The sequence below is a fragment of the Thamnophis elegans genome, chromosome 7 (genome assembly GCF_009769535.1).
Source record: "Thamnophis elegans isolate rThaEle1 chromosome 7, rThaEle1.pri, whole genome shotgun sequence".
NCBI lineage: Eukaryota > Metazoa > Chordata > Lepidosauria > Squamata > Colubridae > Thamnophis > Thamnophis elegans.
The window spans coordinates 84721560-84793648 of NC_045547.1; the positions used below are offsets into that span (position 1 = coordinate 84721560).

The 72089-nt window shown below is 44.7% G+C and overlaps 1 protein-coding gene across 1 annotated transcript; it reads right to left on the reverse strand.

Annotated features, from left to right (window-relative positions):
• Window positions 1-3214: 3214 nt before the first annotated feature.
• Window positions 3215-29222, reverse strand: GRM3 (glutamate metabotropic receptor 3). Its single transcript, XM_032220580.1, is given in 6 exon segments — window positions 3215-3288; window positions 4835-5009; window positions 6213-6551; window positions 6553-7280; window positions 25398-26253; window positions 28740-29222. Coding segments are annotated over 6 exon segments (2625 nt in total). The 5' UTR covers window positions 29193-29222.
• Window positions 29223-72089: the final 42867 nt, after the last annotated feature.

Here is a 72089-nt window from a genome sequence, read left to right on the forward strand (position 1 = left end):
CAGTTGAACCTCAGGACTGCCCCAAGGGTGTGATGAGCCAATGAGCAGATTTTGTTAGTAAAATTCAGAATAGAGGTAGTCCTCAGTTTATGACCACAATCGAGCCCAAAATTTCAGTTGCTGAATGAGACATTGGCTAAGTGAATCTGGCTTCCCCATTGACTTTGCTTATTCCAGAAGGTCACAAGAGTGGATCATGTGACCCCGGGACACTACGACCGTCACACATGTGAGTCAGTTGCTAAGTGTCCGAATTTTGACCACGTGTACCACGGGGATGCTGCAACGGCCATAAGTGTGAAAACTGGTCGTCAGTCACTTTTTCCAGTGCCGTTGTAACTTTGAACGGTCACTAAATGGACTGTTGTAAGACGAGGACTACCTGCATAGATATAACTCTCACATAACTGGAAAAGGAGCTCGGCCTGAAGGATCGTATCATTTTGGGTGGGCTGGGAAATTATGAATGTCCAAGGGTGAATTATGGAAACTTGATTTTAATGCAATTCTTTACACTTCTCCGGGGATTAAGAAACTTTTCCCCCCCAAATATTTCTCCAGATGTTTTAATTTAAAGACTTCCGAATTGGCTTAAATGCCGATTCTGCGGTTGGAATTTCTGTTGTATCCCGTGTAGCCATATTGGTTATGAAATTGCTGCTACGAGTTCGAATGCTGCAGAAGGTGGTGGCTTAACCTTTGGAATTCAACTAATAAATGTAAACCTTTATTGACCCAACTGGCCTGAAATTGTGTCTTTCTTCTTAACGCCCGTCGGTCAAGCAGGGACCTAAAGGATTAATTTTCTGCATATCTCAATGCTGAAAATCACCGTCGCTTCCTTGATTTATGCTACTGTATTTGAACCAGTGGTGGGATCCTACTGGTTTAACCAGCCCAGTGATCGCATGCACAGTTTAACAAAACTTACCTTCCATCTTACTTCTAGGGAGTAACACAGCTGGGGGTGTGGCCATCCGCCCTGCGCAGTGGTTAGAGTGCAGCACTGCAGGCCACTTCAGCTGACTGCTATCTGCAGTTCGGCGGTTCAAATCTCACCGGCTCAAGGTTGACTCAGCCTTCCATCCTTCCGAGGTGGGTAAAAATGAGGACCCAGATTGTTGGGGGCGATATACTGACTCTGTAAACCGCTTAGAGAGGGCTGAAAGCCCTAGGAAGCGGTATATAAGTCTAACTGCTACTACTACTACTGCTACTACAGGCAAATCAGCTGAGAGGATGTCGGTCAGTAAAGCACAGGGGCAAGTAGGCAGGCCCGCTGGATTGTCCGAGGGAACCGGTTCGCTCCCCAGCTGATCATTGGGGCTACCGGTTCGCCCGAACCAGTCCGAACCGGCTGAACCTCACCCCTGATTTAAACCTCAGGAAGCTGCGTTTCTGAAGCAGATCAGAGCATGGGAAGGACAGGGAAGAAATAACCAACTTTTGGTTAACTTAAAGTAACTCGAAGCTTGAATTACGCTCCTGCGGAAGGCTACATATGGAAACACTGTGCAATGTCGCTAATTTATTAAAGCTTTATCTTTTGGGGACAGCTGTCAGCTGGGGTTCAAGGCCTGACCTCCCGTCCCTTGCTCCACCTCCTGCCAACCTAGCAGTTCGAAAGCAGGCAGATGCGAGCAGAAAAATAGGTACCATTTTGGTGGGAATATAACTCTTCCATGCGCCTTGACTTATAGTCATGCTGGTCACCTTGACCACAGAAAATGTCTTCAGACAACACTGGGCCAAGAAACAGAGATGGACACTACTGTTCTGAGCCAGCTCCCCATACACCACAAACCCTCTGACGTGAACTCAAAAGATTCCTTTATTAGGAATGCCGGCAAAAGTTTCTCCCGCAGGCTAACAAGCCCGTCTGGCAGGGAGATGAATAGTTGTCTGCCACATCTATTCATCTCACCCCCTGCCTTTTGTCCCCAAAGCTAGGGTGGGACTTTGCTAGCAGTGGTGGCTCTTCCATCCCAAGGACCGGCCCATAGATTTCCACTGCTCTCCTCTCCTCTGCCACAGCTATTCATCTCCGCCCCCTTCTGTTTATCTCCAGAGTTAGGACAGGGCTTTGCTAGCAGGGGTGACTCTTCCGTCCCAAGAACTATCCCATAGATTTCCACTGCTCTCCTCTCCTCTGCCTCCTACACATCTGTGTGTCAGGCACTGGGCTCAGCTGTTCCTCCTCTTCCTCATCAGCCACCTCCAGATCTGGGGACTGTTGACTCTCCATCTGAAGGTTGACGGACAGCCTAGGGTCTGCCTCTCTCTCTCTCTCTCTCTCTGACAGCTCCATCCCCTCTTCCCCCTCGGAGCTCTCAGGTTGCCCTGATGCTGACCCTGATTCCCACGCCTCCTCCTTTGATCCGGCTGCTGGAAGCGGTGGCGGCTGGCAGACCACAACAGCTACCTCCTGGAGTTGGACATGACTGGACAGGAGAAAGCTTTATCTTTTTCCTGGAGATTTATCTACCATATCTCAGAGAATGGAATATAGTTTGTTGACCAGATAATTTGATGCGACACCATCATTGTCATAACCCAGTTTCGAGGCTATCCTTCTCTCACAACAGATTTCCCCAAGGACAGAAGTGTAACAAACTAGAGAATATTTAGTCTCCGTAGCAGTTTTCTACTATATCGTAGCTGAGCTGGTAAGAACGTGAGTCGGTTGTCCTTCAAGGTGATTGAATAAACCTGAGGGCTTTTTTAAATGTATTTTTTGGAAAGAAAAGAAGACATGCTGGAAAAACTTTTCTGATTTTATTATGGACGTCTTTAATACTGCCATGAAAACCGTCTGCCGCACAGAATGGGACTATAATGTACAACATAGAAATGCAATCTAAATTACAACAAGGAATTACAAAAAAGGAAAAGTATCTTGTTAGAAAGAAAGTCACCCGGCGTGGCAGTTTTGTCATCCTTCCTCCCCCTCCCTCCGAGGTCAACAGACGGGCACTATGCGAGTTGTAGCTACTTCTACATCCCTTAGAACGGTTATTCCCAGAAGACTCCTAAAGTTGCTCCGAACAGAACAACACGATAAAGACTGTACAGTCCTCAAAAATAATTTATTAACACGGTTTCTAGAAAAGAAATGCTAGTCCTTTTAAAAGGTTTTCCCTTTTTATCCCAGGGGGGGCACAAGAAATGTGCTTTTCACTCTAACCATCTAAGAATACAAAATCCGGCTGAAGGGCTACAAGGAAGAGGTGGTGGAATCCACGACTTCTCTCCCGTTGCAGACCGTGGGGACGTAGACGTTCGCCGAGGCTGGAAGAGGAAGAAGAAAACGGACTTTTAGGTGCCAGAGATCACCACCAACAAGACTCACACTTTTCAGGACCACAGCGGGATGGTTTTGAAACCGAAGGGATCCCCGACGCATAAATATTTAAAAAGGAAAGGCAGCGGTTTGATCACAGGGTCACCGAAGCGATTTTGATTTTGGTTGGCTTCACGCCCCACCCCTTGGAAACCCAGGTGCCAGTGCTGAAAGGATACTAAGGAGGGAAACCAGGAGACTGGGAGTTCTAGTCCCGCCTTAGGCATGGGAACCGGCTGGGTGACCTTGGGCCACTCACCAGGAGACTGTGAGTTCTAGTCCTGCCTTAGGCATGGAAACCAGCTGGGTGACCTTGGGCCACTCACCAGGAGAACAGTGAGTTCTAGTCCTGCCTTAGGTATGGAAACCAGCCGGGTGATCTTGGGCCAATCACCAGGAGACAGTGAGTTCTAGTCCTGCCTTAGGCATGGAAGCAGGCTGGGTGGCTTTGGGCCAATCACCAGGAGACTGTGAGTTCTAGTCCTGCCTTAGGCATGGAAGCAGGCTGGGTGGCTTTGGGCCAATCACCAGAAGACAGTGAGTTCTAGTCCTGCCTTAGGCATGGAAACCAGCTGGGTGACCTTGGGCCAATCACCAGGAGACTGTGAGTTCTAGTCTTGCCTTAGGCTTGGAAACCAGCTGGGTGACCTTGGGCCACTCACCAGGAGAACAGTGAGTTCTAGTCCTGCCTTAGGCATGGAAACCAGCCGGGTGATCTTGGGCCAATCACCAGGAGACAGTGAGTTCTAGTCCTGCCTTAGGCATGGAAGCAGGCTGGGTGGCTTTGGGCCAATCACCAGGAGACAGTGAGTTCTAGTCCTGCCTTAGGCATGGAAACCAGCCGGGTGACCTTGGGCCAATCACCAGGAGACTGTGAGTTCTAGTCCTGCCTTAGGCATGGAAGCAGGCTGGGTGGCTTTGGGCCACTCACCAGGAGACAGTGAGTTCTAGTACTGCCTTAGGCATAGAAGTTGTCTGGGTGGCTTTGGGCCACTCACCAGGAGACTGTGAGTTCTAGTACTGCCTTAGGCATAGAAGTTGGCTGTGTGGCTTTGGACCACTCACCAGGAGACTGTGAGTTCTAGTCCTGCCTTAGGCATGGAAACCAGCCGGGTGACCTTGGGCCAATCACCAGAAGACTGTGAGTTCTAGTCCTGCCTTAGGCATGGAAACCAGCCGGGTGACCTTGGGCCAATCACCAGGAGACCGTGAGTTCTAGTCCTGCCTTAGGCATGGAAGTTGGCTGGGTGGCTTTGGGCCAGTCGCTCTCTCTTACCCCAAGTCACCTCACCGGATGTTAGCAAGGGAAAATAGAAGGGGGAAGGTGGAGATGTTCCCTATCTTGAGTTATTTGTAAAAATAGTAAAGTTGATCTACAACCAAACAAGCATTTGTGACATTTTGCTTTCTCTTACGGCAAGAGAGAAGTTATCAGTGCTCAAGTGAAGAGAACCACGTTTTCCTCGTCAAAGGAAGGAACCTTGTGGAATTTACCTTGGGAATAGCTGGTTCCTGTCCCGCTGACGCTGAACCTGTTGAGGTGCAGCCTGTGAGTGACCACGTTCTTCTGCGGTTGGAAGAGAACGATGTGCACTTTGGGGGCAAACAGGCAGCCCAGGACAACGAAGCCACTCAGGCTGACAGAGATGCACATGGTGGTGGTCTGCACCTGCTCGGAGGGGAAACAAAACAGCGCATGGAATAAAATTGTTGCTAAATTAGAGAGGTCAGCACGGGAGGGGAGTGAATGCTCAGTCCAGATGTTGCCGATAAAATAATGAAAGATGGGCACTCTGCATCCAAGGTAGCCTTCTAGGTGTGTTTAGATGACAATTCCTCTCAACGGCAACCTGTGAGCTGGGAGGGGTCACGACCCTAACACTGCTGAAAATCTCTGTCTGCCATAGACCCAGATTGTTGGGGGCAATATGCTGACTCTCTGTAAACCGCTTAGAGAGGCCTGAAAGGCCTATGAAGCGGTATATAAGTCTACTGCTATTGCTACTGCTATTGCTAGACAAGGTTCACTTCAGTTATTCATTTAGCCCCGGGCTGACTTTTGAAGCGTTTGCAAAAAGGAAGGAAGGAAAGAAAGAAAGAAAGAAAGAAAGAAAGAAAGAAAAGGAAAGAAAGGAAAGAGAGAAAGAGAAAGAAAAGGAAAGAAAGGAAAAAGAAAGAAAAAAAGAAAGAAAGAAAGAAAGAAAGAAAGAAAGAAAGAAAGAAAGAAAGAAAGAAAGAAAGAAGGAAAGGTGTTTCTAACAAAGGGTTAGGATTTGGCTGAAATGATCTCTATCTGCCATAGACGATATTCACTTCAGTTATTCATTTAGCCCCAGGCTGACTTTTGAAGCGTTTGCAGAAAGGAAGGAAGGAAGGAAGGAAGGAAGGAAGAAAGAAAGAAAGAAAGAAAGAAAGAAAGAAAGAAAGAAGGAAGGAAGGAAGGAAAGGTGTTTCTACCAGGGTTAGGATTTGGCTGAAATGATCTCTATCTGCCATAGACGATATTCACTTCAGTTATTCATTTAGCCCCAGGCTGACTTTTGAAGCATTAGCAAAAAGAAAGGAAGGAAGGAAGGAAGGAAGGAAGGAAGGAAGAAAGAAAGAAAGAAAGAAAGAAAGAAAGAAAGAAAGAAAGAAAGATGGAAAGGTGTTTCTAACAGGGTTAGGATTTGGCTGAAATGATCTCTATCTGCCATAGACAATATTCACTTCAGTTATTCATTTAGCCCCAGGCTGACTTTTGAAGCATTTGCAGAAAGAAAGGAAGGAAGGAAGGAAGGAAGGAAGGAAGGAAGGAAGGAAGGCAGAAAGAAAGAAAAGGTGTTTCTAACAAAGGGTTAGGATTTGGTTGAAGTGTCGGCAGAGGCCTTACCCTGTAGTCACTGGATGTCACGTAAAAGATGGGCAGGAATGCCAGCCAGATAATGCAGGTGGTGTACATGGTGAATCCAATAAATTTGGCTTCGTTAAAATTCTCCGGGCACTTCCTTGTCTTGAAGGCGTAGACAGTGCATAGGAGGACCAGGATCACGTCGTAGGTTAAAGAGATGAGCATGCTGGCGTCTTTGACGTTGCATTTCAAGATGACCGTCTGCCTCTTTTCCGGAAGGGTGTATCGGCGAGTGCCCGGAGCTTCCAAAATCAGCCACACGGACACCAGCACGATCTGCACCATGACGAGGCTCAGGCAGATGAGGACTTGGGAGCGCGGGACTGATGAACTTCGGCCTCTGCGCCCCATTCTTCACCCCGTTAAATATCCTGGCGATGCAGTTCGTTTTGGTCAGGAGGGCCGAGTAGCAAACGGCGAAGGACGTCCCCAGGCCCAAACGCCGCAAGGTGCAGATGGCCGGAGAAGGCTTGGCGATGAAGAAGAAGGTCATGCTGTAGGAGAGGAAGACCCCGAAAAGAAGAATGTAGCACAACTCGCGGCTGGAGGCCTTGACCAACGGCGTGTTGTTGTGCTTGATGAAAACTCCCACCACTAGGAAAGTACAAATGAAGCCCAAGCAGGCGATGGAGACCGGCCCGATGGACCAGGCATCTTCCCACTTGATGTAATCTTCCGGGAGGTCGTAGCAGCTGGCCAGATCCAGGCTGGGCCACCGTCCTGGGCCACAGTCCCTGCAGGTGAATTCGTCCACCAGGTACTCAAAGGTCTCGCAGGGAATGCAGATCCAGCAGCAGACATCTCCCGGTTGCATGTTCTTCATCTCGTTGGGCGCGCATGGGTCGCTACACTGGGCCACGGGGACCAGGCCCCTGGACCAGTGAATGGCGTTGACCTCCAGGGTCAAAGTTTCGGCCCACTGTCCCACTTTCAGGTAGGAATAGCGGCCTCCGGCTTGCTGGAAGTTGAAGACGTTGTATCGGCCGATCCCGTCACCGTAGATGTCGAATTTAACAAGGTTGTCGGCAGATTTTGAAGAATGGAAGGGAGCTGTGGAAACAGGAAGGAAAGAGGTTTTTCCTATTACGGGCCTGTATTGTTGTAGAGTGATAAACAAAATATATGTGAGTTAGAAGAAGAAAGGACTTAGCAGTTAGCAATAGCAGTTAGACTTATATACTGCTTCATAGGGCTTTCAGCCCTCTCTAAGCGGTTTACAGAGTCAGCATATCGCCCCCAACAACAATCTGGGTCCTCATTTTACCCACCTCGGAAGGATGGAAGGCTGAGTCAACCTTGAGCCGGTGAGATTTGAACTGCCGAACTGCAGCTAACAGTCAGCTGAAGTAGCCTGCAGTGCTGTAGTACTTGTAGTACTTGATCTAGCAAACAACTTTCTGGGACAAATTAAGATGAATCCTTGCTAATTGCATATAAAACCACACACAGCTTTTGTTCCCGATGAAACAAAGCTCAACAAACTAATCTTGCTGATTACAGGTTACACATTAACAGAGTTGGAAGGGACCTTGTAGGTCATCTAGTCCAACCCCCCCCCCCCCCGCCCAAGCAGACCTAACATCATTTCTGATAGATGGCAGTCCAGTCTCTTCTTGAAAGCCTCCAGGGATGAAGCTCCCACAACTTCTGTTCCATGGGTTGATTGTTCTCACTGTCAGGAAATTTCTCCTTCCCTTCCCCTTCCCTCTGCCTTATAGAATGCAGAATAACAGAGCAGGAAGGGAGCTTGTAGGTCATCTAGTCCAACCCCCTGCCCAAGCAGGAAACCCTACACCATTTTTAACAGATCTCAATCCAGCCTCTTCTTGAAAGCCTCCAGTGATGAAGCTACCACAGCTTCTGAAGGCGACTTCTGTTCCATGGGTTGATTGTTCTCACTGTCAGAAAATTTCTCCTTCTTTCAGGTGGAATCTCTCCTTGGTCAGTTTCCATCCATTATTCCTTGTCTGGCCTTCTCTCTTTCCACCCTCTACCCTCTCTCTCTCACTCTCTCTCCTCCTCTCTCTTCTCCCCTCCTCTCCCTCTCTCTCCCTCTCCCTCTCCCTCCCTCTCTCTCTCCCTCTCTCTCTGTACAAGACAAATAACCTCATTTCTCCAGAACTGAACACAAAACAAATTCCCAAGAAACTGCATAGCAGCTGACACGCTTTCTGAAATCCCTCTGTACCCTTTCCAGAAACGTAATCCAGCTCTCCAATCCTCTCAAAAGGCCCCCTGGATAATCCTGACAGGGAATTCTTAAAAACCCTTTTTCTGCATTCCTGGTAGCTTCAGTTGCCATAGTTACTGGGGGAGTCTGGGATCTTGCACCGACCCAAATTGGCAAGCCCACCCCCGCACCCCCCAAAGGCAAAAACGAACACCCCAACGTCCTGTCAATCTCGGCAACACCTACAAATTTTAAGGAGAGGTGTTGCTGTTTGACTTTCACCTTGAGAAAAAGGATCTCGGATGGACGACCCTTTGGCCCTTTCCCATCGGAAGGTGATCCCGGCAACAACACAAGACCCCTGGGTGAAAAAATGGAACGAGTCGGCATCTGCCCGGTTGATGGCGGATGCAATTTGGAGTTTCAGGGGAGGCTGTGACTTTGCAAGGTTGTTCCTGTCACAATCGATCATCCCTCAGCCTCCTCGTTAACTCCCTGCCTCTGGTTCGGTGTGCCGGAGCAATTTGTAGTGGCTCATCATTAAAGGATGATACCTCATTACCCCGGCCACCTGCTTTTACTTCACAGGGCAGCCATTATGTAAATGGAGACATCACCACTAAGCCTGAGGAAAGATCAGGGCCTCAAAAGATGATCAGAGCCCAAGAAGGCTGCTTGAAGGCGAGCGTCTCTACGGGATTCGGTCCAAAGAATCAGGAAGATGATGGTGAACTGAATGTAAGGTTGACCCCTTTCCTCCTCCCACTAGAAAGGAAGCCTACTGGTCTTCTCCACCTTCTCAACCTGGGACTTTAGAAGAAACTAAACCTGGAGCTTCTCCTCCCTGAGGTGGCGCAGTGGTTAGAGTGCAGTATTGCAGGCTACTTCTGCTGACTGCCGGCTGCCTGCAATTTGTCAGATCGAATCTCACAAGGTTGACTCGTCCTTCCATCCTTCCAAGGTGGGTAAAATGAGGACCCAGATTGTTTTGGGGCAAGAGGCTGACTCTATAAACCGCTTAGGGAGGGCTATAAGGTAAAAGGTTCCCCTCGCACATATTTACTTGTTGTTCCCGACTCTAGGGGGCGTTGCTTATCTCCGTTTCAAAGCCGAAGAGCCAGCACTGTCCAAAGACGTCTCCATGGTCATGTGGCTGTCATGACAAACGGCAAAGGCGCATGGAGCGCTGTTCCCTTCCCTCCAAAGGTGGTTCCTATTTTTCTACTTGCATTTTTTACCTGCGTTCGAACTGCTAGGTTGGCAGAAGCTGGGACAAGTCATGGGAGCTCACTCCGTTACGTGATGCTAGGGATTTAAACTGCCCAACTGCCGACCTTTCTGATTGACAAGCTTAGCATCTTAGCCCCTGAGCCACCATGTTTAGACTTGTATGCCATGTACTGGGCTATAAAGCCCTGTAAAGCGATATATAAGTCTAAAGGCTGGTGCTATGTTTCCCTGAGAATTTCTCCAGGTAGAAATCTGCGTTTGGGATCCTTTTGGGATGGAAAGAAGAAGGGATCAGCAACCCCGCTCAGATTCTTCCTAGTCGATTTGAAGTCTCCTCCTCCCCATCTATTAAAATGAGAGCCTTGCGTGTGAATTTTCACGCCCCCCCCCCCTTTGAATAAAATGAGATGGGGCTCCTATGGACATTCCAGGGGGGGCTCGAACGAAGCCAAGAGGTCAGTCACAAATACGCAGTGGAAGTCCTTGTAAAAGGGGGCAGAGCTTCAACTGGACAATCACGGCTGTCCTCGTGAGTGTTTGGACCCCCACACTCTGCAAAGCCCCCCCCATCAGCGCAGATCTGTCCGTTGGCCCGGAATTTATGGGTGTTGTCCGTAAATTAGGTCACACACAACTTTGGAAGGGTTTATGGGACTGAGATGATCTGGGCCTCTTGAATTCCCAACATTTCCTGACCCACATTTTAATCCGTTGATTGTGTTGGGCGTGTTCTTAAATTGCAACACCATGTCATGTATTTCACATAAATACATTTTGGAGAATTTATTCTGTACCAAACACTGCATCCGTTGATTTCCACAAAATTTGGAGGTTTTTTGGTTCATTTGCTAATATTTGGTGGGGGGGAGGTTATGGTTAAAGAAGAGAAAGAATAATCACGATTGCAACTGTTGTTTTGAGAAAGAAACGCGTCCGGTTTGATTCCTAATTCCCAAGTTCCCCCTCTGAAATTTTAAGCACCGATGCCTGGGGGTTGATAAGAGTCATTTAATTTGAAGTTATTTGCGCTGGGAAATAGGTTGCACACAAAGCAGCCAGCGTTGCGGGCTAATTTATACCGGCAATCAAATTCTAATTACAAAGGAAATGAAAAGCCAGCCGCTTCACTCCACCCCTGGGCCTGTTAAAGGTGAATCTTAACACAAGGGGCTTCTCGTGCGGTCCGTGAAGGGGATGGAACCACAAACGTCCAGCGCGCTTAACAGGCCATCAGAAAGGAGGAAAGGGACGGTTTCCACTGAAACCGGTAGCCTTGTTAAAGTTGCCATTGTGCCCGCTTTAAGGAGGGTGAGTGGCATTTCATTGGAGTTTTCCTCTGAAACTCAAAGGGAAACCACGATTCATGGCTTAAGGGTTATGTCTGGCAGGGGGCTGGCTCAATGCTCTCTCTCTCTCTCTCTGTGTGCATGTGTGTGTGTGTATGCATTTTTTTGCTGATAAATAAATAAAGGGAGACTAGTATAGATCTATTTCAAGCTATTCAGCTCTCATCAGCTAGCCATACCCTTACTGGGATTTGAACTTGGGCTGTTTTTACGTATGAGGCAGTTGTGTTAACCTCTAAGCCAATGGTTTTCCTGCTGGAAGGCTCCAGGAATGGGGGTTTGAAAGGCAAAAGGGAAACAGTGCCAGATGCTTTCACAAAGCACTATATATACCAACTACCTCGACTTATGACCACCATTGAGTCCAAAGTTTCTGTTGCTAAGTGAGGCATTTGTTAAGTTTTGTCCTGTTTTAGGACCTTTCTTGCCACAGTAGTTAAGTGAATGACTCCAGTTGTTAAGTGAATCACCAGGTTGTTAAGTGAATCCGGCTTCCCCATTGATTTTGCTTGTCAGAAGGTCGCAAAAGGGGATCACGTGACCCTGGGACACTGCAACCGTCATAAATACAAGCCAATTGCTAGGCGTCTCAATTTTGATCACACTGTTCTGACCGAGGCTTCCTGAGAGCCTGAAGCAAACTCCTTGTTCTGACAAAACCCCTTTTTACTAATTTGCTGTGATTTCTTCTCCTTCACATCCAGCAAAGTCTTTCGAGGGAGGATTTACAGTCACAGACCTTATCTGGCTTGGAGAGCTGCCAGGCCGATCTCTGCAGAACTTGGCAAGGAGTCTCGGAGAGTCACAAACCAATGAAGTGAACTATTTGCCTCCTGCAAACTCCACTCCCCTTTTGCTCCCCTTTTATTCCCTCTGGGAGGGGCCATTCACCGTCCACCTGTGGCCTCACTCCCAAGTCGACCCTTGTTCTTTAGCTGCTCCCTTCATCTGGCAGCTCTGTGCATGTGCACACTGGGAACAGGCTCCAGCTGTTCCTCTGCCCCACTGATGTCTGACTCCGAAGGCAGCTGATAACTGTCAGACGGCCCTGGCCCCCTCTCTGCCTCTGACACAGAGCCCTCATCCGAGCCTTCCCCAGACTCCAGGACTGGCCCATCTTCCTCCCCAACATCCTCACTGTCCGAATCTGCTGCCAGCTACAATACCTGTGACCACAGGGATGCTGCAATGATCATAAGACTGAAAAAGAGTCGTAAGTCACTTTATCCAGTGCTCTTATAACGTTGAATGAACCATTGTAAGTCGAGGGCTCCCTGTATTCACAATTTGCCAGAAAGAGAAGCAGAGTCCCCATTCCCAAGGGTTTCATGCCTGTACGCAGACATGCCTAGAGGAGGAGAGGTCCCGACTTTAGCTCCGTGTTGGGCCTCTGAACTGCAGTCTTTATTTAATTTTGTATATATGTATAGCAAACGTTGAGCTGGTAACCTAAATCCACCTCACTGGGAACAAGCAATAACCTTCGTGCTCAAACTTTCCCAAAGGCTCCTGAGAAGCAGACAGAACTTTTTGTCCAACAGGGCTCTTATTAGTAAATAATAATAATAATAATAAGGATAATAATGGAGTTATTCAATTAAATTAGGATAGTAGGTCCTGGGAGAATTGAGGGATGAAGTCTCCTCTGAGCGAATGAATGAATGAATGAAAGAATTCTAGAAGTGCTAATCCTACTTATTCCTTGCAGCAAGAGGGCAGCAAAGAACACAGAGAGACTCAATGCTCTCAAAAGCAAACGAAACAATATTAATGATTAAAAAAAAACATAATACTTGACTATTTAACTACCAGGAATAGGTAGGATCTGCAAGTCGCCTTGATGAATGGAGCTAATTTTGTTGCAAAATCCTGAGTTGCAAGGAAGGCTTTGGAACTGAATGTATCGGAACTTTCTTAAAAACCTCCAAACCCATTTTATACCCTTCCCCCTGTTCCATTTAAGGACTGGGACATAAAGAGGGCAGCCCTCGAAATATTTGGCATTTTCTCTCTCTCTCGCTTGGACTTTCCGAAGCGATATTCTATTCTGTGAAGCTGTTTCTAAGCTGCACATTCGGATAAATCTGGATCGGTCACCAAGTGTGATTTCCTGACTAATTTGTCTTTATTTTTTTTTGGAAAAGTTTTTTTTTATTTTTTGATAACCACTCTTACACTCTAAGTTTAATGATGTAAGAGTGGTTATCAAAAAATAAAAAAAACTCCCCAAAAAAGACAAATTAGTCAGGAAATCACACTTGGTGACCGATCCAGATTTATCCGAATGTGCGGCTTAGAAACAGGTTCACGGAATAGAATATCACTTCGGAAAGTCCAAGCAAGAGACAGAAAATGCCAAATATTTTGAGGGCTGCCCTCATGTGGGTACAGTCTTTGTGGCATCCTGTTTAACAGTCACATCATTTTTAATCTATTTTTTATCTTGCCTTTACGTTTACATTTCAATTGCCTTCTGATTCCACTCCTCCCCGACACTTCTACGTTCTTTTCCAAATTGTTCAATGTTCTGTTTCCTTTTGTCTATATTCATTTTCTGACTAATTTGTCTTAGGGGGTCTAAGTTCGTTCATACATGATACTTCAGCAGCTTAGGTACACATGTAAAACATGCCCAACTAGGAATCGGTTGATTAAAGAGTTGCGATTGTAACGTGCGTCTTCTTGAGATGATTCTGTAAAGAATTCAAAAGGTGGAATCCAGTACAGGATGAAGGAAGATATCTCACTCTCTCTTATATTTCACATTACATAAAAACACTGGTCTTTTATCTTGAGGTGGGCAGACTTTCAGTCTTGTGGAAGCGACTCTTTTTTAAAAAAAAATACTTACTTTCCCCGTTGTCCCAAAGGTGCTTTTTCAAGAGACAACTGGACTCTATTTGTTTCGCTTCTCATCCAAGAAGCTTCTTCAGACGTGAAGAAGTGAAGTGTCTTCAAAGAAAAAACAAGAAGGTCCAGTTGCCTCTTGAAAAAGCACCTGACAGTGATGGGATTCAAATTTTATTCTTACTACCGGTTCTGTGACTGTGGCTTGGTGGGCTTGGCAGAAGGATACTGCAAAATCCCCAGTCTTTCCCCACTCCTGGCGGAAGGATACTATGAAATTCCCCATTCTCTCCCCACCCCACTAACCTGCTTTCCAACTCCATTCTCCTGTGCAGAAGAAGACCAGCGATCAGCTGGGACTCGGGAGGCAGAGGATAGATGGGGGCGGGGCCAGCCAGAGGTGGTATTTGCCGGTTCTTCAAACTACTCAAAATTTCCACTACCGGCTGAATCCCACCTCTGCTTTGGGACATCCATGATCCGGATGATGGAGAATCTCCATCGACATTTAGTTTCCCCATCGTATCAAAAGAGGAATTGTATTGTATTTTTATTTATTTGTCTTGTATGCCACCCACTCCCGAAGGACTCCGGGCGGCTCACAATAGACAAGGGAAAGGGGGAAAACTAGACAAAGACAACACTTTAAAAACAAAACCACAACATTCACAATTTCTGTGGAGGTAGATGCTTCTCAGCTCCCCCCAGCCTGCTGGAGCAGCCAGGACTTGGTGGCTTTGCGGAAGGCCGGGAGGGTAGTAAGGGTCCAGATCTCGACAGGGAGGGCTGGAGCTGCAACAGAGAAGGCCCTCCCCCCGGGGGGTCGCCAGCCGACATTGGCTGGCAGATGGAATCTGGAGGAGACCTAACCTGGAATCCCTATCAAATCAAGGGCAATTCCTGCTCTCTGCTTCCATGGACCTTTATATGGTTCCCCATAACGCCTGAGACGCCCCCCCCCACCCCTTCCACTTTCCAATATAAGCAGTCAACATTCCAGGATTTTTATCGGTTAACCCACATCCTAAATCCCGTTGACCTTGTGTAGCATGAGGAATCTGTCAAGGTCAACTAGGCCTTGATGCTTAAGCTACGATTCTGAACCTGGCCACCGTCGGTGCAAGCCAGCATTCCAGCCAAGTCCCCGCAACACACAGGACATAACTGCCAGGTAAGTTCTTCAGGTCTGCTTTGTATTCTGTGTCAGTACAGATTCTCTCACACGGACACACCCCTCGTCCCAGCAGAGACCAAAGACCATCGCATGCCATCGCTTCGCTTCTCAATATTTTGCTCCACTGAATCATTTCGAGAGCAATCATGAAACCTCGGGGGGGGGGGAAATGATAGAGGAAGCCTGCCGTCTTTCACTGCTAAAATAACGGGAGGGTCGAGCCAAGGAGAAACGGAAGGTGGCGGAAGGCTGAAGCGAACAATCTTTCCGAAAAGGGTGTTAATGATGCCTTTAACATTCACATGAATGCCAGATTTCCTGTCTGAGACACGGACCTGTCAAAAAATTAGGCGAGAGCACCAATCTTGGGGAAGCACCTTGAAGTTCAGAGCCTAAGAGACTCTTTTAATTTTTAGCAACAAATACGCTCAACATTTGTTGGAGAGTTATAGAAGGGGGGAGGGGGAATAGTTTAAATTTAAATACAGTAGAATGATGAGGTTATGGATGGCTGGTCCTTAAGACGATATTGCTTCATAAAGTTCCTGGTTTGCAACTTGGTGAAATCAAAGCTGAAAGAAACATTTGACCCCTGAAATTATTTCTATTAAGTCCAGGAAATAGATTGGTTAAATAAAAGGCCCGGGCGTGGATCTCATTTGACTATTTCTATTGTAAGACCTCGGTGGCATGGCGGGAGAAGAAAGGGTCAACCATCTAACTCCATTACTGGTTTTCCAAATTACATGAAGTAAGACATTTCCTTGAGAAATGAGGGTTTTTTTTTTTTTAAAAAAGAATTGTACAGTTCTCCTCAAACTTGTAGGAAATCTAAATATGTAAAGTGAAACAACAGAGTTGTAAAGGACCTTGGACGTCCTCTAGTCCAGCCCCCTATTGAAGCAGGAGATCCTAACTCAAGCAGGAGATCCTATACCATTTCAAATTGCTGTCCAACCTCTTCTTGAGAACTTCCAGTGTTGGAGCATCCACAACTTCTGGTTGCAAGCTTTTCCACTGGTTAATTGTCCTCCCTGTTAGGAACTTTCTTCTTAATTCTAGATTGCTCCTCTTCTTGATTAGTTTCCATCTGTTGCTTCTTGTCCTGTTGCTTCAGGACAGCAAGTGATAATGACATCGCACTCATAATGATGATGTCATTGCTCCAATCCATGTGCCAGAGTTTTCTCATCTTGGTTCGGTTTATGGTCACCTGTGAGATATAGTAGTATAGTTTCTCTCTCTGTCTCTCTGTCTCTCTCTCTCTCTCTCTCTCTCTCTCTCTCTCTCTCTCTCTCTCTCTCCCTCTCTCTCTCTCTCTCCCTCCCTCCGTCCCTCCATCCCTTTTGAGTCAAGATAAAGATATGTGTGTGGCCAATAAAACATTGCTAACAAGATCAATGCACTTCTCTGAAACTGATTCCTATTCAGGATTAGATTGAGATAATTTAAATATATTTAACACCTGAGTGCTGCTTTGGAAATCTGCCTGATAAACATTCACGGAAGCATCTGATCTTCTAACTATCGATTCTACAAATCCTACAGCAAATAAAAGGCAAAGGATGAGGCCCAGCAAAAAATGAAAGACCTCTTGGAAGTACAATAAGAGTTCAACTGCCTCCTAGGATGGGACGCTGCAGTGGGGTGTGGCTGGGCTATTTCCAGCATAAGTAGGATGGGAAACTTTTTGAACGCTTGCTGAGTTTCTCGTCCAGCTCAGGCAATGGGGATAGAGGTGGCCCGGAGAAAGGGAAGAGGAAGATGATGGTCCTGCACTGCGGTGGCTCCTTCCCCAACATAGAGCAGACTTTGACCAAGCAAGAGGATGAGAAGATAAGAAGCCGCCCAGAAGCTCCTAAGACCCACAAAGGGTTCTACTTCCATTGCCCCCCCCCCCTATGGCACATATTCTCCCTCCCCCACTTCCTAGCAATCTGAATGCAAAGGGAGCTGTCCATGGTGCTGTTGATGTTTCTGGCAAGAGGGTGGAGGAGAAAGTGCTGATGCCACAACAGATGCCACAACCCAGGATGTGTCAAAATCATCAAGAAGGCTGCCCTGACACTGGGATGGAATTCAATTTCCAATGCTCCTGGGTGGACAGCCCTGTGCATCAGCAATGGTGAGCCCCACCCTGATCTCTCATTGCTTCAGCTTCTAGACTGGAAGTCAAATGCCCAATGATAATAGAGTAGAGAGGAGTGGAATAGAATAGAATTAATATAGAATAGAATTAATATAGAATAGAATAGAACATAATTCTTTATTGGAATAGAACAGAAAACATCAAAACTAATGCTGAACATTTCACCAAGGGTGCTATCAGCAGTAGCATCTTTTACAGATCTAATATATATATATATATATATATATATATATATATATATATATATATATATATATATATATATATATATATATATATTGTCACTATATATATATAGTGTCACAACCCCTGGTAAGCCCCAATTATGGGAGGAAGCTAACTGCTTCCATCATCTGTCAATCGGCTCGTCACAAGAGTCAGCACAAATAAAAAAAAAACCATATATATACATACATACATACATACATACATGTGTGTGTGTGTGTGTGATAGGTATAGAGAGATAGAGATAGAGATATATAGAGATGATAGATAGAGAGAGAGATAGAGAGACAGACAGACAGACACAGAGATGATAGAGATAGATGGATGGATGGATAGATGATAGACGATAGAAGATAGATAGACAGATAGAGATACATGTAGATATAGACAGAGAGATAGATTTTGATTATTTTCCTTTTCCATTTAGTCGCTCACCAAAGGACATAATCTAGGAGCAAATGCTGTACATATAATGGCCCTTCCCTGAAGCCTATTCAGTTGATATGATGAGAGAGTTAAAAATAACAACATTAGCTGGGTTCAGGATTCCCTCCCTTCATATTTTTTCCACTGCAGAATCAAATTATGTGCCTGCTTATTTTATGGCTAAAAAAAATAAACCTCACCTCAGATTCCCTGTTCTCCTTCCCTGGGCTTGTTTAAGAGTTCACTGGGTTTTTAAAAAAACAAACATAAATGTGGGTGTTGTGTTGAAACATGCATCCATGGTCTGGAAATGAAGTGGGGGACGATGTAAATGAATTCTGCACATTGTTATGATTGAGAGAAAAATAATGGCTGTCAGTTATATAAGGATATGAAGAAAACCCTACACACACACAGACACACAAATGCACACACAGCTGCCCTGTATTTTATTTCCAGAATTTCTGTTTGGAGGAAACCATTCAAAGATCTTGATCTTAGCTTTTAAATTTCCAACCTTTTCTTGTGTTGAATGCATTCTAGTTGTAAGGTTTAATGTAGATACAAACCTACACAATATATTAGGACTCACATGTGTTGGTTTGTCTGAGATCAGTCTGCCTAATATCTGATGTCTACAGTGATATGTGTCTGTGTAGAGAAAAAGAAAGAAGAAAAATGTTTCCTTTCCTTTCCCCTCCCTCTATAATAATAAAAAGTTAAACATTTGTTTCTTTTCAAAACCATTTGTGTTTTAGCTTTACTTCAAAGTCAATTATCATATTTTTCAAAGAAAGTCAACCCCAAATTCCACTGAGGCTCCTAAATGCATTGATTTTTTTTTCCAGTTCAGGTAGATTAGATCACTTTAAATCTTTTTAATGCTCTTTAACACTCCGTGGTTTGAATGATGTCTTTACATTTCCGGAGAGGGTTGAAAACTGGGAAAAACTGTGTGCATGAAAGGCAGATATTTCTTCCGCCATTTCTTTTCCCACTAAATCAAATTACATCCCAATTATATGAGACAGAGAAACGTGAACTGCCTTGTCATCTGGTAGATTGGCCAAAGTGGATGGAGCTAATCATGAAACTTCATGAATACGTCCGGATAAATTCCCTTGTAAAGGATACAGAACTGCTGGCTGCAGTCTTATTCCAGAAATCTCTCTCTCCCCACCAGTTTCCCAGGCTAATCCAGAAGAGCCATCGAATCAAGATCATGTGAATCATTAGCACCTCTTAGAATCCTGCATCCAGTTTTGGACACCATATTCTAAAAAAGATGTGGAGACGCTGGAAAGAGTGCAGAAAAGAGCAACAAAGAGGATTAGGGGACTGGAGGCTAAAACATAGGAAGAAGGGTTGCAGGAATTGGATATGTCTCGTCTAGTGAAAGGGGATTCAGTGGCTCAGATGCTGAGCTTGTCAATCAGAAAGGTCGGCAGTTCGGAGGTTCGAATCCCTAGCACCAGGTAACGGAGTGAGCTCCCGTTAGTTCTCCCAGGTTCTGCCAACCTAGCAGTTCAAAAGCAAGTAAAGAAATGCAAGTAGAAAAATAGGAACCACCTTTGGTGGGAAGGGAACAGCGTTCCATGCACCTTCAGTGTTCAGTCATGCCGGCCACATGACCACAGAGACGTCTTCGGACAGCGCTGGCTCTTCGGCTTTGAAACGGAGATGAGCACCGCCCCCTAGAGTCAGGAATGACTAGCACAGATGTGCGAGGTAAAGGAGAGCCTTTACCTTTACTTTTGGTCTAGTGAAAAGAAGGACCAGGGATGATCAGCCTTCCAATGCCAGAGGGGCTGCAACAAAGAAGTGTGTGTGTGTGTCTGTGTGTGTGTGTGTGTGTGTGTGAGAAATTATTTTCCAAAGCACCAGACAAGACAAGACAAGAAACAATGGAGGGAAACTAATCAAGGAGAGAAGCGACCTGGAATTAAGGAGAAACTTTCTAATAGTGAGGACTATTAGGACCAGTGGAACAGCTTCCCTCCACTAATTGTGGGTATTCATCACTGGAGGCTTTTAAGAAGAGACTGGACAGTCTGAAATGGCATAGAGTCTCCTGCTCAAGCAGGGGGTTGGACTAGAGGACCTCCAAGGTCTCTTCCAACTCTGTTATTCTGTTATCCTGGGATCTCTTTATGGTTTCCAGTCTATGTTTGAAGAAGATTTATCTCTGTTGTGCTTTTTGAAACGATCCAAGATCCAACGCACTCTGCTTCCTAATGCACTAAGCATGTTTTTCAGCAGCCCCATCACTATTCATAAGGAATCCTTGGCACTACTAACCATTCCACCCATTCGCCATCTTCCTTACACGGCCTTGTATTTATCCCTCATTCCTAAGAGCTCCTTGCTGGCAAGCTACTTTTGGAGAAACCTGGCCTGATTTCATAAGGTTTCCACCGTATTTAAATATATCGATTCAACTGAGAATCTTTAAAGTTTTCAGTTTTCAACAACATCAAGTTGATGCGCCTTGAACAAAAGACAGCTATTTTGCCGGAGAAATAAGCACAGAATATGCAAGGTGCTTTCTTAGTTTGTTAACCTCTAATTTCCAGAGCGATCTGCAGGAAAACTGCAAGGACATTAAAAAAATGAAAACAAAATAGAGTTGCGTAGCCTTGAATTAATTCACAGAGTCACATTTGGGCAAGTTCCTAATTTGAAGAATTAACTGGAGGCAAAGCTTTTTGCAAGCCGGGTATTGCGCCAAGAAATAAATCAGATGGAAAATAATTCTACCATATGCTAACGAAAGCATGAACAGTTTCAGCTAAGCACTTTTTAAAAAAAAGTTATGTAAACTACTCTCTGGATTAAGAATACGTTTCATGCCTTTTTAACTTAAATTTGTAGGTAGCGCAGAATTTGTACTTACAAACAGATTACTACTAAAAATGGTGGATGGAGTTATCCTTCTTTGAGCTGACAAACTCTGAAAGCATGCAACGCATTTTCATAAACTTCTGGAAAAAAGGCTGTTGGTTAAAACAGGCACAGCTTTAGGGGTGCATAAAAATATTGTGTAACTTCAGTAGTTCATTGTCTTGAGGAAGGACAATGGAAGGATGATGCTTTCTGCCATTTTGGACAATTTATGGTTCCGAGTATGGCAGGAAACCAGCCACTGTTTAAGCTCGTCTTGTGAAGACAAGGCAATCATAGAACCATAGAGAGCAAAGACCAGAAACGTCCAGCTTTTGAGATGATGTCACGTTCTAAGAATGCTGAAATTGTCTTTTGTTTAACCCAGGTTTAGGGTTTATCCCGTTGTGTGGAAACACTCTGACATACCAAGTAGTTTTCACTTCCATCTAAGGCTGAAGGAGGCTCAAAAGGACAAAATACTTTTCTGGAGACTTGATTTTCTATATTGGACAGAAGATGTATCATTATAATAGGAGTGGTGCGGGGGCCTAGAGGTGGCACTCTCGCCTCACAATGAGGGGGCTGTGAGTTCGATCCTAGGTAGAGGCAGATCCTTCTCTCTCTGGGCACAATGAGAATCTATCTGCCGAACAAAGCTCCACTCTGGCGACAGGGACGGCATCTGGCCAGTAAAAACCCAACTCCCCCCACACACTTTTTTTTTCTTTTTTAAAAAAGAGCTATTGCAGTAAAATGGCTAATTTCAGGAAAACGAAAATAGTTCCCAGAACAAACCCCGATTCACGCGATAGTGGAACTGGGCCATTTTATACTGTGGTGTAAATTAATTTCTTCCCTGCTTCGCCTGCTTTACGGGACAATTCTTGTGGAAGGGTAAACAATATATGCCTGCTGTCAGGTTATCAGATGGGGATGAGGAGACCCCCCCCTGCATAGCAATAGCAATAGCACTTAGACTTATATACCGCTTCATAGGGCTTTCAGCCCTCTCTAAGTGGTTTACAGAGTCAGCATATCGCCCCCACAGTCTGGGTCCTCATTTCACCCACCTCAGAAGGATGGAAGGCTGAGTCAACCTTGAGCTGGTGAGATTAGAACCGCTGAACTGCAGATAACAGTCAGCTGAAGTGGCCTGCAGTGCTGCATTTAACCACTGCGCCACCTCGGCTCTCCTTTAAACTCTCAAATCTTGTGACTCAAGAAACAAACCCGTCTAACAAAGTCCTCAAATGTGGGTTACGCATTTCTGTGACACGCAGAAGGTGAATTTTTGTTGGTTTACCTCTATTTTGCTTTCCCGCAAGGAATTAAGGTGGGATATGTGTTTTTAAAAATAATTTATGAAATCTTGTGAGGTTGGTCAGGTTGAGAATGGGCCCAAACGTATCTAGTGACTTCGATGGTTGATGGATAACCTTGTACTCCAAGCGTAGGCCAGGTTTTTCAATGACGGGGACTACATCTTCCATAAGTCCCAGCTAGTATGACCAATCATCAGAATTATGGAACCCCATAGGCTAAACTCACACAGCCCTGCTCCAAATATCAAACTAAGACCTTGTTGAAGGACTTTCTTTCAAGAAACATTTTGACCTGGATAAAAATGATCATTTTCACAGTCAGCTTCCCCTTTAAAATATTGTCACCACAGGACCTTTCTTATAAAGGGCCTTTATTTCAGAAAGCTGCCCTTTAAATTTATTTAATGTAATACTTTTATTTTTGGCTCCGCTCTTGTATATTCCTTTGTCAAGCAAAGTTCTAAATAAAATAAAAAGTTCTAAATAAAACAAAAAGTTCTAAATAAAATAAAAAGTTCTAAATAAAACAAAAAGTTCTAAATAAAATAAAAAATTCTACATAAAATAAAAAGTTCTACCTAAAACAAAAAGTTCTAAATAAAATAAAAAGTTCTAAATAAAACAAAAAGTTCTACATAAAATAGAAACATAAATATTTTTAGCCCTCATGAAGACATTTTTCAGGTTGGCCGTTCACTTTTTGTCCAAGGAAATACGGCCACCGTATCTTGCGATGCAGCCCTCCGAACGCCTTCCTTGAGAAAGGTCTTGGGAAGGACAACTCAACACTCTTGACTAGCCTCTTGATGCCAAACTGGGGGCATTTTAAAGGAAGCCACTCTGTGCCCAGTTTTTCCTGCCTCTCTTAGCAAAGGCTGCTTGCTTTTGACACAAAATGTCCCCTCTTTCTGGAATGGCCCATTGGAAACAATAAACTGGTGGCCTTCATTTCATTTCTAGGATGAGGAGGAGAGCAGCTGTTAAAATAAAAGATGGGTTTGTTTTTTTTTGCTCCAACTATACGGGAAAGCAGGTTCCCTGTTTTGTGGTCACTAAAGTGTTCGCTAAAACCTTTGGAAGGGTAGCTAAAAATACGAACTGCATTGGCTCTCATGCGGCTTTTTCTACATGCAAATTTAGCATTTATTAACTCATAACTTTTATTTTTAGTAGTGTTTTTACTGAGTAGTGGTGGTTCGTGGTGACATTTGTTATTTTAGCTGTTTAGCGCTATTTGTTGTATTTTAAACGTTCGTACGGCTAGGAAATAATGCTTCTTGAAAAATCCACCTCTACCCCAAATGGCTTAAAAGGTAAAGATTCCCTTCACACAACTGTGCCAGTCGTTCCTGACTCTAGGGGGCGGTACTCATCTCCGTTTCGAAGCCGAAGAGCCAGTGCTCTCCGAAGACGTCTCCGTGGCCATGTGGCTGCCATGACTCAATGCTGAAGGCGCACGGAACGCTGTTTTCTTCCCACCAAAGGTGGTTCCTATTTTTCTACTTGCATTTTTTACATTCTTTCGAACTGCTAGGTTGGCAAAAGTTGGGACAAGTCACGGGAGCTCACTCCATTATGCGGCACTAGGGATTCGAACCACCGAACTGCCAACCTTTCTGATCAACAAGCTCAGCATCTTAGCAACTGAGCCACCACGTCCCCAAATGGCTTAGGGTAGAGAAAATCAGTGCTAATATAAGTCATATTTGAGCTAGAATGAAGCTACTTAAGAATGTCTTTGGAAAGTGGGCAGTGAGCCATTCCAGAGACATTCTGGAATTAATCCAGGAGACAAGCAACCTAGAACTGAGGAGAAATTTCCTGACGGCGAGGATAATTAATCCGTGGAACGGATTTCCTCCAGAAGTTGTGGGTGCCTCATGACTGGAGGTTTTCAAGAAGAGACTGGACAGCCATTTGTCTGAATTGCTACATGGTTTCCTGCCTGAGCAGGGGGTTGGACTAGAAGACCTCTAAGGTCCCTCCCAAGTGTGTTATTCTGTTAAATCTGGATCTGACTTTTTTTTGACTGCTTAACTTTCTCTCCCTTCTCCAGAAAACAAGCTCTTCCTACACAGGGAGACAAAAAAGAGGCCATCTGGCACCGTCGCTTGAATGGCTCACCCATCTACCTGTCTCTTCTAATCCTGCCTCTCTCCCTCCGAAGCGACATCTGTGTTTGTTTTCCTGACATTTCCTTGGATTTCGGTGGAACTGCTGGCTGCTTCTTGATATATACTGCCAGGCCTCAAAATAGAACAAAAAGGCTTTTGCAGTTGTTTGTCTTGGTAATTTAGCTAACAGAAGCTGTTGGCTTTATCTGGTTCTGTTAAGTCCTTCCTTGCCTCAAGATAATATCTATATCTATATCTGTCTATCTGTCTGTCTATCTGTCTGCCTGCCTGCCTGTCTTATCCGTCCGTTCATCCATCTCTCCTATCTATCTATCTATCTATCTATCTATCTATCTATCTATCTATCTATCATCAATCCATCAATCCATCCATCCATCCATCCATCCATCCATCCATCCATCCATCCATCCATCCATCCATCCATCCACCTATCTGCCTGCCTGCCTGCCTGCCTACCTACCTACCTACCTACCTACCTACCTACCTACCTACCTACCTACCTACCTATCTATCATCAATCCATCAATCCATCCATCCATCCATCCATCCATCCATCCACCCACCCACCCACCCACCCACCCACCCACCTCTCTGTCTGTCTGTCTGTCTGTCTGTCTGTCTGTCTGTCTGTCTGTCTATCTATCTATCTATCTATCTATCTATCTATCTATCTATCTATCTATCTATCATCTATCTATCATCTATCCATCCATCCATCCATCCATCCACCTACCTACTTACCTACCTACCTACCTACCTACCCACCCACCCACCCACCCACCCACCCACCTCTCTGTCTGTCTGTCTGTCTGTCTGTCTATCTATCTATCTATCTATCTATCTATCTATCTATCTATCTATCTATCTATCTATCTATCTATCTATCTATCTATCTATCATCTATCTATCTATCTATCATCTATCTATCATCTATCCATCCATCCATCCATCCATCCATCCACCTACCTACTTACCTACCTACCTACCTACCTACCCACCCACCCACCCACCCACCCACCCACCCACCCACCTCTCTGTCTGTCTGTCTGTCTGTCTGTCTGTCTGTCTGTCTGTCTGTCTGTCTATCTATCTATCTATCTATCTATCTATCTATCTATCATTTTACTCAAAGCAGTTGATTTTTACCTTGCCTCAAACCCTGCTTGAACCAGGGAGCCGAAGGCAAAGAAGAGGCTAAATGAGTTAGAATCAACCATAGCTCTTTTCCAGGGAAAGCATTAGAAGAGGCCGATGGTTTACCTGTAAAGTTGACTTTGAGTAAGTAGTCTTTGTACAGCTTCCTGCCGTCCAGGTGCTTCATGCCATCACAGAGCTTGGTTGTGTTTGGACACATTGTCCTCTGCATTTTGTGCAAGGCGTGGGCCATGGCATAGACCGCGTTGACCACAAACATGATCTTGGACTCTTGTTCGTAATTGGAACTGTTGATGGACAAATACTTGTCACAGACCTTTTTGTGGGTTTTCCGGTTCTGGAGGCTGCACTGGAACTTCTGCTCCCAGAAATCCTTAAACCAGGGATTGCGATGGTTGGTGTAAGGGGTGAGGCTCTGGAAGTACCGGTCAAACTCTTTGACCGGGTGGGAAGTAAGTTCTAGAGTGATGGCCCCGTTGGCAACGTGTTCGTTGCCCTTGACCACGCTCTCCTGGGCCCCCCAGCCGTCGCTGGCCACCCAGGTGAAGGAGACGTTGAAGCGGTTGGCCGCGGCGATGAGTTCCCGAGAGTCGTCGCTGCGCATGAACAAGACCACAACTCTGGCGTTGGGTTTCTGCAGAAGTTCTCTAATGACGCTGTCGTAGGACTTTCGGATGTTGGACCGGCCGACTTTCTCGGAGGTGGCGATGCAGATGTTCCTCAGCCGGGCTTCTTGTTCGAAGGCTTCGATCCCCGTTTCCCCATAGTCTCCTTCCGAGGCCACCGTGGAGACGTAGGTCCAGTTGAAGAAGCGCAGGATCTCAGCCATGGCTTTGGCTTGGTAGAAGTCCGGAGGCACCGTCCGGGCAAAGTAGTCGTAGCGGGACTTGTCACTGAGCTTGGCGCTGGTGGAAGCGTAGCTGATCTGAGGAATCTGGAAGAGCCGGAGCAAATTGGCAACCTGGAAAGAGAAAAAGAGCGTTAAGGATGCGGAGAAGGTCCACTCGCTTTCCAGGAGTGGATCCAGAATTTTGTGAATGATCTGAAGTCTTCTCGATGACTCTGGGGGCATCTGATGTGATGATCCCTGGATTCCTTCCTTCCTTCCTTCCTCCTTTCTTTCTTTCTTTCCTCCTTCCTTTCTTCTTTATTTATTCATGCATCCCTCTCTCCTTCCTTCTTCCTTCCCTCCCTCCCATTCTCTTTTTTTCTTCCTCCTCCTCCCTCCCTCCTTTTTTCTTTCTTTCTTTTCTCCTTCCCTCCCTCCCATCCTCTTTTTTTCTTCCTCCTCTCTCCCTCCCTCCCTCTATCCATCCCCCTCCTTCCTCCCTCCCTTCTTTCTTTCCTCCTTTCTTCCTTCTTTATTTATTCATGCATCTCTCTCTCCTTTCTTCCTTCTACCTTCCCTCCCTCCTTTTTTCTTTATTTTCTCATTCCCTCCCTCCCATCCTCCTTTTTTCTTCCTCCTCTCTCCCTCCTTCCCTCTATCCATCCTCCCCTACTTCCTCCCTCCCTCCTTTCTTTCTTTCCTTCTTTCTTTCCCCTCCTTCTCTTCCTTCTTCCTCCCTCCCTCCCTACAAAATTTCAGATTTAGAATTGAAGAGGGATAAGTGACCTACCCATTTGAGAAGAATGAATGAATGGGTAGGAATCAGAACTCAAGAACAGGTTTTAGACTCTGGCTTGTTAACAAAGCAACAAAGCAGAAGACTTGGTTTTATTATCAAACATAATTCATAGCCATGTCCTTTCTTCTTATAAGATTTCTATTTATTGTATTTTTTTCCCCTCAGCAGCAGCAAAGGGGAGAGCGGGTAGAATTAAATGGTATTCAGAAGCCATAAATTAGTTTACCATTTTGTACAAATCTAACTGTTGAGCTTTGAGAATTAGATATTCCTTTGCTACAATGCAAATATTGACTACATTCAATCAATGATTGCCCAATGAACTATTAGAGCAGTGTTTCTCAACCTTGGCAACTTGAAGATGTCCGGATTTCAACTCCCAGAATTCCCCAGCCAGCATTCGCTGGCTGGGGAATTCTGGGAGTTGAAGTCCGGACATCTTCAAGTTGCCAAGGTTGAGAAACACTGCATTAGAGTGTAGACTCAGATGTCGAATATTTAAATGAGTATATCTGCATTTCTACAAATGTGAGAGTTAAATCTTTTAATTGCATCACTAGGATATAATAAGATTTTATCCCTGTATAACTGATCTTCTCACATTTGTGCCTGCAGGGAAATAATTGAGACAAAAATATCCTGGGGGGGAAAAAAAACCAGAAGAAGCTGCTTAAAGTTACCTCCTGCCATATTCCATCTTGGAAATCACACTGCAAAAACGATCTGAATATTCATGATGGGTTATTAAAACCCTCCAGAAAAGATAAAAGCTTGCAGAACCTCCTGATGCCATCAGCAAAGAGAGCAGTGAGGCCTCTAATCCTTATCCTGATTGTGTCGGGACTTCCAGCTGAGGAGCTGTTATCATCCAGCCATTTCTTCTGGCACTTGGGCCGAAGGAGGGCTGGTCAAATGGTCAACGGGCCCAAAAGAATACTTACTTAAGCCGGAGAATTCCTTTTGGTAAGTCTCCATCTGAGCTTTCTTTCCTTCAAACATGCTTAGTATGAAGAAGGCTAAGTAGCAGAAATCAAAGTTTGGGAGGTCGTCTCCTTTAGCATTTAAATTTTGGAAGGCCCCCAAGTTTGACCTGCAGGGTCTTTCGTTAAATAATGTCAATCGTGCATGGAAAGATCCTGAGATCTTGGAGAAAGCATTCGGATTTTGAAACGGCTGGCCTGAAGGAAGCATCGTTCTGACCCAACATTTAGAAATGTCATACTTTCTCATAGATGAAGCTGAGATTATAGTTCATATCACCGTTGTATTTACATTGTGCTCAATACTTTCAGTTTGATAGTAATTAGTAATTTTGGTTAATTTTTATTCAATCCTAGTTGAGACAAAACAAAGACTTCTATTTCTTGTTTTGGCTCCCGTTCTCTAGACACTTATAAATTCTGTTCCATATTTTATAGAAATCCGATTCTTTACTTTCTTTTAACTCCATGGTCATTTTGTCCATTTCTGCACATTCGCTAGGAACAATTTATATTATTATAATTGTTAGTACAGCTGTTACTACACGATTACAGAGGTTAAATCTGATAGGAAGGCAATGGAGAATGGAGAACTTCAAAGGCTAAACATGCCGATACGGAAGGCTGTATAACTATTTTTTATATTGTTATGCTTCTCTTGTTTTTTCTTTTATTGTTGCATTTTCTTTCTGTTTTTAAATATATATATTTTTGCCTTAAACTGTGACTGCTCAACCCAACCAGTCCTGATCTCCTGATGGGGAGATGCTTAGATTCCCTGAAACGGGTGAATGATCACGGACATGCGATACATTCTTTTTATGAATGGACCTGCTCACCTGTATGGAGACGCTGCTGTAAGATCCTCCGATGACTCCTGCAATGAGTAACGGGGTGTTTTCCTGAACCGCGTACGAGCCGTCAGGGCACATGTACTCTGCTTCATCCACCTTAGTCAAAGAAGCCCTGACAAACTCCAGGGACTGTTCCAAAGCATAGGTGTCTCGTGAGCAAGTATCCAAAATGTGAACCCCAAGCTTAATCCCTGGGAGCAGGTGGCTGTCTCTGTTGATCTCATCGATGGCAAAGAGCATGGCCTCCAACCTCTGGATGCCTCGGTCTTCGTTGATCCTTCCGCATTCTTCGGCGCCAGTGCCCTTCTCCTTGATTGGGAAGAGGCCTCCCAGCACCAGGTCTCCTTCTATCTTAATTTCTTTCCTTAAAAAGTTGTGGTCGCCTAAAGAAAGGAAGACACTCCTGGAGAACAAAGCCAGCGCAAACATAGCCAACATCTTCTCTTCTGGTCCTCTTCTGGCAGCTCTAAGAAACCTTGGGAGAAACGTCAGAGGTCCTCATTCTCTCCAGCGCTCAACTGCGCAGGGCGAAGAGCCATCCCACCGAGAAGGAAGGAACAAACCAACTGGAGCTTCTGTCAGGTGCCTACAGGGATGGAAAAGGATTAGGAAGAAAGTGAAATGCAGGACAGATCACAGACTTTTTAAAATTGTTCACCGCAAATATCTTCGGGGTAAATCTCCACAGGAAGCTTGGATCAACTCCTCTGACGGTGACACGAGAATGACAGGATGACTATTCTTATCAGTCCGAAGTCCTCCTGGAAATGCGATGCAATGGTTTTGCACAGATGGCCAAACGCAACTGATTTGCTACTCTGAAAAGAGGCCAGGTTATTGCCAACCCTGAAGTGAGCCTGGCCCGAGCCATCTTGGAGGCTTCAGGGCTGGCACACAGCAGCGGGAGGGGGGAAATAGTTAGATGGGGTTTTGTAGCCAAAACAATGAAGTTTTCCTGTGGGAACCAAGGACATTCTCACAGGTGGCTGGCCAGAGGAGGAGTCGGTAACCCAGCAACCAGCCAGCACCTGGATTGGACAGCGTGACCGGTGACTTGGGGGGAAGGGGAAAACTTTTGCTTTTACTTACGGGAAAGCTGCAGGAAACCTAAGAGTCGGCTTTCACCAGTTTGTGCCAAAATGATGCGTCCCATAAACTGTTCTTTGAGGAACTCGGAGTTTGTTTTCTATGGGTGCATCACTTGGAACGCTGACGTCTATTGTTCATACAAACACAGGGTATTTCTGAACTTTATGAAAGGCCCCAAAGTTGGTTCCCCCCCCCAAAAGGCATCCAAGCTTCTTCACTTCTTCTTCAGAACTGAAGAAGCTTCTTGGATGAGAAGTGAAAAGCCTTTAAGGGATAATGAAGAAAGTCCAGTTGCCTTTTGGAAAAGCACTTTTGGCACAAACAGGACCTGGATAAGTGAGAATCTTCACTGTCAACGAGGAAAGGACCTTCCTTTTATACCACGAGGCTGTCTATGTTTATCTATCTATCTATCTATCTATCTATCTATCTATCTATCTATCTATCTATCTATCTATCATCTATCTATCATCTCTCTCTCCATCTATCTATAATCTAATATGCCTACTTACCTATCTATCATCTTTCTATCATCTCTCTCTCTCCCCTCTATCATCTATCATCATTTCTCCTCCCTCCCTCTCTCTATATATTTATATCTATCTATCTATCTATCTATCTATCTATCTATCTATCTATCTATCTATCTATCTATCTATCATCTATCTATCATCTCTCTCTCCATCTATCTATAATCTAATATGCCTACTTACCTATCTATCATCTTTCTATCATCTCTCTCTCTCCCCTCTATCATCTATCATCATTTCTCCTCCCTCCCTCTCTCTATATATTTATATCTATCTATCTATCTATCTATCTATCTATCTATCTATCTATCTATCTATCTATCTATCTATCTATCTATCTATCTATCATCTATCTATCTATCATCTATCTATCTATCTATCTATCTATCAATCAATCATCTATCTATCTATCATGTCTCTCCATCTATTTATAATCTAATATGCCTACTTACCTATCTTCTATCATCTTTCTATCACCTCCCTCTCTCTCTCATCTCTCATCATCTCTCCTCCCTCCCCCTTTCCCCTTCCCCCTCTCCCTTTTGCTATCTAGCTACCTAGGTATCTATCATCTAGTAAAAAAAGAATAAAAATGTAAGAGTCTTTACACTTGAAATATTTCTATCTCCACCTTTCAGTATTTGGGCTGGCTCATTTCCCAGTGAAGGAATGCCCTTCTGACATTGAGATAAGTAGAACAGGAGTGAAAGGTGACTCCTTGAAGTCCTGGGGGTTTCAATTTGGCTTTTGCTGGGTAGAAGCAGAAGCATATACCTTATCTCACTTTCCTTCAAAGTCACATAAAAACTGTGGCTGCAATAGGTCAAGATCCACACTTAAACTATTTTGCCGACAAAGGCTGTGATTTATCCACGTGGTGTCCTTTGAACATGTTGGTCTGCATATTAAAAGAATGCAAAATGATTTCCAAATTCATAGGACTTAGTCGGAGAACAATAAATCCTACGAAAAGCAATAAAAATACAAATAAGTTATACAAAGGAGATGCACAGAAACGTCATAACTCTTATGCCAAGAATCGGAAAGTCTGCTCCAGCAGTGGATGGTGATGAATTTAGAATATATATAACTTTATGGAAATAAGGCATCTGAAAGATGACTGTAGGATTGTGAATCCAATCTCAATTCAATCGGATTTTTTTCAGACCGGCACCCTCAAATTGGGATGATAACTCCACGAATTTTCTACCAGCTGCTGTAACTGCACACGGACAGGCTCTACCTCCCACTCATGGTCCCAATGCTAGCTTAGATGATGGCCTGTGTCCTTCAGAAAGATGTTCTCTTGCTATCGCCTACTTCAGAATCGCTTTGAGAGTAAATGAGAAGGACAGCAGTGTTCAGTCAACTACGGGCATCCCATACAAGCTATGATTACACCACTGATGACATGATGTCATTGAACAGGGGAGACTCATAAGATTCCATCACTAGGGAAGGAAGGAGGGAAGGAAGGAGAGAAGGAGAGAAGTAAGGAGGGAAGGAAGGAGGGAATGTAGGAGAGAAGGAAGGGGGGAAGGAAGGAGGAAAGGAAAGGGGAAAGGAAGGAGAGAAGGAGAAAAGAAAGGAGGGAAGGAGGGAAGGAAGGAGGGAAGGAGAGAAGGAGGGAAGGGGAAGGAGGGAGGGAAGGAAGGGGAGTAGGAGAGAAGAAACGAGGGAAGGAAAGAGGGAGGGAGGGAAGAAGAAGTAGGACCGTTGTAAGATAAGATGGATCTATGGGATGTTAAAAAAGCAATCTTCAAGTATATTGTCAACAGTAGGGAAAAATTGTTATAAATACATATTATTAATAACAGTTATGAGATCATGTAATTGTGAATGTATATATGAAATTGATAAAATTAAAATAATTTTTAAAAAAAGATTCCGTCACTGACACGAGGATATCATGATAAACATCACTTCCGTGCATCATTGACGCCGATGAATTATGACGAACTTATGCATTCCTGCATAAATCTGCTTAAATGTACGGCGTGTTGAATCCAGTGGAGTTTAGTGGGTACTTAAATTTGATAAAAATCAGAGCTGCTATGTCATCTGATTAGAGAGAATCCACTCAGTGTTAAGAGAAATAACTTCATCGAATTAGCCTGAATTCAACACCCTCGTACACCGAGGTGCCACACGCACAAACGCCGAAGGATAGTAATTATGGCATTGCACAAATGTTGTCCCCTCCGTCTTCGTTCTCGCTGGTGCATGATGTCGCGGTTAATAGAACAAATGTTTGGCCAGCAAGTGAAAGCCACACCAAATTACATCGCGCGATCAGCTTGATTAGTTTAGCAACTCTGTGCCTGTCGATCTCTGGAGCTGTGGCCGGCGTTAAAAGAAAGAAAATAAGCAACGCAGCATGATGGATGGCGGATTCCACTTGCTCGCTTGTATGTTTTAATTGTTAATGTCACACGAGCACATCGGCCACAAGCGCTGGGCCGGGTTATAAATCACTCGGAAGTTTCTTTTTCCCCAAGCGCTGTATTGATTTTTCCCACGCCTGCATGCTCACATGCACGATTCTCCCGGGCGAAAAGCCAACCATAAAAGTGACGTAGATAAAATACGGGGCTGTGTTGTTCAAGTTAGCAATCAAGGGAAGGTCTATTAAACATCTGGAAGGAAACCAAGCCTAGCACCAACTTCACAAGGGGCTTCCTTAGTTTTATTCCTCTGGGGGATATTGGACTGTGCGTAGATTATGGGATCTACGTAAGAGATTGGGTTCAGCAACAGCTTCGTGTTCCGGATGATAGCAATAGCAATAGCAGTTAGACTTATATACCGCTTCATAGGGCTTCCAGCCCTCTCTAAGCGGTTTACAGAGTCAGCATATCACCCCCACAGTCTGGGTCCTCATTTCACCCACCTCGGAAGGATGGAAGGCTGAGTCAACCTTGAGCCGGTGAGATTAGAACCGCCGAACTGCAGATAGCAGCCAGCTGAAGTGGCCTGCAGTACTGCACCCTAACCACTGCGCCACCTTGGATCTTGTATGATCTTCTCAAAGGCGGTTTGTGAAGTAATTGTCAACTCAGGCATGACTCCTGAAGGTGCTTATGGCCTACAGCTCTCCCAAGGAGGCTTCCGTGATCTTCTCCATCCTGTCTGTCTGTGGGCTTCTCCTTCGTCTCCTCGCTTCTTCTAGCATGGACTAGGTCTGTGAAGGCGAACCCTTGGCACGCGTGCCACAGGTGGCATGTGGAGCCCTATCTGCCAGCACATGAACCTTCAGCTCCAGCGCTCATGTATGTGCCAGCCAGCTGATTTTTGGCCTTCTGGAGGGCTGGGGGAGGCAGATTTCACTCTCCCCAGGCTTCAGGAGACCCTGGGGATGGCAAACAACAGGCCTACTGGAAGTTTGGAAATGGACCATTTCCAGCTTCCGGAGGGCCTCCAGGGGGCCAGGGTGTTTTCGCCTTCAAGCTCAGCTTGGAGGTGAGCAGTGCAACGCGGTAGGGAGGGAGCATGGGTGTGTGTGTGCTCGCATGCACATGTGAGGATGTGCTTTGGTTTATGGGTGCCAGCACGCAAGCGTGTGATAGCTCTCGTTTTTGACAACCGATAACAAAAAGGTTCGCCATCACTGTCCTCGGCCATAGAATAACAGAATTATAGACCTCCTGAATCCAAACTTAAACATCTTTTCACTTCTATGGTTGGACAGCTCAACCAAAGAGAAACTGGCCGCCTTCCTCCGTTATAATAGTGAGTTGCCCTTCCTGCACTTTGCGTTTTTCTCCTCTAACATCAAGGTTGTGGGCCTTCTAATGTGAGATCTCATGGACCGCACCTGTTGTGATTTAAGAAAAACACCCTTATGTTTTATTTTGGAACACACATCGATGCCTCCTGGAGTCCCGTATTGCTAAGCTCCAATTTTGGAAAAGGACGCCAGAGAAGGCCCTGCTTATAAGCAAAGGCACAGAGCAAACAATCAAGGATTTAGCTGGATCAGTGCTCCCTTAATGAAAGTACCTGGAAGGGCTGCCAGCTGGTACGTATTACTTCCTGCCACAGAACAGCTGTGCCTCTGCTTCAACTGGAGATAACAGAATAACAGAGTTGGAAGGGACCTTGGAGGTCTTCTAGTCCAACCCCTTGCTCAGGCAGGAAACCTTATACCATTTCAGACAATGGCTGTCCAATCTCTTCTTGAAAGCCTCCAGTGATGGACCCCCCACAACTTCTAGAAGAAAGCTGTTCTGCTGGTTGTTCTCACTGTCAGGAAATTTCTTCTCAGTTCTAAGTTGCTTCTCCCCTTGGTTAGTTTCCACCCATTGCTTCTTGTCCTGCCCTCCGGTGCCTTGGAGAATAGCTTGACTCCCTCTTCTTTGTGGAAGCCCCTGAGATATTGGAAGACTGCTATCACATCTCCCTTAGTTCTTCTTTGCATTAAATTAGACACCCCCAGTTCCTGCAACCGTTCCTCATATGTTTTAGCTTCTGGGTCCCCTAATCCTCTTTGTTGCTCTTCTCTGCACTCTTTCCAGAGTCAAGCAAATATGGAAATCCTGGACTGAAAAAATTATTATCATTAAAGTTTTACATAAAGTGAAATTTAAAGAAAACTTTGAAAGCTTTCAAAGCCAGAAGACAAATATCTGTTTTTTTTTTTAAAAAAAACGACAACATTTCAACATAGGCACTATGTTGTAGATATTAATAGAAGTGTAATATGGCTGAATTAAATATAGCCGCCACATGTTAAAATTTTTAATCTAATTCTTGCAATTAGTGCCAGAATGGTTTCAAGGAGGCTGATGATTTCCTTCATTCACAGATCAGCTTCTGAATATTAGCTGATACCATTCAAGTTTAATAAATGCTATAGTGGATTAATCCAAAATTAGACAGGAGGGGCCCAAAGTACAGGCATTTCTGATGAGATTTTGTACTTGGTCACAGGAAGCTCTTTTTCTAAAGGGGTGCAGAACACTTTTCATTGAAAGAGAATTCTCCTCTCAATTTGTGCTCCTAATGTAATTTTTGTGTGTGAAATCAAAGTCAGACCGACCATGGAGATACTGCTGATTTTATGGGACCTCAAATCCCCCTTAATTACCCAGAAGGCCATCAGGGTAGAATTCATGCACTGGAGGTTGCAGTTGGGGGAGGAGGAGGAGGAGAAGGGGGAGGAAATAAATCAATAAAGAAGGAAGGAAGGAAGGAAGGAAGGAAGGAAGAAAGAAAGAAGAATGATGCTTGATTTCTGCAAATTACAGAATACAGATAGGAGGAGGAGGAGGAGGAGGGGGAGAGGAAAGAAAGAAAGAAAGAAAGAAAGAAAGAAAGAAAGAAAAGAATGATGCTTGATTTCTGCAAATTAAGAATACAGATAGGAGGAGGAGGAGGAGGAGGAGGAGGAGGAGGAGAAGTATTTTTGTAAAATTAAAATTGTTTTTATCTACCATCCAATATCCATACTACTAAAGGATTGCAATGATCCTGAGGAAAAATGACATTATTAAAAAGAGAAGATTGGGGTTTCTAAACCATTCAATGTACCCCAACAACAGACTCCTGTAACCTCTGAGGGCATTTGTGGAAGGTGGGATAAAATGGAAGGTGGGTGATGAGACTACAATTCAAGTGTGACTTGTTCTTACTTAAGACATCGTCAGGTGTGACGACAGCACCGCTGCTCCATCTTCACACGGGGCTTTTTTTTACAGCTGTTGCTGCTAATGAAATGTGAGGTGATCTGAGACAGAGGGTCCCCTCTCATCTAAGCCCCCACTCAGCCACCCCCAGCTTCTCTCATCCATGTGCAACTGTCTCTGTTTCCTTCCTTCACTCTCACACATGCACACACAGAGAGCGAAAGAACAGGTTGCGTTTTCAATACAAGCCATCAACTATCATAGAGGCTAATTTTTGAAATTTGAACGATCGTGAAAAAGGACTCTGGTTTGCATGAATGTAGCTGCCATCTGGACTCTTCTGACCACCCCCATAGATGCCCCACAACCAGGGGTGAAATTCAGTAGGTTTTGACCGGTTCTGGAAAAACCGGTAGGAGAAATGTTGAGTACTTCGGATAATCGGTAAATGCCACCTCTGGTTGGCCCCGTAGTGTGGAGAGAATGGAGATTTTGCAGTATCCTTCCCCTGGAGTGGGGAGGGAATGGGGATTTTGCAGTATCCTTCCCCTGGAGTGTGAAGGGAATGGGGATTTTGCAGTATCCTCCCCCTGGAGTGGGGAGGGAATGGGGATTTTGCAGTATCCTTCTCCTGGAGTTAGGAAGGAATGGGGATTTTGCAGTATCCTCCCCCTGGAGTGGGGAGGGAATGGGGATTTTGCAGTATCCTTCTCCTGGAGTTAGGAGGGAATGTAGATTTTGCAGTATCCTTTCCCCTGGAGTGTGAAGGGAATGGGGATTTTGCAGTATCCTCCCCCTGGAGTGGGGAGGGAATGGGGATTTTGCAGTATCCTCCCCCTGGAGTGGGGAGGGAATGGGGATTTTGCAGTATCTTTCCCCTGGAGTTAGGAGGGAATGTAGATTTTGCAGTATCCTTTCCCCTGGAGTGTGAAGGGAATGGGGATTTTGCAGTATCCTCCCCCTGGAGTGCGGAGGGAATGGGGATTTTGCAGTATCTTTCCCCCGAAGTGGGGAGGGAATGGGGATTTTGCAGTATCCTCCCCCTGGAGTGCGGAGGGAATGGGGATTTTGCAGTATCTTTCCCCTGGAGTTAGGAGGGAATGTAGATTTTGCAGTATCCTTTCCCCTGGAGTGTGAAGGGAATGGGGATTTTGCAGTATCTTTCCCCTGGAGTTAGGAGGGAATGTAGATTTTGCAGTATCCTTTCCCCTGGAGTGTGAAGGGAATGGGGATTTTGCAGTATCCTCCCCCTGGAGTGCGGAGGGAATGGGGATTTTGCAGTATCTTTCCCCCGAAGTGGGGAGGGAATGGGGATTTTGCAGTATCCTCCCCCTGGAGTGCGGAGGGAATGGGGATTTTGCAGTATCTTTCCCCTGGAGTTAGGAGGGAATGTAGATTTTGCAGTATCCTTTCCCCTGGAGTGTGAAGGGAATGGGGATTTTGCAGTATCCTCCCCCTGGAGTGGGGAGGGAATGGGGATTTTGCAGTATCCTCCCCCTGGAGTGGGGAGGGAATGGGGATTTTGCAGTATCTTTCCCCTGGAGTTAGGAGGGAATGTAGATTTTGCAGTATCCTTTCCCCTGGAGTGTGAAGGGAATGGGGATTTTGCAGTATCCTCCCCCTGGAGTGCGGAGGGAATGGGGATTTTGCAGTATCTTTCCCCCGAAGTGGGGAGGGAATGGGGATTTTGCAGTATCCTCCCCCTGGAGTGCGGAGGGAATGGGGATTTTGCAGTATCTTTCCCCTGGAGTTAGGAGGGAATGTAGATTTTGCAGTATCCTTTCCCCTGGAGTGTGAAGGGAATGGGGATTTTGCAGTATCTTTCCCCTGGAGTTAGGAGGGAATGTAGATTTTGCAGTATCCTTTCCCCTGGAGTGTGAAGGGAATGGGGATTTTGCAGTATCCTCCCCCTGGAGTGCGGAGGGAATGGGGATTTTGCAGTATCTTTCCCCCGAAGTGGGGAGGGAATGGGGATTTTGCAGTATCCTCCCCCTGGAGTGCGGAGGGAATGGGGATTTTGCAGTATCTTTCCCCTGGAGTTAGGAGGGAATGTAGATTTTGCAGTATCCTTTCCCCTGGAGTGTGAAGGGAATGGGGATTTTGCAGTATCCTCCCCCTGGAGTGCGGAGGGAATGGGGATTTTGCAGTATCCTTCCCCCGAAGTGGGGAGGGAATGGGGATTTTGCAGTATCCTTCCCCCGGAGTGGGGAGGGAATGGGGATTTTGCAGTATCCTTCCCCTGGAGTGTGAAGGGAATGGGGATTTTGCAGTATCCTTCCCCTGGAGTGGGGAGGGAATGGGGATTTTGCAGTATCCTTCCCCCGGAGTGGGGAGGGAATGGGGATTTTGCAGTATCCTTCCCCTGCCATGCTCACCAAGCCACACACCCCAAGCCGCACCATGCCCACCAAGCCATGCCCACAGAACCGATAGTAAAAAAAAAATGAATTTCACTTCTGCCCCCTACTCTATTTAGATCTAGTGAAATCATCCCCTTTATTTTAGGATAAATGATATGACATTTTGCTGTTACTTACATAGCTTTATTTAAGGGCCTTGGGTGATATTAGCATGCAGCTGTATAAATGATGATTTCATGTGCTCCCATTGGAGATACATCTATGATTTGTGTGTTGCATGAATAATTTGTCAAGTTTTGGTGAAGACAGAGACACACCAAATATATTAAAAAAATAATTGAAGTACATACAATCTTTCATACAATGAATCAGTGCAAAATTAACGATATTATTGAATCCGTATTTGGTGCATCAAATGACCAAAGTCTACCACAGATTTTCCCAAAAGGCATTCCTCTTCTGAAGATTAGGATTTATTATTTAAGGGATAGAATCAAGATCACGTGAAGGGTTAATACCACTTTATAAGGCCTTGGGAAGGCCACACTTGGAATACTTGCATCCAGTTTTGGTCGCCACGATGTGGAAAAGATGTGGAGACTCTGGAAAGAGTGCAGAGAAGAGCAACAAAGAGGATTAGGGGACTGGAGACTAAAACATATGAAGAACGGTTGCAGGAACTGGGTAAGTCCAGTTTAATGAAAAGGACTAAGGGGTGACAGAATACCAGTCTCCCAATATCTCAGGGGTTGCCACAGAGAAGAGGGAGTCAAACTATTCTCCAAAGCACCTGAGGATGGAACAAGAAGCAATGGGTGGAAATTAATCAAGGAGAGAAGCAACTTAGAACTGAGGAGAAACTTCCTTACAGTTATAACAATTAACCAGTGGAACAACTTGCCTCCAGAAGTTGTGAATGCTCCAACACTGGACGTTTTTAAGATGTTGGATAGCCATTTGTCTGAAGCAGTGTAGGGTTTCCTGCCTAGGTGGTGGGTTGGACTAGATTCCCTCCAAGGTCCCTTCCAACTTTGTTATTCTATTCTAAATAGGATTCAATACATATTTTTTTAATTTCAGAACAATGAATCCTGAATCTGTTATCTTTCTTTTAATCTATCGTGTTTGCTTTGTTTTGCCACATTTGAATAATTTAGCGTCTCTTAACCTTGCAGCTGTAATCATGAATAAAATAATTTACTACATAAATAGGTTTTGGATGTAGCTGAGCAAAACCAGCAAGGACTCTAGGGTTAATCTTTTTGGAGTAATGTTTTGTAACTTAACTCGTTTCTGGAACAGCTTAGTGAATTTACAATTGATCCGCGAGGCATATGAAGCAATTATGTACCTAAAGCAAAGATTAAAAGATAAAACTGGAGACAAGAAACAAGTGTTTTGGAAGTGCTGAAAATTATGCGGTTCTAAATATAACGTACGAAGTTATTAGCACTGGATGGTGAAGACGTTAATATCAATTTAATGTCTTTGTGGAATACAGACGGTATGAATTCCTTAAAATTATAGCTTCTGCATTTAGAAAAGAAAAAAGTAATGTTAATACTAATAGCTAACTTGATAAAACCAGCCCCCCATTAACTAAGCAAAAAGTGACACATAAACTTTTCAGAGAACATTATTCTTTATTTATCTAAAAACTCTGAAACAAGTGAGACCACTAATTACTTAGCAAACTGCAATTGCATCAAATTAATGTAAAGATGCTTCAACAGGGATAGAAGACCAAATATATAATGCCGTAATCATTTTTTTTCTTCTGTTCAATTGTGTCCAATTGTTATAGACTGCTCAGGCAAGTCAGATTAACAGGAAAACAGACTAACAAAGCTTAAAGGGACACTGGAGGTCTTCTAGTCTGACCCTGTGCTCAAGCAGGACACCCTATATCCAATCTCTTCTTAAAAACCTCCAGTGATGGAGCACCCACAGCTTCTGAAGGGAAATCATTCCACTGATTAATTGTTCTCACTGTCAGGAAATTTCTCCTTAATTTCAGGTTGCTTCACTTGATTAGTTTCCACCCATTGCTTCTTGTCCTGCCCTCAAGTGCCTTGGAGAATAGCTTGACTCCCTCTTCTTTGGGGCAGCCCCTGAGATATTGGAAGATGCTATCATGTCTCCCCTGGTCCTTCTTTTCATTCAACTAGACATACCCCATTCCTGCAACCGTTCTTTGCATGTTTTGGCCTGAAAACCCTTAATCATCTTTGCTGTTCTTCTCTGCACTTTTTCTAGAGTCCCAACATAGATTCTATCATAAACAAAGGGAGAGAATCAAGATCATGTGAAGTGTTAAAACCACTTTATAAGGCCTTGGTAAGGCCACACTTGGAATCCTGCATCCAGTTTTGGTTGCCACAATGTAAAAAAGATGTGGAGACTCTGGAAAGAGGGCAGAGAAGAGCAACAAAGAGGATGAGGGGACTGGAGGCTAAAACATACAATGAACGGTTGCAGGAACTGGGTATGTCTAGTCTGATGAAAAGAAGGACCAGGGGAGACATGATAGCAGTCTTCCAATATCTCAGGAGTTGCCACAAAGAAGAGGGAGTCAAGCTATTCTCCAAGGCACCTGAGAGTAGAACAAGAAGCAAAATGGGTGGAAACTAATCAAGGAGAGAAGCAACTTAGAACAGAGGAGAAATTTCCTGACAGTGAGAACAATTCATCAGTGGAACAACTTGACTCCAGAAGTTGTGAACACCCCAACACTGGAAGTCTTTAAGAAGATGTTGGATAACCATTTGTCTGAAATGGTATAAGGTTTCCTGCCTAGGAAGGGGGTTGGATTAGAAGACCTCCAAGGTCCCTTCCAACTCTGTTATTCTATTCAACATATTTTTATATCGAATATATTATAGCGACCAAAACTGGATGCCGTATTCCAAGCGTGGCCTTACCAAGGCCTTATAAAGCTCTATTAACTCTTCACCTGATCTTGATTACCTCCCTGCAGTTTCCTTGGCAAGCAATTTTCAGAAGTGCCTGTTCAGGAAATGCTTTATGAGCACATTGGAAAACACTGTTTGGGCAATAGATCAACAACGCACAGCAGAGTACATGCGTTTAACCGTTCTCTGGGGGAATGGTGGCCCTGTCCTTTTCAACGCCTGTTTGGTGAACTTTATTTGAGGGGCTGTCCCAGAGAAGAGGGGGTGAGAGTATTCTCCAAAGCACCTGAGGACAGGACAAGACGCAACCAATTGTCATCGCACAATTGTCTCACAATAAAACTGTAAAGACAGTCAAGGGTCCTGGGACTGAGGCAGATTCACAACTCAGCTGTTAGGTGACTGCCTGCTTGCAAACTTTCCTTCTGAGGACGTGGTTAAGGCACGTAAGTGAGGCCATGAGGAATAATCCTAGAAGTCATTTTTGACCCAACATCGGAGACCTTCATCAACAGTGATAAAAAGCTGCAAAAATGTCTACAAGAATCTAGTGGATGCCATCTTTGCCCAGATAGATTTTAACAACTGGGAAGTTTTAAATTCGCCACTAGTTAAAAAAAAAAAGCAATTATCGTGTTCTGTTGGAAAAAGATTAATAATTAAAACTAAATGCAGTCATCTGTCTTAATTATTATTTGGAAGAATTCCAGCAATTAAAATGACTTATCTTTATATATAAAAGTCTCAGACATTTCTATTTCCCTTATTTTTAACTTGACTTGACACATGGCAGAGAATTATTTATTTCTGCACAAGTTATTAAAAAAAAACCATTTGATCAGGCAGGCCATCTAATCTAGTCAAAAGTGTGATTTGTTTTAATTCGAAAATAGGATTTGCATGCTTTTAAATTAAAACTCGTGCTGCATGTAGAACTCAAAATGATGCTCAGTGAATTCCGACTGCGCAATTGCTAGATTCTCCATTGCTCATGGCAAAATCATTTCTCTCTGATATTAAGAACGTGGGTGAACATAATCAGTCCAAGAAACAGGAACAACAAGGATTTTATACTACGAAAGGCTTACTTGCTGATGTTTCTGGTGAATGTAATTTGAAAAAAAATGGGTCCCATGTTCTATCCCAATCTCAACTGACCGAAATTATATTGTGATACTGTAGGAGTATGTGTATCTCACGAAAATTGAGATGGCATCCATCTTCTATTCCATTCCCAGGTTTCAATATACGGACCACAGGAAAGGCTGAGCATCAAAGAATTGGAGGCCTTTGAACTCTGGTGCTGGAGAAGACTCCTGCATTGAGGCCCTTGGACGGCAAGGCCATCCGACCGGCCAGTCAAAGGTCCTCTGTGGAATTTGGTGGAAGGCAATGAAGATCTGGGGAAAGGTTGCCCACCACACGGCCGGCTTCCTCACAGCAACTAAAGTTGGCCACAGATGCTACACCTTTTATATGGCTCCTCTGATGATCCATAAAGGAGGGGATACAACCCAACAACACGAAGGTCACTGCAGGATCCTTGATCCAAGGAGGCAGCAGGAGACCAGTTGGAGAGCATCTTTTCCTACCAAGGAACAACTGGTCATCACTGGTAAGCAATGAACAAAATGCTCTGGCAATAAGGGGGCATACCCTTTCTCTGAAAAAAAGAGGGAGCTATTTAAGTAGATTTGATTTGATTTGATTTATTGCATTTCCATGCCACCCTATTCCCAGAGGGACTCACAAACCAAAGTAAGGGGGGGATACAAACAGGAGGAAAAACAACGGACAAACAACTACAACAATTTAAAAAACACTCAATAACCACACAATTCGAGCAGGGACGGGAACTCGTCAGCCCCAGGTCTGTCGGAACAACCAGGTTTTAAGGGCTTTGCGGAAGGCCTGGAGGGTGGTGAGGGTTCGAATCTCCACGGGGAGTTCGTTCCAGAGGGTCGGAGCAGCCACAGAGAAGGCCCTCTTCCGGGTGGTCGCCAGTCGGCATTGGCCAGTGGATGGAATTCGGAGGAGGCCTAATCTGTGGGATCTAATTGGTCTGTTGGAGGTAATTGGCAGCAGGCGGTCTCTCAAGAAGAGGGGTCTGCAAGGCAGAGTAAAATAGGCAAGGGGTGGGGGTTACGGTGGTGTGGTTGAAGTCCCACCTGTTTTTTAGATGTATTGTCTCTTTGGGTCAATGTGTCTGTCTGTCTGCCTGTGTCTATCCATCTGTCTTTCTGTCTGTCTGTCTATCTATCTGTCCGCCCATCCATCCATCCATCCATCCATCCATCCATCCATCCATCCATCCATCCATCCATCCATCCATCCATCCATCTATCTGCCTGCTTGCCTGCCTCTGTCTCTGTCTCTCTCTCTCTCTCTCTCACACACACAGACACAGACACACAAACACAGAGACAATTAAAGCATCTTTTCCCACAAAGACTGCTGTTGAGCTCCCAAGTTGCGGTGATTTAGAAGAAAATGCCAGCTTTGCTGCAATTTCAGCTATATCAGAACAAACCCAGCAATAATTTACTCAGCGCCTGAAAGCAGCGAATGGCCTGAGATCAATCAGATGGTGGTGGGGAAGTTGTGGCTTGGGAGGTAGCTACTCTTCCACCACCTCTGAATGATGGGTTCAGAAGGTGGGTTTGTAGTCTGTAAGGCTACCTCGGTAAGCAGCAGCAGGAGGAAAAAATGGCCATGAAGCACAAGAGAACTGGGAAAATTGGGGCTTCATGGGAACTGATCATAAATGTACAGCTGGACTAAAATAAGGATATTCAGTGAGCCACTGTGCCAGGCTGCTCAACGGTCTCTCTCGCTGGACTGAGGATGTCACAGAAGCCATTTTACAACCCTTTGGCTCAGAAAAAAAGGGGCTTCTTCCTTTCCCCCAGAGTTTATAGAGTCATTTGCACCAAGGGAATCAGTGCAGCCACCGAGGGAGGGGTCGGGTCGTAAGGGAGGCCGAGATGGAGGCATCTCACCATGGTCGTCAACTGAATTTCAGAATTCAGCCACATTTTCCGCCTCCCTTTTAAAAAAAAAACTCTGATAGGACAGGATCTGTATCTCGCCTAGGCTGAAAAGTCCAAGCCTGGGAAATGCCTGCATCATTGTGTATTTGTGGGTCAGGTTCCTTAGAAAATGGGCCACAACCAGAGAGATAAATGAGTCACGTGGCTGGTTGTGACTCTTCTGCTGTATCTGTATTGATTCTCTCCAGGGGGCTGGAGAACAAGCAGCAGGAGGGAAATGGAGATTAAAGTCAGCCGCTCTGGGGCATTTTCTTCTTTCTTGAGGAAGGTGAAAATCTGGGCTTTGTGTTCAGAACCTGTTAGACTTGCATAAAGTCTCTACAAGAGAGTAAACGGCACCCGGTGATTCCCCAGCCTTCATCTCGTTTTGGTGTAATTAAGATTGTTCCTCTCCAGAGAGTCTCAGAGCTAAAAGGTAATTTTGAAGACTCTTTCTTTCTTTCTTTCTCTTTCTTTCTTTCTTTCTTTCTTTCTTTCTTTCTTTCTCTCGCTCTCTCACTCTCTCTCCCTTCCTCTTTTTCCTTTCTCTCTCTCTCTTTCTTTCCCTTCCTTCCTTTTCCCTTTCTTTCTTGCTCTTCTTTCTTTCTTTCTTTCTTTCTTTCTTTCTCTCTCTCTCTCTCCCTTCCTCTTTTTCCTTTCTCTCTCTCTCTTTCTTTCCCTTCCTTCCTTTTCCCTTTCTTTCTCTCTCTTCCTGTTTTCTTTCTTTCTTTCTTTCTTTCTTTCTTTCTTTCTTTCTCTCTCTCTCTCTCTCTCCCTTCCTCTTTTTCCTTTCTCTCTCTCTCTTTCTTTCCCTTCCTTCTTTTTTCCCTTTCTTTCTCTCTCTTCCTGTTTTCTTTTTTCTTTCTCTCTCTCTCTCTTTCTCTTCCTCTTTTTCCTTTCTCTCTCTCTCTTTCTTTCCCTTCCTTCCTTTTCCCTTTCTTTCTCTCTCTTCCTGTTCTTTCTTTCTTTCTTTCTTTCTTTCTTTTTTTCTTTCTTTCTTTCTTTCTTTCTTTTGTTCTTTCATCTTGCCTTTATTATTTTGATAAGTAAGTCAAGGGTGTGAACACACACAATATCCCTTCCTCCTCCTATTTTCCCAACCACGGCCTTGTGAGGTTGGTTGTGCTGACAGAGAGTGATTAGCCCAAAGTCGCCCAGCTGGCTTTCATGTCTAAGGTGGGGACTAGAACTCTGTCTCCTGGTTTCTAGCTCAGCACCTTAAGAACCAAACTGGCTCTGTCCTTTGTGTGTGGTTTTGTGTGTAGTTTCCCTGGCAATATGTGTGAGCGATTTCTCCTTGGAGGTTTTCCTGAGTTATCCATGTAGTTTAGAGCCCTGGGTTCTTCAGAGGTCTCTCATCCAAGCATTACTGTGTCCAATTCTGCTGTCTCTGCTACCAGCTACCTGCTGTGATAATGGCAGGCTGCTCTGGAGCAGGAAGGGTTTTTTGCCATATACATATATTTAATACCTTTATTCGAGTGAATACCCAGGCAGGCTTTGATGGCGGAAAGACTCCCTCGAATCTCTTTGTTTAGTTGCATTCTATGACAACATTCCACACACTATTTACATGAATGGGGGAAGGAGGAAGAGGAGGAGGCAGAAGAGGAAGAGGAGGCAGAGGAAGAGGAGCAGGAAACAGAGGAGAAGCAGGAGACAGAGGAGGAGGAAGAGGAAGAAGAGGAGGAGGAAGAAGAGGCAGCAGATGAGCAGGAAGAGAAAGATGACAAGGAGGAGGAACAGGAGGAGGAGGAAAAGGAGGAGGAAGAGGAGGAGGAAGAAGAAGAGGAGGCAGAGGAAGAGGAGCAGGAGGAAGTGGAGGAGGAGGAAGAGGAGGAGGAGGAAGAAGAGGAGGAAGAGGAGGAGAACAAGGACAAGGGCTGAATGGTTTTGGTGTTCTGAGCTTGGTGGTTTCCTTGCAGACATTTCACCACCCAACTGGGGAACGTCATCTGTGCTAGAAGGAAGGGGGATTTGCAGAGAGGATGGGAGAAGAGGAGAGGGAGGATGCTGATTTTTTGGGGGGGGGGGAGCTTCATGGTTAGGGTTTCATGAATTTGTCTGCATGAAGACAAATTTAATCATGTAAATGAATTTTCCAAATTAAAGCAGATTAACTGAATTAAACTAATTAAGAAAAATGCTCTGAGCAGAGGCTAAATTAGCCAGATGTTACGGATCAAAGAGGAAGTTGACATATACTACAAATACCTAAAAGGAAGCCCATCATATGAAGCCCAGAAAACAGAATCCAGAGATAGTCAAGGCTTCTTAGATGGTATGATGAGTTGACCAGGATCAACCCTGAACTGCAAAGGCCACAGAGGTGAGAGTCTTTACTTGCTCCCTTTCATCCCTCCTGGACACTGTGGGGTCAGCCGGTCAGTCTGAGGTCTGTCTGATACTTTTTCCTGCTTGGAGAAATCCTATGTAGAAACTGGGGCTTTGATTTAGAGCCACATGTGGGCAGAGGTTGATATGATCAGATCCAATCAAATTAATTGGGACAAAACTTGTTTTTCATTGTTATTTTTATCCTTTCCTTGTAACTTTGGGTATCATTTCTTCTTTTTGTTTGTTAAGAACATTTATATAAAAGACTAGCTGGACACCCGTGCTTCGCTATGAAGCTATGTGCTCAGGCTTGGTTAATATACGGCAACTAGCAGTTGGAACAGAGTTCTTTTCAGGTGGGGAGGGGAAGTAGACTGCCTAAATTCCCAGTCTGCTGGCCGGATGAGTCACGTGCTGGCCATGCCCACTCCCAGTTTAGTGAAGGGGTAGCATCAGAGCATATTAATATAAGGCAACTGTACTGGCAGTTGGAGCAGAGTTCTTTTTTTGGTGGGGAGGGGGAGTAGAATTCCTTAGCATCAGAGCTTGTTAATTACTGTATAAGAAAGGATCGGATGGTCATTTCGAAAAATCCTTTGGGTCCTCTAACACCCCTTTTCCCATGTCTTACATTGGAATGGAAGTGACATTTGTGTTCTTTCTTTTTTGGACAGAAAAATAAAAATGAAAGGCAGGGAAGCGTCTCCTATATCTCTCTCGCTCACGGGTATTTAGGAAAACCCATTTCCCTGTGAGGAGTGGGCTGTTTCTTTGGCTTGAACTGAATACACGGAGTAGAATTGTGGCTTTGTGGTGTCGGTGTGTATTTGAGACCCTCTTTGCAGGTCCCGGAGATGCAACATTGTGAGTCTGAAAAGTAAGAATTCCAGGGGCTTCGCTAAACATTCATGGTGCGTGTCGTGTTTCGTGCAAGAACTTTTTGTGGTATGTGTCCTTGTCTTTTGCAAATCAGCTTCTGGTATGAGGACAGAAAGCCAATTCTGCACCCTTGACGTGAAGCAACTAACACAACTCTTTCTCACAGGTTCTTTTGTTGCCTGTTCTTAACACGTTCGTTTTCCTCACACCCCAAAACAACAACAACAACAACAGCAAAAATCCTTCCACCCGTCACTCCGGAGGCCCCGTCTGAGCCAGCTCTCCTAGCAATTCCTGCCTTTCATTCATTCCCTTCAGCCGATCCAACCCTCCCTGTTTTGAGCGGCGAACGGAAATGTGTTTAAACAGATGAATGGAGCCCGGGCGCTGATTAAGTCCTGCTGAGAGTGCCAACCTCTTTAAGAGCCAGCCAAGTGCCAAGGCAGGAGCTGGCAAACAGGCTGGCTTCCTTGTTATCCCAGCTTCTGAGCCAGCAGGGGCCCATTTCCACTTAATCAAGGGCGTTGTGCCCCAAACTAACACCTTTTCTTAGTTTGGACTTGTTTTGTTGTGGTAAAAAAAACACAACCATGTTCTGCCACCCACATCAACCCCCCGGGTGGTTCCGAATCAGCCAGTTCTCTGGGAACTCCGAGAACGATGGGGGATTTTCCAAAGAAGAGAGCCTTAGAAGCAGGAGGCAACCCCCACCCCAACACGATTGTGAGGCACAAATGACCAAATCACACCCGAAGGTCTGATGAATGGATTTATTGCAACTTCTGCCTCTGCACAGGAATCTTCTCAACAACTGTCAGCACCTCTTGCGGTTAGAAAAGGCTCAGTGGATTTCAAAAGAGGCTAAACTTAAATTTCCTTGCAGCTATGGAGGGATGCTAGGCTGATCCCCCTTTTCACGCCACCTCCAGGTTCTGTCACCACTTCTCCTAGGGTGATATATTTAATAACACAATAGAAATAACCCTTACACAAGTGCAACACCCTAATACAGTCCAGAGACCCTTCCCAACTCATTTCGCTAATTATTAACCACCATTCTCAATATTCACACACAACTGCTTTGTCCAACTTGCAAAAGTTTCTAAGGTGGGTCCAGAGATGGCGGGAGACAGAGCTTGGGTCAGGGGTGAAATCAACTTGCCTCTGCTACTGGTTCGGTAGCAATGTGAGCTTGTGGGTGTACAGGACCTTCCGCGTATGCGCAAAGCATCAAAAATGGACATGATGACTTCTTGGCAGGTGGGCGGAGCCTGCTACCAAGCGTGCCTGCAAAGGTAAGCAAACAGCGAGGGAGCGGAATCTGCTGTGCCACGCGATTCAGATTAGTTACAAAGCAGGAAATCCTGCTTCCTAGCTAATATAAATCGCGCATCACAGCTGATTGTGGGAAATACTGGTTCACCCAAACCGGTAGCATTTTTTTTACTAGCGGTTTGAGTGAACCCGTAGCATTTTTACTACCAGTTTGGGTGAACCCGTAGCATTTTTACTACCAGTTCAGGCAAACTGGTCCGAACCGGTAGCATTTCACCCCTGCGTTGGGATAGAAACGGGGGCACAAATTCTCACTGACTATGGGCCTGTGGGAGATCAGCCATGCTCTGAAGGCTCCCAACAAATGAGCAGAACAGAAGAAGCCGATTGGGCCTTCTGAGCTGTGATGGCCCAGCTACAGGATAGCTTCCCCCCAATGCTCACCTAGCAACACCTCTGTGTTGTCTTCATTACCTTGGGAAGATCTTTACTCTATAACATGCAACACCTGGTCTTGCCTTAGTGAGTTCCAGTTGCCCTTAAGCATGAACCAACCACTAGGAGTTGGTGAGTTCTAGTCCAACCTCATGCATGAAAGCTTTCTGGGTGTCCTTGGGCCAATCACCAGGAGACTCTGCGTTCTAGTCCTGCATTAGGCACAAAAGCCGGCTGGGTGACTTTGGGCCTATTATTAGGAGAGGGTGAGTTCTAGTCCCCTCTTAGCCACGAAACACAGCTGGGTGTCTTTGGCCAATGGCCAGGAGTCAGGGAGTTCTGGTCCCCCCCCCTTAACCATGAAAAATGGCCAGGCGACTTTGGGTCAGTCTGCATCTCTCAGCCCAACTCGCCTCACAGGGTGGTTGTTGTGGGGGAAACAGGAGAAGGGAGAAGGATTGTGGTGCAGATTCAACACCTTGAGTTACACATTTATTTATTTATTTATTTATTTATTTATTTTAATTTCTCAACAAGTACAGGGAAACAAGTAGGACAAACACATGAAAAAATGGCACAAATAAATGGATATAAATAAGCAAAACTTAGCCATAAACACATAAAAAGAGGATATATCAATGGGGACAGTAGGAGAAGGACAGTAGGCACGCTGGTGCACTTATGCACACCCCCTTTACGGACCTCTTGGGAAACACGTAAGATCCACGGAAGGCAGCTTAAGGTAAAAGGTAGGGGGGTTAGAGGAACTAACAACAGGATTGGGTAGAATGTTCCCCACATTTACTACTCTGTTGCTGAGATCGCTTTTCCTGCAATCAAGATTAGAATGGATCACATTTAGTTTGTATCTATGGATAGCCCTTCTGTTATTGCAGTTGAAGTCAAAATAGTCATTAACAGGTAGGATGTTATGGCAGATAATCTTGTGCACTAAGCTCAGGTCGGAATGTAGACGCCGTAGTTCAAGGTTGCCCAGGCCTAACATTTCAAGCCTGGTGGTAGAAGGGATTTTATTAAGAGCAGAGGAGTTGAGTCCTCTTCTTGTGAAATATTGAAGTAATACAGGTGGAATTTTGAAAATCAAAATACAAGGAGGACCAAGAAATGCTTGAAATCAAAACCAAAGGGAGAATTCGCCCCTGCAGGTCTTCCATTCGAGCACTAGCCGAGCCCAGGTAGCTCCGGAGCCCTGAGAAGGATTTGCCAGGTGTTCCTACCTGCTGAGCCCGGCCGATAGCCGTATGGCGTCCAATCAGCAACCAACCTGAACCGTCTTTGTAGAGACTTCAAAAGGAACAGAGGGAAGAGAAACTCTGTCTCATCTTCATACAAATGTGTTCGGGGGGTCACTGAAGCACAAAGATTTCTGAGGTTTTGGAATAAATTACCACCTGCCAGGAGCATATTTTTATTCACAGGTAAGTGGTACCGCAATCACAATCCTTAAGTGTAAAACTCAGGGAGCTGTACTGAGCTCATTAAAATTTCAGAAATGGTGCGAGTGGGGCCGCACAACCCCCTCCCATGAATTCAACTTCTGCATAGTTTTTAGTTATTTATTAAATTTATGGGGATGCTCATCTCAAGTACATGAATCTGAGCAACTGACAATGTCAAAAATAGGTTAAAGTCCTACACATACAGAAAAATGAAACCCACACCCAGTCGTCCAAAGAAAGCACACTTAGCGTCAATTAGCACGACTAATATTGTGTTTCCCTGACAATAAGACATTTTCTTATTTTCTTTTGACCCCTGAAATAACCGCTTGGCCTTATTTTCGGGGAGGTCTTATTATTTTTGGGGTGCAGAAGGCGGTGAGTGTGGTCACCTCATGGCTGCTGCTGTGTCGCAATATTTTCAGGGAGGGCTTATTTTAGCGCATGCGCTCAAAAGCCCGATAGGGCTTATAATCCAGGGAGGTCTTATTTTGGGAGGAAACAAGGTAAATGGGCTACCAAGGCCCCAGATATTTGAGCATATATCAAGCTTCTAGATTTAAAATCCCGAGTAACCTGACTATATAAAATAAGGAATAGTATTTTCTTGCTTTTTGATCTAGAGGCATCTATAAACTTGGGCGTTCCAGGGTTAATTGACAAACTGAAAACCCTTAGAGAAAAGATTGGGGGAAGCCAGGGATCGGATGACAGACGGATTCTTGGCTGCATGAAAATTGTTTCAATTGCGTATGTTTTTTCCGAATATCACTTGGTAACACCAGCAGAACATCTGATTGAATAAGCAATCAATGTACCTCTTTTGGCACCACATGCTACATGTTCAGAAGACCCTGGACATGGCTAATACAGGCAGTCCTCAAGTTACAACATTCAGGGACCATTCAAAGTTACCACAGCACTGAAAAAGGTTTTTCACACTTATGACCATTGCAGCATCTCTGCGTTCCCGGGATCAAAATTCAGACGCTTGGCAACTGACTCATATTTATGACCGTTGCAGTGATCCCGGAGTCATGTGTGATTCCCTCTTATGCAACCTTCTGACAAACAAAGTCAACGGGGAAGCCAGATTATGACTGCAGGACTGTAACTTTCTTCCTTGTCTCCTTACGATTTATATTGATATTGATCGTTTCCTGATTGCTCATTTGTACCCTCTGACTCCCATTAGGTGCTGCACCTGATGATTCTTGATGAATGTATCTTGTCTTTTTATGGACACTGAGAGCATCTGCCCCAAAGACAAATTCCTTGTGTGTCCAATCACACTTGGCCAATAAAGAATTCTATTCTATTCTATTCTATTCTATTCTATTCTATTCTATTCTATTCTATTCTATTCTATTTTCTATTCTATTCTCTATTCTCTATTCCCTATTCCCTATTCCCTATTCCCTATTCTCTATTCTCTATTCTCTATTCTATTTCTATTCTATTCTATTCTCTATTCTCTATTCTCTATTCTCTATTCTCTATTCTCTATTCTCTATTCTCTATTCTCTATTCTCTATTCTCTATTCTCTATTCTCTATTCTCTATTCTCTATTCTATTTTCTATTCTATTCTCTATTCTCTATTCTCTATTATTCTCTATTATTCTCTATTCTCTATTCTCTATTCTCTATTCTATTTCTATTCTATTCTATTCTATTCTATTCTATTCTATTCTATTCTATTTTCTATTCTATTCTCTATTCTCTATTCCCTATTCCCTATTCCCTATTCCCTATTCCCTATTCTCTATTCTCTATTCTCTATTCTATTTCTATTCTATTCTATTCTCTATTCTCTATTCTCTATTCTCTATTCTCTATTCTCTATTCTCTATTCTCTATTCTCTATTCTCTATTCTCTATTCTATTTTCTATTCTATTCTCTATTCTCTATTCTCTATTATTCTCTATTATTCTCTATTCTCTATTCTCTATTCTCTATTCTCTATTCTCTATTCTATTTCTATTCTATTCTATTCTATTCTATTCTATTCTATTCTCTATTCTATTTGCTATTCTATTTCTATTCTATTCTCTATTCTCTATTCTCTATTCTCTATTCTCTATTCTCTATTCTCTATTCTCTATTCTCTATTCTATTTCTATTCTATTCTCTATTCTATTCTCTATTCTCTATTCTCTATTCTCTATTCTCTATTCTCTATTCTCTATTCTCTATTCTCTATTCTCTATTCTCTATTCTCTATTCTCTATTCTATTTCTATTCTATTCTCTATTCTATTCTCTATTCTCTATTCTCTATTCTCTATTCTCTATTCTCTATTCTCTATTCTCTATTCTCTGTTCTCTATTCTATTCTATTTTCTATTTTTTATTTCTATTCTATTCTATTCTATTCTATTCTATTCTATTCTATTCTATTCTATTCCATTCCATTCCATTCCATTCCATTCCATTCACTTAACAACCGGGTTATTAAGTTAACAACTGCAGCAATTCACTTAGCAACGGTGGCAAGAAACCTCGTAAAATGGGGGGGGGGAAGACTCACTCAAGAAATGTCTCAGCAACAGAAACGCTGGGCTGAATCGTGGCCGTCAGTCGTATGAGTCGTAATGCCAGCCTGATCCTCTCCAGGACTGACTTTGGAATATCAGCACACAGAGACGTTGTGTGTGAATTCCTTGTTTCTACCACACTCCTGGAGAGGGTGAGGGGAGGGGGGGGGGAGAGAGAAGGAAATCTCTAACCCGTAAAGAACAGCTTGTTGTGTGAAAAAGGGAAGGCAGTGCAAACATGTCAAGGCACTCAAACGTGCAAGGAGCAGATTTCATTTGTAGCTTCCTGTGCCCAGAGATGCCCAGAACAGCCACACCAACTCAGTTAATTGTGTAAAGCGGCTCTGATTTCCTTGGGTCTGATTGTGGGCGACTGGACCTGTCAAAGCCAATCAAGGGGAAGCACTCTGCGATTTGCGACCCGCCTGTCCTAACCAGCCGGCAGACTTTGAAATGAAGGACTCAACCAAAGCAGAGCGATGGAGGGAAACGTTCAGGCTGCCTTTGATCTCCTGCTCATTGGATTAGGCCTCCCACTTCACTCCGGAGTGCTTAGCTGGAGCCCGGAGGGAGACGGGCTTCCACAGCTCTGCAGATGGTCCCCGAACCCCCCTCCCTCCCTCCCTCCCTCACGTTTGTAGGTCAATGAGACACGGTGAAATTAAGGAGGAGCCATCGCAATTAAACTCTTGTCAAAAAGGCCTCCATAAATCTACCTTACGTACCCTAATTGACACGCTCAGCAGAGCTGCACCTTGGGATCATAAATCAGAAAAAATTTTAGGCTGAGAAGATTGATAGAGAAGGACAAGGACATGTTCTGCTTTTCAGGCAGCCTTTTCCCTCTTCAAGAGTAGGTCTTCTTAAGCATCCCACCGCTCCTTAATTTCACCAACCTCAAGAGTCTTTGCTGGCAATATATCCTATCATTCGGAAGGCCCCGTGTACAATTGAAGAGGGCAAGAAGCAGCAGATGGAAACTCATCAAGGAGAAATCCAACCCAGAACTAAAGATAAATTTCCTGACAGTGAGAACAATCCATCAGGGGAAATGGCTTTCCTCCAGATGTTATGGGTGCTGGAGGCTTTTCAAGAAGAGGTTGGACAACCATTTGTCCATTTGTTCCCCTGCTTGAATAGGGGATTGGACTAGAAGATCTCGGAGGTCCTTTCCAACTCTGTTATTCTGAGCCTAGATCATGAGTTTGAGTGCCTCCTAAATTTTAATAGGTTAGTCGCAAAGAGGCCCCCAACAATTGCCATCTCTGAATTAACCGTAGCTTGTCCTTCTTCAGCTTGGTCCCTTCCAGATGAGTGTAGATTGGGGGGAAGGATACCTCAGAATGCCTGAGGTTAGTAAGCCTACATCCTGGGAATTATGGTTCCAACCCATTGCTAGGATGTGCAATGAGATATTTGCAATTCATATCAGGGTATCTGTCCCGATATGAGTAGTGTTGTTTTCCCTTTCGGGAACATTTTTGGTGGATGCAATCAGTACAATCAAAGCTAATTATTTCTGGCTCATTGCTGAAGTTCCCAAGACGGCAGAGCCATAGGTGACGGGATGCGCTTTCTCCTTTCAAAGTTAACCATGTTGATTTTTGGGGAGCGTTTGTTTGATTAGAGATAGTTGACACAGCTTGTGGGAAGTTATTTGGTATGGAAATGGAATCTCACTGGCTCCTTTGTGCTCCTCGCTTTCATCGTCTCCCTGCTGAGTTCTATGAATGCCCCACCAAAAATATCTTGCAGGAACAAAGGGTTAGGCTAGACAGACAGATGTTTTCCGTCGTGATGCTTTCGCCAGAAGAACTGAAGAGTGAAGGAATGTGGGGCTTGGAATAACTTTGTTTCTCTACCATTCTACCATGTGGGGTTTTCAAACATAACTTTTCTCAAAGCACCAATCAGTCAGCTTCCAAAATAATGGTGAATTTCTACCGTTATTCTGAAGTGATAGATAGGGAAGTATGCAGTGGAGTACCCCAAGGCTCTGTTTTAGGCCCAGGACTCTTCAACATCTTCATCAATGATTCGGATGAGGGAATAAATGGGGAACTCATCAGATTTGCAGATGACACCAAGCTGGTAGGAATAGCCAACACTCCAGAAGACAGGCTTAAGATACAGAAGGATCTTGACAAACCTGAACATTGGGCACTATCTAATAAAATGAAATTCAATGGTGAAGAAAGGAAGGTTCTACATTTAGGCAAGAAAAATGAAATGCACAGGTACAGTATAGGTGGTGCTTTGCTCAATAGTAGTAACTGTGAGAAGGATCTTGGAGTCCTAGTGGACAACCATTTAAATAGGAGCCAGCCATGTGCAGCAGCCGCCAAAAAAGCCAACACAGTTCTAGGCTGCATAAATAGAGGAATAGAATCAAGATCACGTGAAGGTTAATACTACTTTATAATGTCAGGCCACACTTGGAATATGGCATCCAGTTTTGGTCGCCACGATGTAGAAAAGATGTGGAGACTCTGGAAAGAGTGCAGAGAAGAGCAAGAAAGATGATTAGAGGACTGGAGGCTAAAACATATGAAGAATGGTTGCAGGAACTGGAAATGTCTAGTTTAATGAAAAGGAGGACTAGGGGAGACATGTGAGACAATATTCCAATATCTCAGGGGTTGCCACAAAGAAGAGGGAGTCAAGCTATTCTCCAAGCACCTGAGGGCAGGACAAGAAGCAATGTGTGGAAACTAATCAAGGAGAGAAGCAACTTAGAACTGAGGAGAAATTTCCTGACAGAACAATTAATCAGTGGAATAACTTGCCTCTAGAAGTTGTGAATGCTCCAACACTGGAAGTCTTTAAGAAGATATTGGGTAGCCATTTGTCTGAAGTGGTGTAGGGTTTCCTGCCTAAGCAGTGGGTTCGACTAGAAGACCTTCAAGGTCCCTTCCAACTCTGTTATTCTATTCTCTTCCATTCTCTTCCATTCTTTTCCATTCCATTCCATTCTATTCTATTCTATTCTATTCTATTCTATTGTTCTACCATTTGGGGTTTTCAAACATAACTTTTCTAAAAGCACCAACCAGTCAGCTTCCAAAATAATGTTGAATTTCTGTAGTTATTCTGAAATGATAAATATAATCTTAATAAATATAGAAGAATTCTACTGGTTCCACCACTCTGTAACATCCCCTGGTATATTTTGCAAATTTTGGCGTGTTTTGGTTGCTGCTCTATCATTCTGGCTCTTCCTGATTGAAAACCTCTTTGTTGTTTCAAGGCCTACTAATTACCTGAATGGATGCACTGCCAGCCAAACAGAAGTTGAAGTAAGGTAGCAACTGTGGAAGTACAGCATCGCCTGCCCACCTCTGAACCTCTTCTCTTGCAGGCGAAATGAGCATTCCACTCATCTACATCTCGCCCGGCCTTTGCTGAGGCGGTAGGGAGATCTATTTCTGCAAGAGGAGAGCAGGGAGTACGTAGCAGTTGTTAGTGGGCTGATTCCCAGGAGCCGTGAGGAACACATAACAGAGATGGAGATCACATTCCCCGTCTAGAAATGTCAAACTTCATCCAGGAGCTAAGAAAGCTGCGTTTCAGTTTTAATGATCTCTGTTACAGAGTTCCTTGCAATGGCTGAAACTGCAAAGGATCCAATTATCCTCACTTCTGCGCCCCTCAACCTGGTATCGCTTTGGTTCTTGTGACAGAAATCCTGAGGAGGCAAGGAAGCCCCATCGAGGAGCCGAGGTGGCGCAGTGGTTAGAGTGCAGCACTGCAGGCTACTTCAGCTGACTGCAGTTCGGCTGTTCAAATCCCACCAGGCTCAGGGTTGACTCAGCCTTCCATCCTTCCGAGGTGGGTGAAATGAGGACCCGGATTGTTGTTGGGGGCGATATGCTGACTCTGTAAACCGCTTAGAGAGGGCTGAAAGCCCTAGGAAGCGGTATATAAGTCTAACTGCTATTGCTATTGCTATTGCTATTGCTATTGCTATTGCTATTGCTATCTATCTATCTATCTATCTATCTATCTATCTATCTATCTATCTATCTATCTATCTATCTATCTATCTATCTATCTTATCTATTATCTATCCATCCAAGGCTCAAGGTTGACTCAGCCTTCCATCCTTCCGAGGTGGGTAAAATGAGGACCCGGATTGTTGTTGGGGGCAATATGCTGACTCTCTGTAAACCGCTTAGAGAGGGCTGAAAGCCCTATGAAGCGGTATATAAGTCTAACTGCTGTTGCTATATCTATCTATCTATCTATCTATCTATCTATCTATCTATCTATCTATCTATCTATCTTATCTATTATCTATCCATCCAAGGCTCAAGGTTGACTCAGCCTTCCATCCTTCCGAGGTGGGTAAAATGAGGACCCGGATTGTTGTTGGGGGCAATATGCTGACTCTCTGTAAACCGCTTAGAGAGGGCTGAAAGCCCTATGAAGCGGTATATAAGTCTAACTGCTGTTGCTATATCTATCTATCTATCTATCTATCTATCTATCTATCTATCTATCTATCTATCTATCTATCTATCTATCTTATCTATTATCTATCCATCCAAGGCTCAAGGTTGACTCAGCCTTCCATCCTTCCGAGGTGGGTAAAATGAGGACCCGGATTGTTGTTGGGGGCAATATGCTGACTCTCTGTAAACTGCTTAGAGAGGGCTGAAAGCCCTAGGAAGCGGTATATAAGTCTAACTGCTATTGCTATTGCTATTCTTTTCCCAACGTAAGTCGCTTGGGAACTCCTGGGATAGATTGATGCTTTATCTTCGGCTTAACCCAATGCCATCCGAGTGGAACAACGTTCTTAGAATGTGAGGCCGGCATATCAAAAAGCACCACAGTGGGGAAGGCTGAGCTAGTACGTTTCTTATGGTCATCCTACTAGCCAACTACCAAGGAAGCCATGTGATGGTTCGTGGATGCCGTGATATGGACTCAGGTCATTTAATCCTAGGCTTGGCAAGCTTCCTTTGGGCTAAATCAATCTCTTGGAAGATGAGTTGGCTGGGCCCAGTTGCCCTTCGCACTCATCCAGAGAGACACGTGGACACGGAGACCCAATTTTGTTCTCTTTTCTCTTTTCTCAAATTCCTGGGCTAAACAATGGAGGTAGCCCGTCACTCCTTCCATGTTAAAACGGGCTCCAGTTCCTACGATCTCATCCCTGGCCATGAAATCCTCTGTCAACCCAACGGTTTGCCTTAATTTGACTCGGCTCATCATCCGCGTTGTGCCCCAGACTGACTGCATGTCAAAGATAATACTGTGAAATTATCAATTTGCAATTTTGAATTGCCTTTGAAGATACAGCACATTTCATCTCCCACACTCTTCCACTTGGCACAGATTTTACATTTTCAGAATGGCTATGAACTTCTATTATTATTATTATTATTATTTATTATTATTATTTTTTTAGTAAGAAGAGCTTCTGGGGGAAAGAAATGTGACTGATATTTAAGCGCTACTGAGATATTAAATAACCCGATCATAATGTTTCCATGAATAACCGTTGCAGATATTTCCCTGCCTGGAAGATGGAACTCCTGCAAACTTTCCCATTGTAGGCAGGGGTGTGATTGTGTGACCCACATCATTGTCCTGTTTTTGTGTGACTGCTTCTTAACAAGAAAAATCTTGCTTTTTTTAAGCACAATCTGCTTAAATTGTGACTGCATTGGTACAGTATCAAGTCTCTAATGGGGCCCTGACATTTTTTAGCCCCTTCCTCTCCCTGTTGTGGTTCACTGGCAGCCTGGGAACTGGCAGCAGAGTCGGACAGTGAGGAGGTTGGGGAGGAACCTGGGCCAGTCCTGGAGTCTGGGGAGGGCTCTGTGTCAGAGGCAGAGAGGGGCACAGGGCCATCTGGGAGTTACCGTATGTGTTGCCTCCAGAGCCTGCAGAGTCGGACATCAGCGAGGCAGAGGAACAGGGGGAGCCTGTTCCCAGTCCACGCAGGAGCAGAGCTGCCAGAAGGCAAGAACAGTTAATAGCAATAGCAGTTAGACTTATATACCGCTTCATAGGGCTTTCAGCCCTCTCTAAGCGGTTTACAGAGTCAGCATATTGCCCCCAACAACAATCCGGGTCCTCATTTTACTCACCTCGGAAGGATGGAAGGCTGAGTCAACCTTGAGCCGGTGAGATTTGAACCGCCGAACTAGCAGTCAGCTGAAATAGCCTGCAGTGCTGCATTTAACCACTGCACCACCTCGGCTCTTAAGACAAGAGGGGAGACTCAGGAGTAAGGCTTGGAGGTGATTGGCCCCTCCCATAAGACATAAAGGAGGAGCAAAGGGATGTGAGCCTTTGCAGGAAGGTTCCACCACCATTCTGTAATGGCCCAGTGGTTAGAGTGCAGTATTGCAGGCAAATTCTGCCCACTGCCAGCAGTTCAAGTCTCACTGGCTCAAGGTTGGCTCATCTTTCCAACGTTGGTAAAATGAGGGCCCAGATTGCTGGGGGCAAGAGGCTGACTCTGTAAACCCCTTTAGAGAGTTCTGTAAAGCCCTGGGAAGCGGTATATAAGTCTAAGGGTTATTGCTATTGCCATGTATTGTTGTTATTGCCATATATTTAAAAAGCAGGGTCTTCTTCTTGGCAGTTAGAAGGATCTAAAATGGGCTTTTCTCAAACACATTAGAAGGTAAGCGTGAAAAACTATCCCACTGTATAAGGATGCTAATCTAATATGCTTCTTCTCTCCCCCCCTCCAAACATTTTCCAATAACTGTAGAATTTGATTGTGGATTATCTCAGGCTGGGCATTGTGGATTATCTCAGGCATTCACTGGCTGGGGAATCCTGGGAGTTGAAGTCCAGACATCTTCAAGTTGCCAAGGTTGAGAAACACTGTATTAAAGCATCTCCTTCTTTTTACGTACAATAACAGTTTTGTTGTCTGATTGATTTCACCTGTTGAGTGTGTATGTGTTGCACACCTTGCCAAACCTTGCAAAAAAACGGTCAGGTGACAACTGCACACGCGGGGGAGTCAAGGAGCCCCAATATAGTGCCATAAACAGTCACTTTGACTAGGAATAGCAATGAAAGAACAATTGCTTGACATAAAGTAGAGATGGCTCACAAAGGGCTGTTTTGTCTCTTAATCCCAATATAGTTTCTCCCTCCATCAAGATGGAGAGCTATTTTATACCTGCTTTTAATGAAAGGATTTCGTTCAGTTTCTTTACAAAGCTGCTGGAAGGATGCTAAAGAATATTTCCCAGAACAGAAGATTTTTAAGGCTGCCTCCATAGGACACAACTAATCTGGCAATTAAAGCCAGCCCACGCAGTACGGAATGGAGATTTGTAAAACAGAATGGCCTAATAAAGCCGTGATTTTCCTACTGGGAAAGAATATTTTCCAAGTGAAGAAAGAAAATTGGGCACTATCACATTGGAAGAGTGGAAGAGTTACACCCACCCCTGAGCCGGTGTTCAAGACACCTGAAGGCAGGAGAAGAAGGAAAAGCAAGGATGGAAGCTTTATCAAAGAGAGATGCAACCTAGAATTAAGGATAAATTTCCTGACAGTGAGAACAGTTAACCAGTGGAACAAATTGTCTCCAAAAGTTGTGTGTGCTCCAACACTGGTTTTCTTTCTTTTCTTTTTTAAAAAAAAATGATTTTCTATTAAATACATTTCTTAGTGCTTAATAAACTTCGTGTTGTCTGTGTATTTAATTTGCTTAATAGTGCAAACTTACATTCTTAATCTCCACCCTCTTTTTCCAACCATTGGTCAAACAGATTCCACGTTGGATAACATTCTACGTCTTCTTCCTGTTTCATTTTCAATGTTGATCTATCCATTTCTACATCATCAAGTGTAGAAGGAAAGAGGAGGAGGAGGAGGAGGAGGAGGAAGAGGAGGAGGAGGAAGAGGAGGAGGAGGAGGAAGAGGAGGAGGAGGAGGAGAGAGGAGGAGGAAGAGGAGGAGGAGGAGGAGGAGGAGGAGGAAGAGGAGGTGGAGGAGGAGGAAGAGGAGGAGGAGGAGGAGGAGGAGGAGGTGGAGGAGGAGAGGGGGAGAGGAGAACGGTGGGATCCTTGGTGCTGTCTGAGCTTGGCAGCTTTCTTGCAGACATTTTATGACCCAAACTAGGTAACTTCATCAGTCTAAAAGGGAGTGAGTTTGCAGGAAGGAGGAGGGGGGGAGGAAGAGGAAGAGGAGGTGGAGAAGAAGGACAACAACAGCAAAAATGACTCTTGGAATCCTTGGGGCTCTCTGAGCTTGGAGGTTTTCTTGGGGACGTTTCGTTACCCAACTAGATAACATCTTCAGTGCTGGTGATGTTCTTCAGTTGGGTCATGAAACGTCTGCAGGAAAACCACCAGGCTCCGAGAGCCCCAAGGACCCCCCCCCAGCTTTTGTATCCCTTCTCCCCTCCTTCATCAACTTTAAGGAACTTGTGCTGCAAAGGTAAAAGCCGCTTGCAGGTGCTCCGCGCACCGTTTTGTTCGCCCAAGTGAGCTGCTGACTCAGCTCCCATCACCTAATGAACCTGTTTGGATGCAGAGCAGAAAAAGGAAAGCACAAAGCATTTCTGGGTCTTTCACACATTCGCACCCCTCCCGGCCCCTGCAGAGTGTCAACGGAGTGCTTCATTAGTCATCACTGAAGTGGCAAAGCTGGGAAGGCCGGATGCCTTAGGGGAGGCAATTTAAGAAAAGAAACATCTCCAAATTGCTTTTCAAAGTTGAAACCCCTGGAACTTCAGAGAACTCTGCTGGTTCGCAGATGAAAAGCCTCCTCCCGTCTTTAGAGGGATGGGACGACAGAAGGAAAGGGGCTTTTCTTTCCTTTTGTTGAGCCCCCCCCCCCGAAATACTTTGGTGTGTGCCTTTCCTCACCTCCTGGGCATTGAGGAACAAATGTGTGGATGTCGGTGGTGGCCACGAGGTTGTTAAAGGGAAGAGTTGATTCATGTTCACATCTGTCTAAGTCGATGGACCTTTGATGGCATCTTGGCACAATTAGGCTTTCCCCAGCAACCAGCAACAAGCGGTGGATTCGCCTACAATGTGAGCGGAGGGGGGAGGGCAGTGGTGAAGTTCAATTTTTTTACTGCTGGTTCTGTGGGCATGGCTTGGTGGCTGTGGTAGGGGGAAGGTTACTGCAAAATCTCTACTTCCTCCCCACTCCAGGGAAGGATACTTCAAAATCTCTGTTCCCACCCCAATCCAGGGGAAGATTACTGCAAAATCCCCATCCCCTCCCGATCAGCTGGGACTCGGGAGGCAGGGAATAGATGGGGTGGGGCCAGCCAGAAGTGGCATTTGCCGGTTCTCCCAACTACTCAAAATTTCCGCTACCGGTTACCTGAAATACTCAAAATTTCCACTACCGGTTCTTCGAACTACTCAAAATTTCCGCTACTGGTTCTCTGGACTACTCAAAATTTCCGCTACCGGTTCTCCAAACTACTCAAAATTTCCGCTACCAGTTCTCCGAACTACTCAAAATTTCCGCTACCAGTTCTCTGAACTACTCAAAATTTCCGCTACCAGTTCTCTGAACTACTCAAAATTTCCGCTACCGGTTCTCTGAACTACTCAAAATTTCCGCTACCAGTTCTCCGAACTACTCAAAATTTCTGCTACCAGTTCTCCGAACTACTCAAAATTTCTGCTACCAGTTCTCCGAACTACTCAAAATTTCTGCTACCAGTTCTCTGAAGTTTGGAGAACCGGCAAATACCACTTCTGACTGACTCTGCCCCCATCTATTCTCTGCCTCCCGAGTCCCAGCTGATCGGGAGGGAATGGGGATTTTGCAGTATCCTTTCCCAAGCCACGCCCACCAAGCCACGCCCACAGAAACGCTAGTGAAAATTTTTGAGTCTCACCACTGCAACCAAGGATTGTCAATTTCCCTAAATGGAGTTGGGGGGAAATGAGAGTTCATTTCTTAGCCACAGTATATATTTGTGATTTGTGGCTTATCATTTCTCTCATAATCTATATGTGCATATATGCTTATTAAGGTCAATGGAACCCAGGGAACAAAACTGCAATACGTCAACCTACATCTGAGCCAAAGTGACTTCAGTATTGCAGCTGAAATCACTTTAACAAGTCCAGCTTTAAATATGGTTTTAATTATCTAAGTTTGTACGTATCAGCAATATTAAAAAGGATGGGTAGAATTAGAGTAAACAAGAGAAAAAGCATTTCTCTGAACACTTTCCCTTTCACATTGTCTCTCTTTATGTCTTTAATTCTCTGAGTAAAGCAAGGAAGCCCGATTTTCTTACCATCAAGAGGCGCAGAAGTCTTTGCCCTCCACCCTAAATTCCTACAATGCTGTAATTCTCAGAAGGTTCGATTTAACTTTAATGACACGCTATTATTTAGAGCAAATTCCTGAATTTGGTTTGAAAACTGTTTTATTCCATTTTCATTTTCATTTCATACAATCACTTATATACTGTGCATTCAAAAAAAGAGCAATAAACACAACTCATCTTCCACCATGGAAAACCAACGTAGCACTTCGATCCTCCATGCACCCTTTCTTCTCCCCCTCCAACTTTCATTTCTCCCCTCCAGCATTCCCCTCTTCTACTTCCCCTCCCCCTCAAACATTCCTTTCTCCCCTTCCCACCATCTCACCCTCCTTACATTCCCCTCTCACTCCCTCTTTACTTCTCCCTCTTCTTTCCCTCCATTCCTCCCTTTGGTGTATTTCTACCATTCATTAGTCTATTCAATTTATATTTTGCACTAAAATTAAAGAAAAAATTAAAAAAAAAAAAAAAAAAAAGAAAGAAAAAGGGGGAAATAAAAGGAAAAAAGAAAAAAGAAAAGAAAAAAGAGCAACAGTATACAAGTGTATTCTTATTGTTCGGAAAGTTGAAATTTGGAATATCAAGATAGAAAAAGGCCTTCTACACTTGATGATGTCACCTAGTTGGGCAATGAAATGTCTGCAAGAAAACCACCAAGCTCAGAGAGCATCAAGGATTCCAGTCATCGTCCTCCTCCTCCTCCCTCAAACCCTCCTCCCTTGTAGCACTGATGATGTTACCTAGCTGGGTCATGAAACGTCTGCAAGAAAACCACCAAGCTCAGAGAGCACCAAGGGACCCCTCATTTCAACCCTGAACTACAAATAATTGTCTTATCAATAAAAAGGTGGTTGAGAGAGAACAATCATTTGGTCTTTTGCATCCTCTTCAGGGCTTCTCTTTGTCTCATTTCATGTTTCTCAACAAAGGCCAAATCCTCTTGGTGTGACTTCACTTAAAAGAGAATGGCAGAGCAAAACAGCAATAAGACTCAAGGATTTGATAAGGTAAAAAGGGAATGCTTCCCCTCGCACATATGTGCTAGTTGACAGCTAGCCAGCACTGTCCGAAGACGTCTCCGTGGTCATGTGGCTGGCATGCCTCAATGCCGAAGGCGCACAGGATGCTGTTCCCTTCCCACCAAAGGTGGTTCCTATGTTTCTACTTGCATTTTTTACCTGCTTTCGAACTGCGAGGTTGGCAGAAGCTGGGAGAAGTCACGGGAGCTCCCTCCATTACGTGGCGCTAGGGATTCGAACCACCAACCTTTCTAATCGACAAGCTCAGTGTCTTAGCCCCTGAGCGACTGCTTCCCCTTTTGATAAGGTAGCAGAAGGTTAAATTAGAGCTATTTTTTAAGCTTGTGGGGTAGCTCTTCTCCTCCATTAATATTTTGGCTTATGCCTTAGAATGGAGAGAAGGAGCTTATCATCCGTGGTCATTTTCTGGACATCAACATATGACCAATACAAAATACACCTTTTCTTGAGGGGGAGGGAAACATGCTCTAAGCAGACATCAGGATGGCAAACCCATTTCAGCTCAGGCTTTGTAAAGTAGCTGGTTCTCCTCCATCCAATATTCATATTTTCTGCTAAAGTTCCCATTGTGTCTAATGAAATCAAATCACAATGAATTATGAAAACTGGAGGAGCCCAGGATTGAAGAGTGACAATGCATGTTATTTGCTTTATTTCTCGATTCATATGAATAAAACATTTCCTCTGGTGCCACATAATACCCTCTTTTAAAAGAATATCCTTCACTCTCCCAGACCTATTACTGAATTGTCTTGCCTGCTACATGGCTTTTTAAAATCCGGGGTGGGGGGGGGGGAATGTCCGAACTGCAGAAACATCTCAAGGAAAGAAAGCTCAGAAGGAAAGAAGAAAGGGAGGGAGGCAGGAAGAAAGGAGGGAGGGAGGGAGGGAAGTGATGGGAAGGAGGGAGAGAGGGAGGAGGAAGGAAGGAAAAAAGGAAGGAAGGGAGAAAAGAGGGAAGGGAGGGAGGAAGGTTCAGTAATTAAAGTTATACGTAATACCACTTTAGTCATTTGTAGTGATTTTTGAGGTCTGTAATATTAAATTACTAGTAATGTGTACATGGAAGCGTGCTGCACCCCCCCACCCCCCCACACGCCCACTTTCATTCTGGAATGAAGAGCAAGGTCATTGATATGCCCTGGAAGAGTGAATGGTGGTGCAGAATGATTTAACTTGAGTTTCAATATTAGATATCACTTTTAGTTGTTGTGAGCTGTCAGGTGAGAAGGGCATCTATAAGAATGAATGAATGAATGAATGAATGAATGAATGAATGAATGAATGAATGAATGAATGAATGAATTCCCAGTGCACACTTATGAATTTCTGCAGATCCAAATATTGTAAACGGGCATTGAAAGAGGTGCAATAGAAAACACGATTGATGTAATAGTGAGCCACACACAACCCAAACAAGCAATTGCACATCCTGAAAATCTTTCTACTTTTGCTAAAAGAAATTCAGGCAAAGCACGCCTGATTGTTCGGATGCCGAGCAAGAGATGCAACCTGTGAATGAACGAACGAATCCTATTATGGTCACTGGCCACAATTGCTGGTCAGCTTGGCCTGCTCAGAAAAACGCCCTTAAGTAGAGCAGAACAGCCCTGGTGAGTTCCCAGTCTTTGATAACCTTATTTAAATGTGCTGATAACCCGTCACCAGGAGCCACTGCTGGGAGAAGCCAAGATGTGGAAGGGGTTGTGAAGTGGTTGTGCATGAATGGGATCCGGTGGTAGACGGGAGAGTTTCCTAACTGAGTGGGGGGTTCTTGGAAGTGCTGTTTGTGGAGGGAGTCAGGAAAGTTCGCAGCAAAGCACTTGTGATCCCAGAGTCGCATATTTTAAGAAGGTTGCATTCCCACCTCTGCAGCTCATCATGATCTCCAGGCGCCCCATTGGCTTTTGAAGAGGCCCCCATTGGAAACCATCTGCTTCTTATTAAAGGTAAAGGTTCCCCTCGCACATCTGTGCTAGTCGTTCCCGACTCTAGGGGGCGGTGCTAATCTCCGTTTCAAAGGCCGAAGAGCCAGCACTGTCCGAAGACGTCTCCGTGGTCATGTGGCCGCCATGACTCAACGCCAAAGGCGCACGGAACGCTGTTCCCTTCCCACCGAAGGTGGTTCCTGTTTTTCTACTTGCATTTTTTTCTTGCTTTCTTGCCAGTTGCTTTTGAGCTGCTAGGCTGGCAGAAGCTGGGACAAGGAACGGGAGCTCACTCCGTTACACAGTGCTAGGGAATTCAAACCACTAAACCGCTGAAATTTCTGATCGACAAGGTCAGCATCTTAGCCCCTTAGCCTCCCTCCTATTTTCTTTCTGCTTCTTATTACCTACACACAATTCACCCAGAATTAGCATCTCGGTTTGATCCAGGAGCCTGGGAAGATCTTCCTCTTCCTCTCCTCTGGGACCACCCCAGGGCATTCTCTGAATGAACGTGGGATTGGGCTCCAACAGAATGATGATGGGCTTCCAGAAGGAGCTCCATTCATCTCCAAAAGGCTTTTGACAAAGGAGAGATTTCACAAAGCGCTATGGAGAAGAACTGGGCCAGGTTCCAATTTAGAGGGGGGGGGGGTTTGATTTACAGGCATTGAAAACTTACTAGGAAAACCTGGAGGTCTCCTAATTTAAGGAGACCTGTGAGAATGAGCCTCTTTTAGGAAACAAACAAGGACCCCCGGCACGGAAACTTTCTAGTATGAATGGATACGGATGGCCTCCGGGGGTGTTTTTCAAATCTAGCAACTTTAGGATGGATCAGAATTCCCAAGCCAGCATGAATTCTGGGAGTTGAAGTCCACATATTTAAAAAATTGTCAAGCTTGAGAAACAGTTGTCTTAAGTAAATGAGAAAAGTGGGTGCAGGCACTGCTTACTTAATGTCCACAATTGAACCTGGAATTTTGATTATGTTATTGCCGTTGTTAAGTGGGTCGCCACGTGACCTGACTCGACTTTTACAACTGTTTTTATGATAGTAGCCTCTGTCAACAAAATGATGTCAAAGGCATCACGAGGGGCATTTGCTGGCTGGGGAATTCTGGGAGTTGAAGTCCAGACATCTTCAAGTAGCCAAGGTTGAGAAACACTGCATTAAATTCTTCCTGGGAAAAAGCTCCACATGGACAGGAAGTGAGTGAATCTGTTATTCATTAAGGACACCAGTTCTACATCCTAGTTTTCCTCTGACTCCCCCAAATTACAGGGCCCCTCTTCGCTGGCCTTCTGGGAACAAAGCATTTTTTTACTACCATGGGTGTGGCTTGGTGGGCATGGCAGGGGAAGGATACTGCAAAATCCCCACCCCCTCCCGATCAGCTGGGACTCGGGAGGCAGAGAATAGATGGGGGCGGGGCCAGCCAGAGGTGGTATTTGCCGGTTCTCCCAACTACTCAAAATCTCCACTACCGGTTCTCCAGAACTGCTCAGAACCTGCTGAATTCCACCTCTGGATGAAGGTTACAACGAAAGTATCCTGGAGGGCATTGAGAAATTAATTGGACGCCACCATCTGTGTCGGGTTGTTTAGACTGTTTTTGCCTCGTTTAGTTTAATTCAATGTTTATCATTTGCTGTTGGCTGTTTTAAATATTATTATGCATGACTATTTTTTTTTATTGTGGTAGCCACCTGGAGTTCTTGAAAATTATGTTGATGTCCAATTTAATAAAGACAATAAAGGCATCATAAATACTCTGTGTTTGTCCCTCCCTTACAGGGAATGACTAATCTCACACCAGGCGGCTGGAAGTCTGTGGAGATTCTCAGCCATCCAGGTCATGGTTGCCCCAAAGGTGCTTTTTTCAAGAGGCTGGTTTTTCTTTGAAGAGGTTTCGCTTCTCATCCAAGAAGCTTCCTCAGCTCTGACTGGATGGTGGGGCATGGGATCCAGTCAGAGCTGAAGAAGCTTCTTGGATGAGAAGTGAAACCTCTTCAAAGAAAAAGCAGAAAGCCCTGTTGCCTCTTGAAGAAAGCACTTTTGGGACAGGCTGTTGAATGATCCTTCTCATTAGGTAGTGATCATCTATCATGACCGTTGGGAGGCATGTGGCGGCTCAGTGGCTAAAACACTGAGCTTGTCAATCAAAAAGGTTGGCAGTTTGGCGGCGTGAAAATCCCTAGCGCCGCCAAGGTTTTGGATGCCAGGAAAGTGCAGAGCCCACACGGAGGATCTGGGAGGGTGAAAAACGGGCTTCCTGGAAGTCTGGGTCTCTGGAGCCCAGGGGGAGGCTGTTTTCGCCCTTCAGGAGGCGAGGTGGCGCAGTGGTTAAATGCAGCACTGCAGGCTACTGCTAGATCAGCAGTTCAGCGGTTCAAATCTCACCGGCTCAGGGTTGACTCAGCCTTCCATCCTTCCGAGGTGGGTAAAATGAGGACCCAGATTGTTGTTGGGGGCAATATGCTGACTCTGTAAACCGCTTAGAGAGGGCTGAAAGCCCTATGAAGCGGTATATAAGTCTACTGCTATATTGCTATTGCTGTCGAGCAAAGCCTCTGGAGTCTGGGGAAGGAAAAAACACCACCCACCCACCCCACCATGGTGCAGGAGGCCCAGTAGGCCACGCCCCCATGGCCACACCCACCCAACAACTGGGCAGAGAACCAGTTGCTAAAACGCATCAATCCCACTCCTGGGAGCCAAGGTGGCGCAGTGGTTAGAGTGCAGTACTGCAGGCCACTTCAGCTGACTATTATCTGCAGTTCAGGGGTTCAAATCTCACCGGCTCAAAGGTTGACTCAGCCTTCCATCCTTCCGAGGTGGGTAAAATGAGGACCCAGACTGTTGGGGGCAATATATGCTGACTCTGTAAACCGCTTAGAGAGGGCTGAAAGCCCTATGAAGCGGTATATAAGTCTAAATGCTATTGCTATTGCTATTGCTCACATCTGACGGGAGGCTTTTTAGGAATTTGAGACTTGCTCACTCTCACTATTTTCTTTCTTCTGGTAATTCCACGGAATTAAATCTGGGAATACAGGGATGGGCCTTAATTAACCAACAGAGCCTGTTTCAGGGCAGTATCGGAAAGGCCAAAGGTAGCTAGGATGACAGCCAGGGATTAGCAGATTGAGCTGATTTAGGCTGCCCTAGTGAATTATTTGCATGCCATATAATCTTCCTGTATCCATGCTTCTTCCCAGGGCGGATTCTCAGGAGACGAGCCGGGCGGATTCTAGTGGGTTGTTCATTTTCAAGTGCCCTGAAGCTATTTGGCTTAAAAGGAGAGAAAGAATTCAAAGATAGCAATGACTTGCAGGGGAGATGGGAGGATGGACCAGTCGCCAAGGCAGGAATAGAGAGGAGTGTTGTGTAAGTGCTGCTCCCACACTTAACTCTTTGGAGTCGAAATCTGAAGCAGGGGGTCTGCAAACCTGGCGACTTTAAAACCTGGCAACTTTAAGACGTGTGAACTTCAACTCCTAGAATTCCCCAGCCATCCATGCAACAAATGCTTGTGGTTTGTATCTTAGGATGAATGATTTAGGATCAATGTTCTATCACTTTGTTGTTTCTAGGTACACGGAGAAGGTATGCACACATTTCTTGTGTGTCCAAGCACACTTGGCCAATAAAGAATTCCATTCCCTAGTTGCTATGCTGTGCTGTGCTATCCTTTCCCTTCCCATCCCATCCTTGTAACTTCTTCCTCTTGGGTTTTAAAACCAATCTCCCTCCCGCTTGGCTCTGGGTGGGTGCAGAGTTGAGTTAAATCATGCCATTAATCCGAGGCCCCTTCAGAAGGGGAGGGGCTTGTGGAGAGGTTAGAGAAAGCCCTGCCCCTCCCTTCATGGGGATTTTAAGCCCACAGGGGTGACTTCCTTTATTATTCCATCAAAGGTGGCTCTCCTGATTGGTATTCTGGAAGCACACCCCCATCGGAGAATGCTTCCTTCGAAAACGGATCTAAAGAAATCCATTGGCAAGGTGGGTTTCGTTCTTCATTTCAGACCTTCCTTGCCTGCCGCGGAGGAGAACTTGGAGGTGTGTGTGTGTGTGTGTGTGTGTGTTTGCTAACCAAACGTTGGAGGGTTTTACGATTCCCATCCTTGTTTTGCTGCTGGGAAGCCTGAAGAATGAGCCATGTGATGGGCAGGCAAAGGCTGGCAGCCTTCGGGAGAGTGCAAATGCCCCTCCAATTTGTGAATCTAGCAGAAGGACAATGGTTGGAAAGAGGGAGCCCATTCGCCAGTCATCTCACATCCAGCCTTTCTCTGGGCCCGGAGCTGCTGCGGAGTCCGGGGGGGGCTGTTATTCCCATGTCCCCTGACACCCCCCCCTTAAAAGCAAGGGTGGCCAAAGGGGAGTTTAGGGGTGAGCTGCATTCTGGGCAGAGGCCCCAAAAGGTCCTATGGAAAGCAGCCCCCAATATTTGGGGAAAACATTTCCTCCTCTTTTTAAAGACAAAATGTTAGTGTTGGTACTTGGACAAAAACAAATTGGGGGTTTAAATTATTGGGATGACTCCTTCCTTCCTTCCTTCCTTCCTTCCTTCCTTCCTTTCCTTTCCTTTCCTTCCTTTCCTCCCTTCCTTTCTTTTCCTTACTTCCTCTTTTCTTCCTTCCTTCCTCTCCTTTCCCTCCTTTCCTTCCTTCCTTCCTTCCTTCCTTCCTTCCTTCCTTCCTTCCTTCCTTCTCCCTTCCTCCCTCCCTCCCTTCCTTCTCCTTCCTTCCTTCCTTTCTTCTCTATTCATGCATGGCTCCCAGATTTCAATGTGCTGGATTTTTTTATTTACTTATTTAGGAAACACATTTCTGTAGCCATCTCGCACAGTGTTTCTCAACCTTGGCAACTTCAAGATTTGTGGACCTCAACTCCCAAAATTTCCCAGCCAGAATTCTGGGAGTTGAAGTCCATATATCTCAAGTTTGATGAAAAGAAGGACTAGGGGAGAGAGGAAAGCAGTGCTCTGATATCTCAGAGGCTGCCCCAAAGAAGAGGGGAACAAACTATTCCTCAAAGCGCCTGAGAGCAGGACAAGAAGCAATGGGTGGAAACGAATCAAGGAGAGAAGCAACCTTGAATTAAGGAGAAATTTCCTGACGGTTAGAACAATTGATCAGTGGAGCAACTTGCCTCCAGAAGTTGGGAATGCTCCAACTCTGGACGTTTTTAAGAAGATGTTGGATAAGCATTTGTCTGAAGTGGTGTAGGGTTTCCTGCCTAAGCAGGGGGTTGGACTAGAAGACCTCCACAGTCCCTTCCAACTCTGTTATTCTATTCTATTCTATTCTATTCTATTCTATTCTATTCTATTCTATTCTATTCTATTCTATTCTATTCTATTCTATTCTATTCTATTCTATTCTATTCTATTCTATTCTATATTCTATTCCATTCCATTCTCTATTCTATTCTATTCTATTCCATTCCATTCCATTCCATTCCATTCCATTCCATTCCATTCCATTCCATTATGTATTCTATTCTATTCTATTCTATTCTATTCTATTCTATTCTATTCTATTCTATTCTATTCTATTCTATTCTATTCCACTCCACTCCACTCCACTCCACTCCACTCCACTCTACTCTAC